Source organism: Eulemur rufifrons, chromosome 17, assembly GCF_041146395.1.
Source record: "Eulemur rufifrons isolate Redbay chromosome 17, OSU_ERuf_1, whole genome shotgun sequence".
Lineage (NCBI taxonomy): Eukaryota > Metazoa > Chordata > Mammalia > Primates > Lemuridae > Eulemur > Eulemur rufifrons.
In genome coordinates, this window is record NC_090999.1 from 1,355,983 (window position 1) to 1,427,738 (window position 71,756).

Genomic DNA, 71,756 nt, shown 5'->3' on the forward strand with positions numbered 1-71,756 from the left:
AGCACGGCCCCTTGAGGCCACGTCCGGCTGGTCCTGGAGTCTGGGTTGAGAGTCGTGCGTTCAGGGCAAACCGTCACTGGCTGCGGAAGGCCCCAGCCTCGTGGCCGCTTCCCGTGCTCCCGGCTTTGCCCAGTGCTCCAGGTCGTGCCGGGGGTGGGGGAGGGGCCCCACCCACCAAACTGCACGTTCAGCCTCTGACTCAGTGAGTCTCTTGGGAACTTTGCTTTCAAAAGCTTTTAAAGTTATTTCCAAGCAACCTGTTTGTTTCTTGTTTGGAGCAAGGGATGACAATAAGTGTCAGAAAACATAATCCTCTCCTGCAGGTGATTGTCACTCTCCACTGGGGGGACATGTCCCTGAGCCACTGCTGGGAGCTGTCCCCTGCACTGCCCAGAGCCCCGGGGGCCACAGCCACTGAGCACGGCCGCCCCGCCACGCCCACAGCCACAGGCCAGCACCAGCCACCAGCCGCTGTGGCTTGTGCGCAGTGTGCGTCTGTGACACCGGTCCGAGGTGGCAGCACACAGGCTGGTGGCAGCTGCAGCACCAGCTTGGGTTTGTCACGGGAACGTGGCTTTGTTCTTGGAGGGATTCGCTTTTCTACAACTTCAGCAACTCTTTGCACAGAGACCCTCTGCTGTGTGTCACGGGTGCCTGGAGGTGAGGAGACCCCCCCCCGCCCCACGGCCTTCCAGGCTCAGCAGGGTCCGAGAGGCCGCGGGACTCCGGATGGCCCCCGGAGCTGTGCGTGGGTGTCACGCAGGAAGCTTGCCGAGTGGCTGCCGGGGCCTGGGGCTGTCCACGGGGGCCAGGCCCGGGGGAGCAGGATGTCTAAAATTAGAGCGGGCGGTGATTTTGGAGTTCTCTCCAGCTGCTTCCAGACATCCAGCAACAAGTTCCAGCGTGAACAGCTCCTCTCCCAGGCCGAGGGCTCTGGAATGCGTCCTGGCCGGGACTGGAGGCTGGAGGCGGCGGGTGCGGGGCCCCACTTAGCCGCTGTTTGCAGACCATTGTCTTCTGCCGGCTTGGGGGAAGGTTAAGTGTCCTTCTTGGCCGGCTGCCGCGTGAGGGTGCCGGCGTTTTGACTCACCGCCCGGCACGCCTGCTGCCCCTGCAGTGTCCTGCTCTGCCCTGTTGCTGGCGGGACAGATGGACACACGGGCAGCGTGGACCCCCCTGGCTGCCTCTCCGTGTGCCTGGCTCCTCCCGGCCACACCCCCTGCTCTCCCGCCTGAACTCCAGGGTTGCCTCCACGTGCCAACAGATGGGCCTTCGGGACGGAGCCGGGAAGGCGAATCTGTTCCGCACGGATGGTTTTGAACCTCCGAGAGTCCTGTGAAAAGAGTCACACTAAATACTAATTGTAGGAACACAGCGCGATGGAATTTGGACTGAATCCTTGGGATTCCTTGATAATTGGAAAAGGATATTTTCACATTTAAATACTCTTTGACATTCAGCCACATCTAGATAGAATTAGCGAGACCCGGGGGAGACATTCCACCGAGGGTGGGTAATCGAAAGAACCTCAAACAGACCTGTCCCGGCGTCTCTGGGAATTGGCGGCCCACGGTGACCTGGAATCACACACGTGCTTGGCCCGCCATTCTGGGAACTAATTCCACGCAGCACACATCTAATTCATTATTTATGTAGCAAATTATCTTTCTCCGCAGCAAGCAGAGAACTTGACAAATAGGCCACCACTGTGTCCTCTCGTTTTCTTTCCTTTCTTATTCCTGTGGGGGAGGGTTGCGGGGGGAGCAGGCTGTGCCGTGCTGGGCCCTGGTGTGGCCCTCAGGGCTCTCGGGGCTCCCCCCTCCTTCGCTGCCCCCCAGCTGCCTGCCCTGCAGACCTGTGTCCCCAGGGGCTCGTGCACTTTGCATGGCTTTGTGTCCGGTGGGCACAGCCTTCCTGTCCCGGGAGACCCCTGCCCCTGCCAGAGGGAGGTGCTGACCACCTTCCCAGCCTTAGCGCACGTCATGAAAACCCACAGGCTATGAGGCTGGAGGACACCCGGAGAGAGCCGGCTGGAGCAGAGCATTTTACTATCTGGGAAATGACGTGGTTTTAAATCTGTCACTGAGCAGGAAAGAACGGCAACCGGAGTGAGTGGGCCTGGAGGGGGCTGCGGGAGAGGCCGTGGCACCCGCCCGTGTGGGTGTTCCCAGCCCTCAGGGTGGAGTGAGGACGACCACGCATCCACATTAGGTGGCTGGCTGCAAGGCAGGGCCTTCGGGGGACGCATCTGCCAGGGGACCTTCCTGTGGTCGCATATCTGTACCCCTTGTTCCAGGGAAGCCCATCCACGTGACAGCCGTGTGCACTTAGCCGGTGGCTTGGCCACTCACGCGCATATTTTGTGCAGCATCTTTAGAAGGAATAAGACTCATCTTGAGTCTGGTTTGTGGTTCAGGCTGTCGTCACGGGGGAAAATGAAAGCCCATAAGCGTTCCACTGTGCCCAGGGAGGCGCAGGGGAGCCGTCCGCTCTCTGTGCCTTGGGAGAGTCGCCATCCCCACGCCCCGAGGAGCCAAGCGTCAGCCTGGGCCCCGGCACTGCCGCGGGTCTCAGGGGCCTGGGGAGAGTCTGCAGGGCGCAGGAGGAAGGCACCGTCACCACACGTGAGGGTTCCACAGCCTGGGAGATTCCTCCTCTGAGAACCTCAAAGTTCACACAAAGATGGATTAAGGGAGAGTTTGTGGCGGTAGCAATTATGTCTGCGGTATGTTTGCTTTGTGCTAATATGTTAAATGGTGTTAAAAACACAACAAAATATATGGCATGAAAATATATAGCAAACTCTGAGCTCATGCAAAGGCAACCAGAGCAAACATTAATGACAAAAGAGACAAAATTGCAGAACGTGACAATGTGGTACTACACAGTAAACTACACAGCAACAGACTCTAGCCAGAGTGAGAGGCGAGGTAAGGTCGGAGAAACGAAGTACATGGAAAAGAAGATAATTTTAGGTTATGTAGAAAGTGATCCTAACAGCCAATCTGCACTTTGCCCAGACGCCCTTAAATGTACGTACAAATGAGGCAGCTCACTGTCCAGTCCCCGTGGTCCTCACGGTTGGTTCATTTCTGTAGGTATGACAACACCTTCTTGCATGTGACCGTACATTGTTTTGTCTACAAGCTGCAGTGGTACCACTCCTCCTGGCCAGGGTCACCTGCCTGAGCTCCTGTGTGGATGGTGAGTGTCCTGCAGCCGGGAAGTTCAGCCAGGTGAGCGGTCAGAGGAGACCCAAGCTCCGATACGGGCCTTGGGTGAGGGGATCTGAAAGGCTAGTACAGTTAAATGATGAATTTCAGTTCCAACTTTGCTGGCTACTGACTTGGGCCTATTCATTCAAACGTTTCTGTGCCTCTGTTTCCCTACCTGTCTGGTGGGGACATTGTGATCTCTGTCCTCCCCTCATTGCGGACACCCAAAATGCAAAGACGGTACCTCCCCGCCTCTGCCCTTACCGAGCAAGCACGGATCGCTGCAGCAGGCGTTTCACCAGGGGTGACTTCTCCAGTGTCTTCAGTGGCACTTCTCAGATTTTCAGAACACCAAAGGAACCTTTCCCGGTGGATGCGGGAAGGGCACTGTCCCAAATCCACAGACCTGTGGCTGAGCCAGAGCGACCCGTGGGCAACGGCATCGGAAAGGGCAGTGTGGCTCATCTGCAGAAAGGACTGTGAGACCTCACCCATAATTCTTCTTGAGCAAAGTTTTGCTTTCTGAGTCTTGCCTAGATACCACTTCGAAATAAAAGTGATGTGTCTGAAACCCGCCGGTCACCTGACACCTCCCCTGCACGTCTGCCGTGGGCTCGGTCCCCTCAATGCCATTACCGTTCATATTCGGACCACAGTGCGACCTTCTCCACCAAGGACTGAGGCTGCTTCCTGAGCAGGTGACACTGAGGCTGGGCAGCACTCACTGGGCTTTGTGCCGGCACCTTCTCTAGACGCCCCCACCCTGAAGGAGAAGCGAAGACGCTCCTTCAGCAGCGCAAACACGAGTCTGCTTTATTTGGAGACACAGACAGAATTCTGTGTCCTTGGGGTGGCATGTGTCGTGGAAGTCAGGTGCAGGGACAATGTTTGGGGGTGGAGGAGACATAAGCTCAGGTGTCCACATTGGCTGTGCAGCAGAGGCTGTGTGCATGCGTGCATGTGTGTGTGTATGTGTGTGTGTGTGCACGTGTGTGCCTGTGTTCCCTGTGTATGTGGCAGTGGCCCTGGCCCTCAGGGACGAGGCACTGAGCCGTCCAAGGGCACTGTGCCCTGGCGAGCGTTCTCCTGACCCAGCTCTGCCCGGCCCGCAGCCTTCTCCCTCTCACCTGGCCATGCAGCCTCCATCCTATAACACCCTCCTGACCCAGCTCTGCCCGGCCCGCAGCCTCCTCACCCTCACCTGGCCATGCAGCCTCTATCCTATAATATTTCTGGTTGTTCAAAGTTCACTCTCTTGTCTGTGCCTCAAAAATGAATGACCTTTACGATTTTCCTGATTCTAAAGTTAGGCATCCTCCTTCTGGAGGATTCCCAGACACAGACGTACGGCCCTCTGCCCTGCCGCCTCTGCTGGCAACGTTCTGTGGGCGGACTGTCCCGTCTTCTCCAGACGGCAGCTGGGGATGTGCAGATGTGGGCAGCTGGAGAGAGTGTGCTCCATGTGCCACCTCCTTTTTATAAAGTGACACAGGCAGCACACATTCTCAGCCCTCCCTTCCTTGGTGGCCCCTGACCTCTACCCTCTGCCCTTTCCCACCCCTAGGTCTCAGCACCTTTCCGGAAGCCCCAGCAACTTCCTCCTTGCAAGCCTCCTGGCCTCCTGCCCTCCTGGCCTCCTGCCCTCCTGGCCCTGCCACCTTGTTCAGTTTTAACTAGCCAGCTGCTCCCTGCCCTGGTGCTCCCCTCCAAGGAGGGGACTCCTCCTCCCGCTCCCACTGGATGTTCTCACGTCTCTGCTCTGCCACCTGGCTCCACGGCTGTGGTCTCTGGACATCCTGGCTTCATGGCTGTGGTCTCCGGACATTGTGGATCCACGGCTGTGGTCTCCGGAAGTCTGGGCTACACTGCTGTGGTCTCTGAAAGTCCCGGCTTCACGGCTGTAGTCTCTGGGTGTCCTGGCTCCACGGCTGTGGTCTCTTGAAACCCTGGCTCCACGGCTGTGGTCTGTTGAAGTCCTGGCTCCACTGCTGTGGTCTGTTGAAGTCCTGGCTCCACCGCTGTGGTCTGTTGAAGTCCTGGCTCCACCGCTGTGGTCTGTTGAAGTCCTGGCTCCACCGCTGTGGTCTGTTGAAGTCCTGGCTCCACGGCTGTGGTCTCTGGAAGTCCTAGGTGCACTTCTGTGGTCTGTTGAAGTCCTGGGTCTACTTCTGTGGTCTCCCGAAGTCCTGGCTCCATGGCTGTGGTATCTGGAAGTCCCGGCTCCACGGCTGTGGTCTGTTGAAGTCCTGGCTCCATGGCTGTGGTCTGTTGAAGTCCTGGCTCCATGACTATGCTCTCCAGAAGTCCTTGCTCCATTATTCTTTGTTGAATGTCTGGGTCCATTGCTGGGGGTCTGTTGAAGTTCTGACTCCACTGCTGCACAGTGGTTGGACCATGGGCTTCTTTGTTATGGGAGTATTGATACACTCATGGAGATGGGGACATGTGAGCCTTGCTGAGTGTGTTTTCCAAGTGTTTGCCCCAAGGAACTGCTGGTACTGTGGAGCTTTCTTCACAGTGCAGCTCATACCTCACAAGCTGGCATCCACAGCTGGCCCCTTGGAATCTTGATGTCTCCAAGAATATATGTGATTCCCTTCTGCAAGCCCCTTATCTGAATGCCTTCTGCTCCTTGAGCCCCCCAGATGGAAGTTCCTCATATTCACCTGAACCCCTCAAGCGTGGGGAAATTATACATTCAAAGCAGACATTTGAATTATACATTCAAAGCAGAGATGTAGAAACTGGCCATTCTGAGCTAATGAGAAGCAAGCTTTGTGTATTTTTACAATGAGCCAAAAATGTTTCCTTTAACAGCTTCCATACCTGTAATTGTGTAGAAAAATGGGTCTGACTAGCGGTGGTTAGCGTTGGCAGCTGCTCTGTTTCACCTGCTTACAGGTAAGTGGGAGACACCTCTACTGGGGGGACAGTGACTTAAGAAAGCTTTTCCCTTACTAGAAGTAACCAGAGACATCCTGGGTGTTATAAATGCCACAAAAAGCAAGTGGACTCCACTTCACTGAAATATACCAACACGAGATCTGAAATTTTAGTTCTAACAGGTAATTAATTTTTAGCATATTACATGCTATTACTAATGGTAATAATAGTATTTCTCACATAAATGTGGTATTTTCCTCTTTTCAAATTCTGTTTATGAGCCACCACTAGGTCATGATGGTCTTGTCTGATTGAAATATGACGCTCAGGATGCATGTCACAGTCTCCCATTATGGTTGTGGATTTGTTCTTTCTCCTTAAGTTTTATTAATTTATTTTTATTTTGGGACTATCTTATTACGTATGTATGAGTTTGGGACTATCATATTTTCTTGATTAATTGCTACTTTCATCATGTATTATCTCTCTTTATCCCTAGTTTTTTGTTTTTGGCTTAGACTATATTTTGCCTGATATAAATATACCTACATTGATTTTTTGTAGTATTTGCTTGCTATAACTGTCCTACTTTTTGCTTTCAATCTTTCTGCAATTTTATATTTTATGTGTGTCTATTGAAAATACAACATGGCTGAGTTTTCAAACTGGCAAATTTGATCCTTTTATATTTATTTTGATACAGATAGATTTGGAATATTAAAAATGCATTTTATTTTATAAGGTGCATCTTATTTTATGCAAATTCATCTTATTTTATAAAATGTTCTTATTTTATAATAAGAAGTTAACTTTGTGAATGCTGTAAAATAAAACAGTGAGATTACTAATTACTTTAAGGCTACTGTGCAGAAAAACTGCTGAAGCATATGATAAAAAACCCTTGCTCTTAACAGATTATTCTAGTAATTTTCCCAAGAACTCCTGCAAGTATATGGAAATGAAAGATGAGATTGGATTAATAGTTGTATATTAACATGATCTAGAGCTCTAATCCTGATTTTCACTTTTCTTTGATGTAATTACACTGCAATATGAATATAAAATATACTAATTTTGATTATGATTATCTACCTCAAACGAAGCAAATACAGTATCTTTTAAAGTGTAATTGTCTACTTTTTAAAATATCTTTTATAGAGAAAGGCTCATAATACTATGCCTTTAGGTAAATAAACAGTTCACACTCCTAGTTCTTGAACGTTTTCAGCAACACAATATTACACATGCAATAGTAAAAAAAAAAAAAAACCACATATAAATATTTGAAAAATATTTGTGAAATATTTCAATCCTCAAAACTTCTTTCTAGGCCCTTTTCATAAAAAAATAAGGGCTCTAAAAAATGACTCAAAGTTGACCTTTCCATTCAGTTAAACCTTAAGCCTCTCCCGTAATGGTGCCCTGGAGCAGGAGGCCACCGATCCACAGTGGCCCCTTCGGGAATCAATAGTGTGATCGATTGCCAAGGCGGAATTGGGTATGTGTGATGCGGAACTGGGTATGGGTGATGGCTATTGACGTTTGAGGCAGGCGGGGCACTCACCAAGCAGGAGCCTGGACTTGATAATCGGTGAGAGTGCCGCGTGGGCTGGGTCCCAAGATGAGGCCTCACAGCACAGTGGGAAACAAGGAGAGTTTTTAAGCGGAGGGGGGGGGGCGGGGTGCTTGTGACTTGGGTTTCTAATCACCTTTTCACGGTGCGTTTTGTTTAGTTTGTTTTCTGTTGGGAATTGAAATATCAGGAAAACAATTTTTTTGTTTGTTTTCTGTTGGGAATTTAAAAATCAGAAAAGCGATTTGGGATTATGTATCCAGAAACTCGTCAGTTCGGAGGGGCTGCGCGTGTCTAACTTGGAACTGCATTTTCAGGAAAGGTTCAAAGGCTGCAGAAGGGCAAAGCCTCCCGCTGGGAGGAGAGGAGCCTTTTATAGCAGGGCCAGCTCCACGGGAGGCTTATCTGGAGGGATAAAAATAACACCGGGAATCTGGACCGCTGGTTTTTGTTGTGGCTGGTGTTAACATGTTATTTGAGAACTAACTTTAAGGATGTGGCCAGCTCAGTCGCACCCTCTGCGTGGCGATGGCGGCACTGCCTGGCCGTTCCACATCCCAGAGCGAATCGGGCAAACTGTCCCCGGGGGCGTGCACACCTTTCTTCCTTTCCTTCCGTCCGGACTCACCGGCACGAGCAGTGAGCAGTCAGCCTTTGATTGTTGAAACAGTCGACCATCATTTTGATTTGCATTTAATCTACGTTTCATGAGAAGTTATGACGCGTTTTTGTGCTGGAATGAATTCATCGGAGGTCAGAGTTGAAATGGCAATTCAGTTCTCAATAGTACTTTTTCTGACATTCAAAAACACTTTTTTCAGGTCTGAATTTATTCATTCTAGATGAGTAGAACAAATTTAGGGTATTAAAAGTTGGGAGGCCTCAATTTTTCTGGTTTTATTTTTCTTTTCTTTGTTTTAGTGGGTTTATTTTAGCTTCTGAATAGACTGTTGTTACAAATAAGATCAAGAGTATTAATTCACGGTAACCCGACAAATATAAAGAATAATTCACGCTTTTTCTTGAAGATTATTTCATTGTGGTAAAAATATTCAGAATATTTTAATAAATTTCTGGAGGTCAATAAAACAATTTAGAGACCTGGTTTTCAGAAGTTTAAATGTTCTCACCGTGTCTGTATTAGACAGAGAAGTTGTTACTTTCCTCCAGTTAATGATTTAATTCACTTTAGGAGCCTCGGTTTCTCTGTGGCAATGGTGGCCTGGGATCCTAGTGAGGGGAACCACAGCCTGGCACTGGCTTCCCAGGACGTGGTGGTCCTGGCACCCCCCTTTGGTGGCGGGCAGGGCCCCAGCTCAGCCCCGGGGTGGCCTGGCAGGGCGGGAGGGCTTTCCTGAGACGGCAGAAGCGCTGCCCCCACCCTGCTGGGCTCACTGCCCCGAGTAAGGCGGAGCTGCAGCCCTGCAGACCAGGCTCCGCTCAGCTCCGGCTGCGCCAACACTGGGCACGTGTGGCCCTGCTCCGTAGGGAGGAGCAGAAAACCTCCTGGGCTCTGCGGGGGCAGACGCTGAGCTTGAGCGGGAGACTGGGTCTCCGGAGCCCCAGAAGCTGCCTGTCCGGGTTGTAAACTTCCTGCAAGGAGCAGGGAAGGGCCCCTGAGCACCCAGACTCGATTGCTGCACAGGTGTGACGAGGTTGTCCTGGACAGGGATCCGTCTGAGGCAAGACAGGAGTTACCAGGGACAAAAGCCGATTGCGGGGCTTCAACTCCTGAGGGGGGATGTCCAAGCGGTAACTTGGTGCCACTGTTAGAAATGTATTGGCCAGGAGGGTAAAGGTTTATTTCTGGACTCAGTTCTGCGGCGCTGACCCGTATCGCCACCTTCACGCCAGTACCGCGCTGCTCTGTGCACCGCAGTTGTGCACTAAGCTCTGAAACTGGGATGTGTAAGTTCTCCACCTGATTTGGCTACTCGGGGTCCTTTGTATTTCCATATAAACCCTAGAACCAGTTTGTCAATTTCTGCAAAAATGTCAGCTGGAGTTTTGACAGGGATTTTGATCTGCAGCTAAGTTGGGGAGATTTGCCGTCTTAACGGTGTTGGGTTTTCCAATCTAGGGGCATCCAATGCTTCTCCATTTTTTAAAAGATAGTTTTTAAATTCTCTCAGCAAACGTTTGTAGTTTTCAGCCTACAAGCCCGACCCTTGTCCAGTGACGGACGACAGGTTCGTGAGTTTGGGAGGAGAGCTGTACTTCTCACATGGGCTGCAGCTGCAGGTGGCCCGGGCAGATGAGGACAAGCGCTTCCCAGGAGGGCTGAGGGGACAGGAGCTGATGAGGGGGTGGTGGCCGAGTGCACACGTTTGATAGCTGTGGGCAGAGTCGTGGGTATTCGTGAGAGGAGACACACGCACAGCACACTCCAGCTTCACGCCCCTCCGTGGGACCCGTGTACAGAAAACGGCATGATTGACCTGAGGGTGGCGTTTCCTGTCCTCTGAGGTCCGAAGGTGAAGCGGGGGACACAGGAACCCTCACTGCCATCCTCTGCAGACTGGTCAGAGCCACTCGTGGCCAGTGGCCTCCTACTGGGCAGGAGCGCTGGCCAGCTGTGCCAGAGCTGCACAAAGGGGGTGGCATCGGGGCTTGGTGGAAGTCGGCGGAGCAGGTCTCCCCGCAGGCACGTGTCAGTCCCTGGGGGGCTGAGCGAGGGAGGGTGCAGCGAACGTGTCCTGCCCCATCTGCTCACGGCCGGGGGCTCAGTTTGTAAGTTTTCTCTGGGGTCCTCTTGACCAAGGAGGAGGCCATTTAGTTGGGGAAACGTTAGGATTTTATTTTTATTTCTCATCCTTCTTTGTTGAATTTCTTCCTGAGTATTTTATTCTTTGTGTTGTGACAATGAAAGGATTGTTTTCCTAATTTTATTTTTGGCGAATTCATGGAAAGTATCTAGAAACACAATTGATACTTTGTATCTATCTTGTATCCTGTTACCGTGTGGATCTTATGTATAGTTCTAGCAGACTTTGTAACTTCTTAGAATTTTCGACATAAAGCATTTTGTCATCTGTGAATAAAGGCAATTTTTTTCTTTTTTTCTTTATGAATGTCTTTTTGTTTTTTTCTTTCGCATGATTGCTCTGGCTAGAACCTCTGGTACGGGATTGGATGGAGATGTTGAGATTGCGCATCCTTGCTTTGTTTCTGATTTTAGAGAGAAAAAGCATTCCATTTTACAACATTACATTTAGATTTTTTTATAGGTGCCGTTTATTAGGTTGAGGAGCATTTTAAAAAATTTCTAATCTGCTGAGAAATTTTATCATGACTGTGTGTTGTATTTTGCCAAAACTTGTTTTCTGCATCTATTTAGGTGATTTTTTTTTTTTTTTTACTTTTTAAACCATTAATAGAGTTTATAACACTAATTATTTTGGCTATAAAACCAACCCTGTATTCGTGGGATACATCCTATTTTCTTATGGTGTATAATTCTTCCCTTTACGTTGCAGAGTTTGGTCTGCTAACATTTTGGTGAGGACCTCTGCATCTGTGTTTCTGAGACGTTAGTCTGAAGCTTTCTGGTGACGTCTTTATCCTGCTTGGTGTCAGAGTGATGCTGGTTTCAGAGAATGAGTTGGTAACGTTCCCTGATCCTCCACTGTCTGTAAGACTTTGGAAACAATTGGTGTTGTTTTTTCCTCAAAGTTTTGACACAATTCATGAGTAAAACCCATCTAGGTAGGGGTTTTTCTTTATGGGAAGATTTTTTTTTTTTTTTTTTTGAGACAGAGTCTCACTCTGTTGCCCAGGCTAGAGTGAGTGCCGTGGCGTCAGCCTAGCTCACAGCAACCTCAAACTCCTGAGCTCAAGCGATCCTGCTGTCTCAGCCTCCCGAGTAGCTGGGACTACAGGCATGCGCCACCATGCCCGGCTAATTTTTTCTATATATATTTTTAGCTGTCCATATAATTTCTTTCTATTTTTAGTAGAGATGGGGTCTCGCTCTTGCTCAGGCTGGTCTCGAACTCCTGAGCTCAAACAATCCGCCCACCTCGGCCTCCCAGAGTGCTAGGATTACAGGCGTGAGCCACCGCGCCCGGCCATATGGGAAGATTTTTAATTATGAATTCAATGTATTTACTTGTGATAGATCTATTTATGTCTCTTCCTGAGTCAGTTTGGCTGTTGTATCTTTCTAGAAATTTGTTTATTTCTTCTAATTTGTTGACAAAAAGTTGTTCATAGTATTTCCTTTATAATTCTTTTAACTTCGCTGGTGATGTCCCCTTTTTTATTTCTTATGCTGGTAATTTGTGTTCTCTTTCTCTCTCTCTCTCTTTTCTTGATCACTCTAGCTAAAGATTTATTAAATTTCAAGGAACCAACTTTTGCTTTCATTGATTATGTCTATTTCTAAGAAAAGTTTTCTATTTGATTGAATTTCCACTCTAATATTTATTATTTTCTTGGCTTGCTTTGGTTTAATTTGCTCTTTTTTTCTGTCTAATTTTGCAACATAGAATCTTAGGTTACTGATCTGGGATTTTTTCTTATCTAATATTTCTTTTGTTTCCAGCCTTTAAAGCTAGACATTCACCTCTAAGCACCTTTTTAGCTGAATCCCATAAATTTCGGTTTGTTGTGTTTTTATTTTTATTCATTTAAAAATATTTGCTAATTTCCCTTGTAATTCCTTCTTTGATCCATGAGTTACTTAAAAGTGTATTGTTTAATTTCCAAATATTTTTGGAATTCTCAAATTTCCTTCTGTTTTTTATTTCTAATGACATTTCTAATTTCATTGTGGCCAGAGAACATACACTGATTTCAATCCTTCTAAATTTATTGAGAGTTGTTTTATGGCTTGTGTGTGGTATATATTGAAAAACATTCTGCATGCATTTGAAAAGATTACATATCCCACTGTTGTTGTGGAGAATATTCCCTAGATATCAGTCGGGTCAAGTTGGTTGATAGTGTTGGTCAAGTCTTCTGTGTCCTGGCTGAGTTTTTATCTAATTTTCTGTCAGTTATCCAGAGTGCGATATTAAAGTGTCCAACTGTCATTGTGGAATTGTCTACTTTTCCCTTCAATTTTATTAGTTTTACTTCCTATATTTTTAGGCTCTGTTATTAGTTGTGTATATATTTATAGTTGTTATATCTTTTTGGTGAATTGAACTTTTCATCATCATAAACATCCTTTTTTTTGTTTTTTTGTAATGTGTTTTGTCTCACAGTTCATTTGTCTGGTGTCAGCACGGAGATCCCGGGTCTTGTGTGGTGACTGTTTGCACAGCACATGTTTTTCATCATTTGCTTTCGAACTTCCTGAGTCTTTGAAACTCAAGTGTTTTATGGAGAACACTGGATCTTGCTTTTTCTTATTTTGTTTTTAAAACATTTAAACAATCTCTGACTTTTGATTAGAGTTTTAATGAATTTATAATTAATGAATTTATTAATATTGTTATATTTAGTGAATTTATTAATACTGTTGGATTTATTTTTGCCATTTTGATGAGTTTTTCTGTTAATGTCTTTTTTGTACCCCTATTTCTCCTTCACTACTTTCTTTTGTGTTAAATAGCAATTTTCTAATGTACCATTTTATTCCTTTTTAATGCTATTGTCTTAGGGAAATATTGCTGCAGGGATTACAGTGTACATACTTTCTCATCTCAGTCTACTTTATGGTAATGCTAACTTACCAGTGGTAAGCAGGGACTCTGCTCCATACTACTTCCTCCTCTCCTCCTTGATGGTATAATCATGTCTATGACAGGCGTCTGCGTAAACCCAACATTACAGTTTTCTATTATTGTTTTAAATCATTGCATGTTAAATAACTTTGGAGAACAAAACAAAAATATACTTATGCTGTCTTCATATTTACCCACATAAAAACTTTAACATTATTATTTTTTCATGGGCATTCAAGTTACCATCTGTTGTTATTTCCTTTCAATCGGAAGGATTTCCTTTAGTGTTTCTTGTAAGACTAGTATGCTAGGAGCAAATTCTCTTTATTTGTTTATCTGGAAAAGTCTTTTTTTCTTTCATCTTTGAAGGATATTTTCGCTGACCACAGAATTCTTGATTGACAGCTTTTTCCCTTTCAGAACTTCCGATATGTCACTCCAGTGCCTTCTTTCATGCGCTCTTTGTTATGAGACTCAAACTGTTATAGTTCACTTGGAAATGGTGATTTTCTCTTTTCTTTGATTTTCAACAATGTGATGATGATTGTGTCTAAGTATGTATCTATTTGTGTTTATCTTGTTTGGAATCTGTTGTGCTTCCTGGGTGTGCAGAGTTTTCATCCAACTTGGGACTTTTTCAGCTATTATTTCTTCAGACATTCGTCTGCTGCTTTGTTATTTCTTGCAATTTCCGTTTAACACATGCTGATATATTCAATGGCATCATGTATGTCTCCGTGGCTCTGTTCTGATTCTTTCTTCAGTCGGTCCAAATTTTCCACTGAGAGACCTTTTCATTTTGGTTATGGTGCTTATTAATTCCAGAATTTCTATTTGATTTTTTATAATGATTTCCACCTTTTTGTTGATATTCTCTGGTTGATGAGTCATTATCATCATATTTTCTTTAATTCTTTAAACATGGTTTTCCTAACTCTTTGAACATATTTATAGTAGCTTTTTTGAGGTCTTTGCTCAGTTCGAAGTTCAACGTCTGAGTCTTCTCAGAGACTTTCTATTGACCTTTTTTTCCTTCTTATGTCAAGATCACACTTTCCTGTTTCAATACATGTCTTACAATGTTTTTTAAAACCTTGACATTTTAAGTGAAATATTGTAGCAACTCTAGATTATGATTTCTCCTCCCCCCCAGGATTTGTTGTTGCTAGTTATGTTTATTGCTTGTTTAGTGATCACTCGGACTAATTCTGCAAATTCTATTTCCCCTGCTGTGTGTGACCACTAATATCTCTGTTCAGTTCTCTCCCCCTTTTTATTATTTTTATATTCAAGCCTGGTTTTGTAGCGATCACTTCTGGTCAGTATAGCTTAGTAGCCAGACAATGTTTGGTCAATGGTTGTACTAAAATGTCTTGAGCTAATAAAGCTTCTACCTTTTGTCAGTAGATCTGTGTGTGGTTTGGGTCATGCATTTTAAAATCAGGCCATTTATAGAACTTGCTGCAATGTTTGCCTTCCGGTATTTTTTGCCAGAGAGATTGCTATTCTATTGAACACCACACCCCACACCAAATTAAATCAGCTCCTCTAGCAGGCCGGTTTCCACTGCCCACCCAGCCTGGGGAGAACCATCACACTGATGAACCCGTGCTGGGCAGGGTTGAAACAGCCTCCGTAGAAACACCACAGACTACAATGTTTTCACCTGAGGTTCAGGAGGATTTTTTTTTTTTTTTTAATATATGCTTCTCTATTATTGGGATGATTTTATCTGATTTCCAGAGTTCTGCAATATTGCTTTTGACAATTTTGTCTAGTTTTATTATATTTTGGGGGGAGATTTGTCAGGGTCTCCCTCTACCATTTCAGAAATCCCACCCACCTAGAATAAAATTCAAGTTAAAAAATATGTGTTAGTATTTTTTGGTTGGTGTTGCCACCACAGCAGAGAGTTGGGCAGGAATATCGATGCATTATTGTTTATTCCAAAACATTTTATAACTTTTTGATGATATTTCTCTAGGGAGTTCAATCTGGCCAAGATTTATTCTAGAAGTGTGAGATAATGTTGTAAAGAACCAAGTCATAGAATATGCACAGTTCTGTCGGTGTCTCAGAATTCTTCAGGTATCACTACTATTTCCTGGAGAATGTGGCATTATTAGAAGAGTTGCCCTGGAAACGGCATCAGGCAGAAGTTCTTATCATGCATCTCTGGTGTTCTCAAAGCGTGTGCTGAGCATCCGATGGCACCTTTTAGAAACAGGATGACCTCAGCGGTGCTGGGAATATTCCTGCTTGGCGGAGCTGCTACTGTGTGTTCCGTGACTGCTGACCTTGCCTATAGGTAACACAGTCCTGCCACTTAATCCCCCGCATGCTGGGTGCATAATTCATTGCTGCATTCAAAGTCGTGCATTATGCATTCCCCAGCCCTATAGGCGCGGAGCTGAGCGTTGAATGAGATGTTCATCCCAGTAGCGTCCAGTCTGAAGTCTCCGGTCTGCTCCAGAGGGTGATCCCAGCTCAGCCTATTCCCCAATCAAGCCGTGCCCTCTTCCCGTGGACACACAGAAGTGTAAGAAAGAGCTTTTTTAAAACAGAAGCTTATGTAGAAATATGATTCTCCTTATTGCTTTTGCATCTGGAATTTAAAAATTGTGAGAAACCAACATCTTTATAAAGTGAATCTTTAATAGTTAGAGAAAATAAGTGTTTGTATTTTCATTTTCAACATAATTCTTTTCCTGTTTCAGAAATAATATCTCCACAATATAAAAAAATGGAAATTTTAAATGAGCAAAGATGAAGCTTAAAATCTACCCCAATGTCACCACCCACAGGTAACTCCTGTCAAAATGTTAATGCATTTCCTTACGGTGCTGCCATGATGCAATCAGTGTTCCCTTCTGTCACTTGCGTTCATCTTAAACCCTGTTCACAGCACTGTATTTTAGAAATCTATCACAATCTCCTACTATTTGCATTTTTTTGCTACTATAAATTCTGTTTCAATAACACCTTTGTACATAATTTCAGGATTTCTGAACCTTTCTTAGATTAGATGCCTTTAAAAAAAGGGGATTCATAGTTGGAAAGAGAGGAATACAATCAGGGATTCTAGTAAGTGTCATCCTGTTGCCGTCCAGAGACACAGTCTCAGTGTGCGTCAGCACAGGGTGATTGCTGTTTGTCGGATAAACCGTACTCTCTAGAACACTTCAGATCTGCAGAAAATGATGAAGACAGTCCCCGTATGTCCTGTGTTCTCCACCGCACATGCGCTCCACCCACCAATCTTCTGTTCCAGGATCCCGTCCGGGCTGCCGCGGTGCCTTCAGTCAGCACGTCCCAGCTGAGCTCTGCAGCACGTCAGGTGGGAGGGAATGCAATATCATCCGCGGGTGAAGGGAAGCACAAGAAACATTTGGGTAAAAATCCCACAGTGTGTCTTTGGAAAGCCACCCGTGTTAAGTAAGGCTCCTGGCAGCGGTTGCCCAGAGATCTCCGGGGAGTGTGGGGCGACCGCTGAGGCCAGGGCTGCCATCCCGCTGGCGTCCACGTCAGCGACACGTGAGCCTCCAAATGGCCCCTCTCATGGGGCGGGGGTTGGGGTGACGGGCCCTTGGCCGTGGAGAAGATTGGTGGGTGGAGCGTGTGCGGCAGTGAACACAGCGCCCCGAGTCAGGGCATCGGGCGAAGCCCTGCCCTGGGGTGGGCCCTGCCTCCCTGGGACGTGGCCCCTGTGCTGGGGAGCAGCCGCCGGGTGTGGAGAGCAGGATAGTGAGAGCAGGATGCTCCGCAGCTGTGTTACTGCCCCGGCTGCCTCCACCGAGAGCCACGTCCCCTCTGTCCCTTCACCCCTGTGGGTTGTACTCTTCCGTCAGTGAAAGCCAAATAAATGGCATCATTGATTTCTACAAGTGATTCTTCACAAACCCTTGCTGTCCGTTTGAGTAACAGGGAAATGATCGTCCTGTGATTTGTTCTAGCAAATTACCAGGTACTGTTGTTGAGAGTTCTCACTGTTTGCATAAGAACAAAAGTGTTGTACTGTCCCCTTAGCAAGCATCTTGGATTTCATCTGTCTCGTGTATTTTCCAAAATACTATTTAGAACCTGTGAAATGACATAAACTAATTCTTTAAGGATTCTTAAATCAGAGATTCAAATGTGGGAAAAAAGTTTTTTTTCCGATTTCTGAGACTGCGCTTGTTTCTCTTCCCTCTGCCGACTTCCCTTCAAAGGGAATCGTCTTCCCTTTGAATCTCGGCAGACACCTGCACGTTTTCCTACCTCTGAACGGCAGGGCCATGAAAATGAAGCCACACGGTTTCATGGAGACTGTAGATTTTCACTCCCCCAGGAATGACAGGAAGAGTCACACCCTCATGAAGGAGAAGAGAGTATGATTTCCCCGTGTTCACAATCACACCCAGCTTCTATCCGTGTCGCTGAAAATGTCTTTTTAAAGTGTGTTTAACCTGTGTCCCTCCCACACAACGTGCGGGGCTCACACGAGCCCCTCTGCCCTCGGTGGCGCTGTGTGACCCCCGAGCGCCGTTTCTTCCATCCTGCGCCCTGTACAACGCACGACCTCCTGCGCAGCAGCTGTCCTTACGCAACCTTCCATCCCGCCTCCTCTGCGCTCCGCAACTTGGTTACCTTTTGTTCCCAAGCTCTGTGTGGCACACAGCATGGCATTACTCTAAGGCTATGAAGGGCAGACTTTACTGTGAATGCTCAGTGTACCAGACACAGGAGCCCACTGTGTAAGTACCTCAGTCAGTCTGCACAGCAGTTCCACCAGGTGAGTGCTACTATCACCCCCACCTTGCAGATAGGGAAGCCGGGCTTTGCGAAGGTGCACACCTGGCCCTCGTCCATCGTCGGTGCTTCGTGCTGTGGGCGTTTCGGCTCCATTGCTCCCTGCGGCCCACGGGGTCTCCATCACGCATCACAAAAGCCACCTGTGCCTCTGCCACTCCTGCCGGCCGAGCTGCTCTGTCCTCATGTGACCCTCACGCGTGCCTGGCTCAGGGTGACCCTCAACCCTGCCGTCCCCACCCTGGGTCCCCATTGCATGACCCCTCTGATCCCTGACCTCCTGGTTCCTCAGCCTTCCCACGCCCTGCAGGCTCCCCCTGGTCTCCTCGGCCACCCCTCCTGTGCCCTCAGCCGCAGCCAGGCCCCGCCCACAGCCCCGCCAGCCCCAGATCACGCGTCCCACCGTCCCACTGTGGCCAAGCTTCCTCCCCGCTGGCTGCTGCTCAGTCAGACTGCTCTTTGACCTCAGCGGACCTGCATCTTCCTCAGTGCTCTTCTTCCGTCTCTCTCCTGCCAGGCTCAGGTCCCTGCTGCAGGCGTCAGCTGCACTCTTGGTCACGTGTCACATTCCCAGTTGTTCTTTGCCTCCGCTGCAGCATGTGACAAGGTGTGGACCCTGGCAGAGGCCGACACCCGTTCTGTAGGTCTGTACTCCAGTAACCAGAGTCCCTTCGAGGGGATGTCGCTGTCCCTCACCTGCTCAGGATTGCTGGCCCAGAGCTCCCCTGCCGCCGTCCCCATGACCACCCGCTCCCCGGCTCCAGCAAACAGTATCTCCAACCTCTCACTCCCTGACCTCCTGCCTGTGGGTTTGTGCATCTGCCGATGTTGGAGATGACAGAGGCTGCCGGACCAGAGCCTCGTCCTTTAGCGCCACCGACTGCACTGTTCCCGAGACTTGTGATTCCCACAGGGTGTCCGTCCTCTGGCCACCTGGTGTGCGATCCACCCCTTCTCCCAGGAGCCTCAGCCGTGGGCCACACCTTCCTCTTCTGGAATGCTTGGGGCCACTCTCAGCCACAGCTCTTTTGTCCTGCTCAGATCTTGCCCATGGTGGTGGTTTTGGGAACTGACCCTACGATCCACCATGTTTCTGCTCCTCTTTTCCTGTTCTGTCTTCTTTCCTTTCACAGAAAATTTCTGAAAGTTATGCCCACACTAAGTTCTCTCCATTTTCTCGTTTCACATTTATTTCTCCAGTGAGCTATGTATTTTTTTTTTTTTTTACTTTCAGCATTTCAAATTAGTTATTCTTAAATAGGGTGTCCTTGATTTAAAGTGGCCCTCCTCATTTTATCACCTCCCTATTCTGCAGCCGCCGCTGCCGCCGCCGCCGCCGCCGCCTCCTCCTCCTCCTCCTCCTCCTCCTCCTCCCCGGTCTTAAGCATACAAACTTTGATGCTCTGGTTAGATTGCTGTTTGCTTGAGAGTGAATTCCCCCACTTGCTGACTTTCTGTTACGACATACACCCGCCCCCCACCCCCACCCGCGGCCACCGTGTGATTTCGCAGCTCAGTCTGCAGGACCATCTCCCGCTGTCCCTGCCCCACCACTGGTTGTGCAGTGGCTGCCGTTCCGTTTCCCCAACCCCCACTCAAAACCCGCATTTCAGGTGCGGTTCTCCCAGTCCACCGGTCTCTGATCTAGGTGAATCTCCCCCCTCACAGCCAACAGTCGACAGTGACCCTGAGCAGGGAGGACGGGAGGAAAGGCTCCGGGAGAAAGGGGAGACGGTGGCCACAGCAGGCGCCGGTCCTGCCGGCTCCTCCAGCCAGGGCCAGCCCTGCTCCCCCACCCTGAGACTCCAGGGCTCCTGCCCCCCTCGGGCATCTGGGTCCTGCCCTTTCTGTAAGAAGCGGGCTGCGGCTGCAGCGGGTAGCTTTTAGGGCTGCTTCCTGCCCCTAGAGGTTTGGGGACTCCAGAGGCCTTTTTATTCATTTTGACTGTCTCTGTCCTTTTCACTGAAGTATATTCACTTCTTTAAAATCTACTTTTATCTATCAATTTTTAATCAATATAGCCATCTATAGTCATTCCCTTAGACAAAAGCCACGTTCACAGATCTGCCCTGTCTTGGAGCTGGGTGTGGCTTCCAGGAATGGCGCCCTCGCATGTCGCTGAGGAACTGCTGTCCAGCCCAGAGGGTCTGGGAGACGCACCCCAAATTCTTAGGGGGCTTTTTGTTTAATGGAAAGTGTATACGATCCATGACCCCGAATCTTTCTGAGGGTTTGCTGGGGGCCTCACACCGTGCCCTGAACTCTGCGAGGCCGTGTCACCGGCAGTGTGTGCAGGGTGGTCTGACACCACCGCTTAGTTCAGGGGCCCTTGGCCCCCAGGAGGAACATGCTGGAGCCTTTGGATCTAACCCACATCCTACTTAAAGCCTAGACAGATGGTCTTAGCTCACCTCTCTCCTCCCACCTTTTGTCACAGGCAAGAAGAAGGCAGGTAGCACTGTTAACATTGCCAGCTCACGATGGCTGGTGTGTTCCTGTGTCCCCAGTTACCACAGGTGATGGTGCTGCCAGGTTTCTGCTGCTGCACAACCAGGTTTCCTTTGTCCTGTTCGCAGTGACATTTTCTGCCTCCCCTTCACTCCTTTTCTGCGGCCTCATTGAAGCCGTTCAAACCTCCGCCTGGCCTCTGGCCTCAGGACTGATGCCCCGAGTTTTAGGTTTTGTTTTGGCGTCATCCCACCTCCAAGTACAAAATTCCGTTCTAGTTTCTATTGCTAAGTGACAAATCACCCCAACAATTAGTGCTTTAAAACAACCACCACTTATTACGGCCACAGATGCTGGAAGGATTTGGTTGCAGCCTGTCGCTTGGAGTTGCTCGTGGATGCAGCTCATGGCTGTGCCGGGGGGCAGGTGGGGCTGCTCTCACCTGGATGCTCGGTGGACAGGGCGCCACAGGGCTCAGTCACAGCGGGAAGCTGGTGCTGACTGCTCCCGGGAGCTGGGGTTGTCTGTCCCTGGCATGCGGGGGTGGGGGCAGCTCCCTGTGGCTTGGGACACTCACGGTGGTGGTGAGCTCCAAAGCGAGCATCTGGGGGCCGCTGACCTGAGGGACCAAGGCAGAAGCCGCAGCCTGTCCTTGCCTGGCCTTGGAGTCATGCATTGTACTCCCACAGTGTGTTTTCAGCTATAATGAGACCCCGGCGCCAGCCTGAATCAAGGGGGGAAGAACTAGACCCCAGCTGCTGGCAGACTCCGTGGCCACCTTCAATCCATCGTCAGCTTACTCGTCTCTGCCCGCTCGGCTCAATCGTCCCTTTCTCAGGAAGGTCTGCTCTGACCTCCCTGGGCAGGTGACATCTGCCGGGATGTGCCCAGGGCCACGCGCTGCTCCCCGAGCGACTGCCGAGCACAGATGGGGCCTCACGTTTATCTGTGTGATCGGATGATGGCGTCAGTCCCCCAACCCCATTATAATTCCCTGAAGGTCACGAACTTCACTATTCCAGACACTTGTGATCTCAGCTCTTAGCGGAGTTTTCAGCAAATTTAGGCATTTGATAAACACTTGCTGAAGACTGGATGGATGTGTTTGGAAATATTGGGAAAAGGCTCTAAAATGTTCTTCGTGGGGTTTTCTCTCACCACCCACTTCTGTTCCACTGTGTGTGACTCATGTCTCTCTAACTTCTTTATTTCAAGTTATAAAATGTAAAGTTCACACATTTATTCTCCTCACCGATCTATGTTGTCATCTTTGTTTTTCAACTTTCAATAACACCGAATAAATAACTGAAAAAGTGGCTGTATAATATTATATCTTCATGCACTATTTAATTTTTTGAGCCTTCCCTAAATAATAATGCTTTCTTCACCCTATTTTTGGGCTGTGACAGAGAAAGGAAGGTCTTCATTGGCCTTTGGGTGAGTTGAGCCCTGACCCTGTCTTTCCCAGGGGCAGGAGTGTTGCCGTCTGCACCCACAGCGCTGCAGACAGTCTGCCCCGTGGTGCCCTGGGCAGCGCGCTCTGCCTGTCCATCCTGCTGCCCACCCCCCGACACACCCCTACACACGTGCACACACACCTGTGAGTCTGACACGGACCTCTACACGTCTCTACCATCATCTCTCTGTCTTTATGACGGATACAGTGTTACAGTGTTACAGTGACGGTCCTAGTGTTTTAAAAAAGTTCACTTTGAACTTTCATTATTTCATCTCAATTACTAATCTCTTAAAATACGTTACTGCAATTACTTCTCCTATTGTAGTGAGTTCTGTTGCTTAGCGTGTGTATGTTATCTTTACACATTCTCTTTTACTAAGATTTCCAACTGTCTTTAAAACATCTCTTTTCCTAATATTGAAAACCGCAGGCGACAGGATGGAAGGTTCGTCTGTTCTCCCCACGTTGCTCTAGGAAATGGTCTTTCACGCGTAACTCTGTCTCCTGCTACTGACCACAGGTGCTGTGTCAGGATGGCTAAAGACTCAGTTACCTCCTTTGTTGGGGGGGATGGGAAGCGCTATTAAAAATGCCATATGTTCACTTATTATTTTTGATACTTAAGACCTGATATTGTCTTTAGGATCCACTTAGGTTGCTGACCTTGGATCTGATGTGGAGGTCCTGTTAATGAGAGGGTATGTCCCATTTCTCTGCCCCCATCTCCCCTGTCCAACACTCTGGCTGTCCCCATACCTTGATGTTCTACACATGGTGTTGTGATGTCGATGTATAAGATGTAGAACGTGTGTGTGTCCTGCTAATGTGATAGTTACAATAACCACACACACATGTGCATGTAGACACACGTGTAATGCATGCAGACAGCAGAAGTCCCCTTGTCTGTCCCCCACTTCCACGTCACACGGCCCACATCTCCCCTGCTGGGCTTTTGTGAGTTGTCAGATGTGGGTTCACGTTGAAGAAAAGGGCTAAGTCCATTTAACGCATGCCTGCAAAGTTGTGTAACAAAACGCGTACCCACAAACGCAACTACTGGGGAGTATCTGCGGCCGTAGTAAGACAGACCCTTTGTAACACAAATCCTTCCACCTACTACAGGGAAAATAAGGAAATGGGCGGCGGGGAGGATGAAGGACGCGGAACAGGACAGGGCCCTGGAGTTGCTGGTTCTGCCCTGGTGGAAGGCGCACTGTGGCGCCCAGCTCCGCTCCTTTCTCGTATTTGCGCATTTGAAAACACCTGCCTGCGATTTCTGTGAGTGGGACGTCAACAGCTACAATTACTAATAGAACGTTTTTCTCATGCATGTGTGGCACACACATTTCAGGATACAGTGTTATTTTTGTGTGAAGAGGTGCATGTCACACACCAGTCACACAGAGCAGGCGTGGCAGGGTGTGGTCCGGCCGGCGAAGGCCCTGGTTCGTGAGTTCTCCCACAGGCCGGGTGTGCCTGGTGGGCGTGAGGGGCACTGGTCTGTGAGCAGAACCTGCCTCCCGCCGGCTCCTGGGCATCTGGGGGCCCCGTCAGACCAAACCGTCTGTCCTCCGACTAGTGTCTTGTCTAAGACCAAGGACAACATCTGCTAAAAGCGGTGACATCAGAACAAAGGGGTTAGGGGAGTGCTGCTTGTGCACCTGAACCCCGTGGGCCCTGCGTGCTCACCCCACTCCTGCAGCTCAGAGGTGCTTCCCGTAGCTTGTGTTTCACAGACGCCTTCATTAAAAAGACGGCAAAATAAACGTGTGTGGGAAAACGGGGACGTGCTGTTGTTTATAACAGTGATTTTTCCCTCGTGGAAATAACTATAGAGGCCAAAACTTAAGCTTGGAAGAAAAAACAAAACAAAACAAAAAAACCCACCGGCTAATGAATTTATTAGATTTTCAAAACACTAATTTTTAAAAACGATGTTGAGTTTAGAAACGCCGCAGTGTCGGGAAGTGAGTGTCGCTCCGCAGTTTCCTGCGTAGCCCCGTCCCAGCCTGGAAGCGTCCTCACTGTCAGCGGGACTTGCGGGGACACGGGCGGGGGGACAAGGCGGCAGGGACAGCGGGGACGGGGGACAGTGGGGACAGCGGGGAAAGGGGCGACAGCGGGGACAGCGGGGAAAGGGGCGACAGCGGGGACAGCGGGGACAGTGGGGACGGTCGCGCAGCGGTCCCCGGACGTGCAGTGCGGCGCGGTGCCCACAGGTGGCACAAGCGCGTGTGACTCGCGTTGCCGCCACCCGCGACCCGCCCCGCAGACGCGCGCTCCTCTCCGCGGCCTGCGCTCGGGGTCGGGTCGGGGTCCGGGTCGGGGTCGGGTCCGGGTCTACACGGCTCGGGTCCACACGGGTCGGGTCTACACAGGTCCGGGTCCACCGGGCGCGCGGCGGAGCCTGGGCGCGTCTCCGGGCAGCGCCCTCTGCTGGCCACCCGCGGGCTCGCAGCTCACGCGGCGCCGCGCTCGGGAGGGCGGGGCTGGGACCGCTGTGGCTGAGATGGGCAGGGATGGGCAGGGCTGCACAGGGATGGGGTGTGGGCAGGGCAGGGATGGGCGGCTGGGGTGTGGGCAGGGCTGAGATGGGCGGGGATGGACAGGGATGGGGTGTGGGCAGGGCTGAGATGGGCGGGGATGGACAGGGATGGGAGGGGCTGCACAGGGATGGAGTTTGGGCAGGGCAGGGATGGGGTGTGGGCAGGGCAGGGATGGGCGGGGCTGCACAGGGATAGGGTTTGGGCAGGGCAGGGATGGGCGGGGATGGACAGGGATGGGGTTTGGGCAGGGCTTAGATGGGCAGGGATGGGCGGGGATGGACAGGGATGGGAGGGGCTGCACAGGGATGGGGTGTGGGCAGGGCAGGGATGGGCGGGGATGGACAGGGATGGGAGGGGCTGTGCTAGGGTCTGGGCAGGGCCTGATCCCAGGGACTGCCTTCTGCACCCCCCCAGGGACAGGGACCTGGAATAGGGAGCTGTCGCTATTATTAATGTCATTACTATCATTAAGTATTAAGGAAGCGTCTTGAAGCACTTGGGCTGAACGCCGTCCCCACCGCACGGGCAGCCTTGAGAACATGCCGTGCAGGGGCCGCTGGCACCTGCCTCCCCGTCCCCTCTGTCTGGAAGGCCCTGTCAGCCGTGGGAGGGGCTGGATCCAGGGAAGGCCTGTCACCCGGAGGTTCCCCTCGCTGGAGAGCAGCCTCGCCCAAATTTGTTCTTAATGTGTCAGATCACAAGTCACTGCCCAGCAATAAGGCGTGAAGGGGTCACAGCCTCGCACGTGCCCCAGAGCTCTGCTTTCTGCTGCAGAGCAACCGGCCTGCTCCCTCCCGCAGGGCAGCCGGCAGGGCCCTGGGCTTGGGCACTCGATCCCACAGTCTGCCCCTAGGAAGCCTCTGGTGACTCTCCTGCCTCTGTCACCATTGGTGACACCCTCCTGTGCCTGTCCCTGAATGCCTCGGTTTGTGAAATGTGCGTACCCGGCAGCCCCAAAGCCCCATGTCCCTTAGTGTCTCCCCAAGCCCACACCCAGGAAGGGGTGCCGTCTGGTCCCACCGTGTTCTGACAAAACAGGACCTAAGTTTAGACCTGGCTAATTTTCTGGCTGTTATTGTCAGAAACATCTTAGGTTTTCTCTTAGTTGAACATTGTCACCCTCTGTTCTGCTCGTGGGCTGTGAGCCGTGCTGTGGTCCTGTGGGGACATGATGGGCAGCTGGGGCTCAACTTCACTGGAGGCCTCTTCTGTCCAGGGCATCAGGTGATATGTTCTCGTGTATAATTCAGTCTTTCACATCGAATAACATGGTTCTATTGTCACCCTTTTACAGAGGAGGAAACTGACTCTTAAAGTGACTAGTTAGCTTGCTCGTGGCTGAGTGGAGCCTGCAGTCTAGGAACGCTTACACCAGACTCTCGGCTCTCAGGCAGGGTCTGTTTCCTCCTTGAAGGAGGGGGCTCCGCGTGCTCTGCTGCTGTGGGACAGGGGCCGCCTTCGTGGCCTCAGGTTGGGGTACACAGGGCTCAGGACTCTTAAATCCTGTCTGTGGGCAGAGATGACCCCCCGTCATCTCCCATGGACTCCCCAGGGCCAGTCCTGCTTTATCTCTGAGCCTGTCCCCTCCTTGCCCAAGCCTGACCAGGGCCGCAGGTCCAGGAGGGCATCGGAACAGAGCAGGGGTCTCTTGAGGAAGTAGCCACTCCCTGACCTCAAGGCAGGGGTGCAGACATAGTCATTTTGGTATGAAAGAGCTATCCTGGGCATTTATTAAACCATCGGAAACTAAAAAAGGATTCCAGATTTTACCTGCACCAAACTGTAAGTGCTTTTTATATTTAACCTCCAAACTACTAGAGTTGTAAAGAATTGAGTAACTGGAATTTAAAGAGGGCAAAAGATAAAGAATTTCAAATTTCATCCTTGCATCTGAATTTCAGGCTGTTTAAGGGCAAGGTCTAAGACGTCATCGTGGCTAAGTGAATGTCTGTTGAGCAATGTGTGCACCTGATTTTGCCTGACGGAGTGAATTTATGAGGTTGACATTTTAAGAAGTCAAAATTTTAGCGCATTTCAAGCACTGGAACATGTCTGAAGCCTGTTCCTTGTGGTGGCAGGCTGTCCAGACTGCAGCCTGGCTTTGAGGTAGCACTGACCTTTTAAAAGTCCCCGTGAAATGCAAGGTCTGGTGCTTTGGGAAAGCACAGAGTCAAATATTTTTTCTCTTTAATTGATACCATTTAAAAAGTATGCAAGGGCTGGAATATTAATTGCCAATTATTTTCACAGAAATTCACGAGAAAAACATGAAAACCAAATAGAAGGGACATGAACAGAAAGCGAGGAGAGAAATCTGGAACACCTAACACCCTCCACGGTGGGCCAAGATGTGCAGATTAACAAAATAGTAAAAAAAGAAAACACCAGTTTTCACCACAGACTGCCACATGCCTGGTGGTAGCACTTAGTGTTGGTGAGAACAGCCCGTTCATGGCCGCGGGTGGACGCGTGGATCAGCTCAGCTGTCATGGGAAGCATTTTGGCCACGCGTACCGAGAGCACTTGCTTAGTTGCTTTGACCCAATAATTCCACTTCCAGGGGGAAAAAAAAAATCAAGGAAACCAGAAAGCCACATTTATGTAACTTTCATCACAGTATAATTTATAATAGGGGGAAACTGGAAACAACCCACTTTTGTAAGAGCAGAGTGACGCTAAACTCAACATGCCGGACGGGAGAACGGCGGGGCCATCGCGGCTGTGCAGACTCGGGGAGAGCAGGTGCCGGCGGCTGCTGAGAAAAGCCAGGTAAAGGATCACACGGAACATGCACACGTTCACACACTCACATGTATGTATACGCATTTATTTATGTATAAAATATGTAGTTAACATATACTTAAAGGTACACTATATTTGTATATTTTCATGATATATATTTAATATACGTTTATGATATACCTTTAAAAGGCTGCAAAGGAAAACCAGAAAATAGCAAGACCTTAATGAGAGAGTTTAATGGGAAATTTAGAAGATTTATTATTTTATATGTTCCAGATTTTAGAAAGAGATGTTTTGCTTTCATAATCTCAAAAAGTAACAAGAGCATTTCACGCAGGAGCGGTCTGCCGCCGTGGCACCTGTGCCCTGGCAGCGGCATTGCGAGGGTGTGTTTAATGCTGCGGTTGCTCTGGCAACACACGCCCTTGTCCTTTCCCTGACAGGCGGCTCCCGGAGCCACTTTGCACCACCCAGACCCCCACAGGGCTCGGAGCAGGCGGCCGCCTTTCCCAGGGCGCATGCAGGGCCCTGACGCGAAGGTCCTGCCCGAGGACATGGGTCAGAGCCGCCTCCGTCAGTGCAGGGCACCTGGAAACCAGCCGGATCAATCACAGAGCCACGGCCTGACGTTAGCATTTTGGCAAGTCTGGGTTTTAAAAGGGGGAATGGAAACGGTGGCCGCCTGTGTGGAAACGCGACTGGGAGGTCACCCTCAGAGGGAGGAGGATAAGCCATGTGCTTAGCTGACCCCCCGTGCCCTGTGTCACAGCATGTCAGGGTTGTAAACCCTCTGCTGCTCACGTGTGTAAATGTGCGTAGTGCAGCCGCAACTCTGAGCCCTGAAACGAAAATCAGCAGGCAGAGAAATACAGCCCGTGTGCCAGGCCCCCGCGGGATCAGCCTGGCGGTTCAGGGCCCGATGCTCGAGGCTGTGGAGGAGGGAAGATGGCAGGTGGGCACGCAGGGTGTCCCCAGCTGGAACCCTGCAGGCGTTCAACCCCCTGACGTTTCCGGAGCTTCCCCACCTGATGGCTGGACGGAGATCCCACCTGCCCCCTGCGCTGGCTGTGAGAGCCAGTGAGGATGTGTGCAGGGAGAGCCCGCGCCTGTCTCTGTGCCCCGCTTGGTGGCACAGCGAGGGCCAGGGGCCTTCTCCGTCTCACGTGCTCTTGAATTTGCTCTTGGAGTCGCCAGCGTCTGGGGCTGTCCCAGACACAGGAAGGGGCTCCACTGTCCCTGTGGCACGCGCCTCGCGTAGCACGAGGACGTCTGGCTGCGGCTGCTGGCTGTCCCCCTGCAGCTGTGCCCACGGAAATATGGGAGCGCCGGAGAAAGGACACTGAGCAGGCGGCCAGACGAAGGACTCGAGACACAGTCAAAGGTTGGAATCGCGCCACGCTTTTGTCTAATGGATGAGCTCCTGAGACTTCCCGGTCAGTCCCGTCTGAGTCACCTGCTTCTCACACGGGATCAGGCCTGGCAGCTGGCACGCCACGGCTTGGGCTCAACCCTGCCTCAGCCACCCGCAGCACGCACAATGTTTAAGGGCGCTGAGTCCCAACTGGGAGCTGTGACGTTAATGTGGAACTGTTTTCTCTGAAGGCTGCACTGGTAGCTGGATAGTCAATTGAAAACAGGTAAGAAGCAGAAGCATAAAACCAGCAATAAACATCCTCCACATTTCATTTCCATTTAAAATAAATAAATACCTGGTGCTCACCTGCCCACCTTTCCACGTGGAGCCTGGTCTTCTCCTTGAGCAGAGCTTTGCTGAGTGCAGTTGAGCAGGGTGGTTTTTTTTTTTTTTTTCCTCTTTCTTTTTTCATAAACCACATGCACTGACTTCAATTTCCAGGTTGGGTTTCTTTCAAGTAGGTCGAGAATATAAAAACACTTGCAAAACAGTCTGAGCAAAGAATGCTTCTAGATTCCTAAGAGATTTCCCCAATCTTCTATGGTTATTTTGCCCAATCTTAATTTTATAGTAATGCTTGTAAGTCTAGTTTCTTGCTAGCAAGTTTTTCCTGAGCACTTGACTTGGCTTTCATAAAAAATGGCCCTTTCTTCACATTTATCAGATTGCATAACATTTATTTAGTTTGCATACTTACAATAGAACTATGACTGGCATCAGCACATTTTTGAGAAGCTTAGTCAGCCTTTTGGAAAGCGCACAGTGGGGCGGAGGCAGGTGTGGTGCACACGCGTGAGGCAGTCAAGGAACTGGAGGCCCCGAGAGCCGGGAGTGAGAAAATGAGCTCAGGGGACGTTAGGGGACAGTGGTGTCTCCCCAGAAAGATATGTTCAAGTCCTAATCTGCAGCACCCAGAACGTGGCCTCACTGAGTCGAGAAGGTGGCCCTGATCCGATGACTGGAGTCCTTGCCAGAGGGGAACATTCACACACAGGCACAGACTCGCACGGTGGGAGATGAGGGGGACAGACCCCGGGAGAGGGGACTGGAGTGACGCGTCTGCAAGGCCAAGGAGTCCCCCATCGCTGGCGAACCGCCAGGAGCTCAGAGCGGGGCATGTGACAGGTTCTGCCTCACAGCCCACGGAAGGGCCCCACCCTGCCCACACCCGACCTCGCAGACCCCCAGGACCAGTCTGCCTGGCACCTCGCCGGCGTGCTGAGCCCTCGGCTGAGCATGGCCAAGGCCGGGGACCTCGTTTCTCCCTGGAAGCTGCTCTTCAAAACAAAGACAGTTTAGGGAGGTGTCCGGGGGAGAATTAGAACCAGAACTGGCCTGTGTGGAGGTTGGTCCCTCACGGTGAAGTCCTCTCACGCCGGCCCTGGGCTTTCTTGCTGTCACGCTGGGTCACAACCTGCCCACCGTGCGCTGGGCACCCTGCCCGCGTGCACCGCAGTCCTGGGCGTGGGCACACCTGGCTCCGCGGGACACAGACAGTTTAGGGAACAAAAGGAAACACTGAAAACAACTCCAGTATTCTCAGAGGAAATTCAAGAAGACATTGTGTCTTTTAAATAAGAGCATCTTTAGATGACCAGGAAGCCGGGAGTTGACCCTGAAGACTGACCACGGACTTCGAATTTCCAAAGGAGAGTGGCTCCCACCTGGAATTAGATCTCCGTGGTTGAAGGAGCCGACCTGAGACCTTCCTGCCATCAGCGCTGGGGGAGCAGCCCGCACATGCGCCTTCCGGGGCTTTTTGCCAATCCTCCTGCCTTCCTCCCAGCTGGGGTGCGAGGACGTGGGGACGCGCCCACCGCCAGCCTCTCAGAGGCCCCGCTGGCTCCCAGTGGTCACTGCACATAAAGGCGCATCACGCGGGTTTGTCTTCTCTTCTTTCCCTCACCTGGTACTTCCCCGTCAGAGCCTCCCAGGGGCGGCTTCCAGGCAAACTGTCTGCACTCGTCCCTTTTCCTGGGGGACCCTGCAGGGGGACCCAGCCTTACACACGAGCCAAGCTGTCACTGACTACGAGAACGGCACACACAGACTGCGTGTGTGCAAAGACCCACCGCTTATGTCCCGTAGGATATTACTTGAGGATGCACTACGGCAGAATAACGGGCAAAATCTGGAAAACAATCAGGAGACGAGAATCTGGGAGCAGTGGCGACAGCTCCTGCTGGATCACAGGCGCAGAGAGAAGGGAGCCCCGGGGACAGAAGGCTCCAGAAGGGAAGTCCTCAGGGAGAAAAAATAAAGACGGTGGGTGTTTCACTGATTTGATAATGCCTTTAAAATATTAGATCTTAGGAACATGGTAAAAAGCAATTAATGAAGAAAAACAAGGCAATTAGAAACTCCAGGAAAACCAAAAAGCTGTAAACAGAAGGAAATGCAATTATCACACATGATTCTACTTTGCAGTAAATAATATACAAAGTCTGTAATGTAAATATGACACATTGATTTTCTAAGCTCTAGAATCGATCCAGACAGAAATCAGAGAATACTTAATTGTGATGATGGAATAGAATGAAAATGTTATCAAACTTCACAACATAAAAGTTACATTCAGAGAGAGTTGGAAGGTGGGAAGAAGAGATGGGAAAACGGAAATATAGAGGCTGTAACAACCTATGTTATGAAGCAGGGAACGTCCCCTCTGTGGTTAACAGAACAAGGAGTAGAATTCCGCTGTCCGGGAAAAGTGGCCAGCCTGGGAACTAGAGGCAGTGCGGTGGGCGCGCTGGCCCAGCATGGAGGGGGAGCCGGAACCTCCCACTGGGGAAGGTCAATAGATAACGCCAAAAATTGATAAATCAACAAACAGTGTCATTAAAAAGTATGGGCACAAAAATAACCAGACGCACTCATTATAGCAATAATCACAGTGAGGAAGGCGTGATGGGTGCAGGGTGAGTGCTCTGTGGCTTTTTTACCACTTGATTAAAAAGTCAACATTCATATATGTTGTTTTCATAACAATTTAAAAAAATAATTTAAAATTTTTGGTAATTTAGTGACCTCTACAAGGTATCTTTTTCCTGCTTTCACTGTGCGGTTTGTTTTAAATCTAAATGTCCGTGGTTTTAATTGCCTGTCAGTTGGGGCCACACCTGCCACTGACCCTGTCTTGTGACGGATAATTGAGAACTGACTCGGTTAAGGAACAGAGAGCTTAAAATAACTGCGGTACAAGTGAATGACACGTCATCGTTTCCAGATAACTAATTCCCAACGTGGAGGGTTTTCGTGATGGCATTTCCCGTGACACCTGCTTTTCGGTGGCAACGAGGTATCTGAAAGGGGGCTCATGGCCGACGGCACGGTGGGGGCACGTCCTGCCTCCTGGGATGGCCCTGGACCGCAGGTGGCCCGAGGTGTGGACCCTGCCTGATTAAACCTGCCCGGAGTTGCCCTCGTTATAACCCATCTCCTGGAGACACCCAAACCCGCTCCCCAGGCCCCCGTGGGAACAAGCAGGTCCAGTTCTATTTCTGGCTTTTAATAAACGAAGCCTTTTCCCCAAACTGCAGAGACAGACAAATAAAAGGTACGGTGCTAATCAGTCCAGGAACAGAGGCTAGAAATTGCACCTGAGAAAAGCCGTGTGCTTTCAGTGTTGTATGAAACTTAATGCGTGTGGTCACACCTGGATACCTTTGCGGTTCGAGTCGGTGCAGCCCCCGAGGTGATTAACTGGGTGGAAAGTAGGACGTGTTTGCGAGGTCACAAGTAGCTCTGGCAGGAGCTCTGATCCAGGCAGCCTTGCTCCCTCATCTCCAGACTGAGACTTTTCTGGCCCACGAAGATGAAATGAGCGCGTCTTCCAAACCGTCCCCAGACGGCAGCCAAGCAGTTTGCACGACGTCACTGCAGCTCCCGGAACTTCACTACTTGTTTAAAAATTGTATCTTTAGGGCATCGGACTGGACATGTGAGAACAGTTTAGGTGTCTAAATTACACTCTTTCAAGGAGTTTAGCTGTTTAAAATGCTATGTATGGGCAAAGGGTTTTCTTCCTGCAACGTGATGTTTTGGAGGAAAATCATGAGCAGCAAGCTGGATCCATCTGGAGGCCGGAGGACACGCTTTTGGAGAGGTAGTGTAGCCAGTTGTGCAGTGCAAAGCCTGGAAGTCAGACAGATCCCCCAGACCAAGGCTGGCTCTGGGTTCAAAAGCGGTTGTTGAACACGTGAGGATCCCACGTGTTAACTGGAGGGGAACAGCATCCAGCATCACACGGCCTGTAGGGTCTGCTCGGGAACGTTTGGCCAGACCACAGCCCCCTCAGGGGAGAGCATGACAAAGGGACAGGCTTCGAAGACATGCACACTGGGATGCTGGGCTCTCGCTGCGAAGTGAACTCCTGAAAACACACCGAGGGTGGGGTACCCGGCAGGCAGGATGCCAGCGCCGGAAACGGGCACACAGAGACGTACGTGCACACCTGGCGCCGGGCTGTGCACCACGCAGCTAAAGATGGGGAGGGCTTGGGCGGGCCAACCCCTGTCCCATTCCTAAAGCCACCAGGTGTGCTGGCCACAGGACCCGGAGCCCCTTAGCAGAGGCCAGACGGACGTGGGTGAGGGGAGGGGAAGAGCCTCTCGGTCGTCCCCCTCCGAGGCCTTTCGCCCGGGGTCTGCGGGAGAAGACGCTGGCCTGGGTCTGGGTCTGGCCTTCGTCCTGCACACGGTGAAGGTACCTGCAGAGGGAAGATTTAAAGGTGCGTCCGAGTATCCAGTTGTAAGTCAACCTCCTGCACACGCAAAACAAACACAAACACGCCAGGAAATAAAGAATGCCCTTCCTGGGGCAGTCCGTGTGTGAGGGACAAATTCCAGACGTCCTAGTGTACTCCAGGAAAGGCTTTCCCTTCACCATTTTACTGACTAAAAGAATGATTTTTTTTTAATAATGGAAGGAATACATGCTCAGTAGAGACAATTGAGAAAGCACAAAAGTTACGGAAACCAGTGTGTTCCTCAGAGGCAGCCAACTCCAGCGTGCTCCCACCTGCCTCAGTGAGGTTTCCTGCCATGGTAGTGGCCACCTGTGACACCGTTCTGGCAGACGTCCCCTCTCCTGTGTGGCCGCCTGTGACATCATTCGGGCAGACCTCCCCTCTTCTGTGCTACCCGGCATAAGACATCCATCTCCCTTAAAAGCTTGAAGTAATTCAACAGGGAAACGACCGACAAAAATTTCTTTTTTAAATACAGAAAGCATTTAAATATTAACATTTCTCTGGAATTAGCTTTTTCCACATCTTGTTCATTTTCATGTGTCAGGTTCTTATTTTACTTTTAAAATTAGTCTTTAATTGAAGTCTTTGTTTTCTCTTTGAATAGCAATTTTAGATTTTGTTCTTTAAATTGCATAATTAGTTTTTATATTAAACTTGTGTTATTTGTTTCTAATACTCTTTTCTTGTCCCTAAACTGTGGTACAAATGCATCATTCACTACATTAAGAATTTCTTCGAGAGCTGGCGTATGATCACATTCTGTAAGGTGGTTGTTACTCTAAGTCTCTGTCACTAGGGTGCAGTTCGCTTTACAGCTACTGAGTCACAATTTGCTTGTGCTGCTCCACGAATCCTGTTGTTTTCCTCTGCTCGGTCTGTTGAAGGCCGAGAGGACTTTCATCCCTGACAACTCTTGATGTAAATTTAAATCTCTCCTTGTGCTTCTAACAGCTTTCCTACTGCGACAGCTCGCTCACTAAGGTTCTTCCTTGTGCAGCACATCTTGTCGTCCGAAAGACCCTCTTCAGCCTCCCGGTGTCCTTGTGTCCTGTACTTCACTCTGGCCGTGGTGATGGGCCGACTGCCCCAGGACTGCGCACCCTCCTGTTAGGGAACTATTCCGCCTGGACCCGCAGTGTCTCCTTCCGGTGGCTCCCAGGAGGCTCAGGGGAGACTCTTCCCATCCGTGGGCTTGGGCTTGGCCACGTGACGTGTGCTGGGTCCTGGGGGTTGGAGGACTGTGCCCTGTGGCCTGGCCCTCTCGGCCTGCGGGCTCCGTGGAGGACTCGCTCTTGCAGCCTGGGCTCCAGGGGAGAAATCCGAGCAGCAGATCTGATCCCAACCACAGCCTGGAGCAGAACCCCGAGCAAGAGATGCGTGCTTGTTATTTTAACTGACATTAAATGGCTGGAATCGAAAGGCTCTTTAAGCAGAAATATCTCAGCAAAACTTGATTAAGACACCGTGTTTCCCTCTTACCCCACAGACCTTTGCAACGGATTGTCTAAATATTTGGGTAAGTTTTCCTTGTTAAGGAAGTCAATTCTCAGACATTCAAAGCATATATGAAAGCACCCCAGATATATTAAATTTTTACATGCACTGTTTCAGATGTTAAGGAAATTTCATTAAGCAGGTTGTAAATGACGTTGGTGTTTATGAAAGTCAGTTGGTTTAACTCGAGTTACACCAACTGATGAAAGAAAAACTGAAGAGTGACCCTAACTTTACAAGATGTTTAAACAGGGTGATCATAGTTGCAAATGAGACCTAAACCCATTGGGATCTCAGGATTTTAAATGGGTAACTTTATATAGATGTATTGTGTATATTCACATATTAAATATTGCTTCAAACCAGGCAACTGTAAATAGTATATTCTGTGCACAGAATCCATCCTTAGATGCCAGCAAATCCACATGCAGCCATTAAAAAGACCGTGGTGGGTGCACACGGCTGAGATGGTGCACATGGCTGAGATGATGGTGCACACGGCTGAGATGGTGCACATGGCTGAGATGATGGTGCACACGGCTGAGATGGTGCACGTCACTGAGGTGGTGCACATGGCTGAGATGGTGCACACGGCTGAGGTAGTACACACGGCTGAGATGGTGCACGTGGCTGAGGTGGTGCACGCGGCTGAGATGGTGCACATGGCTGAGGTGGTGCACACGGCTGAGGTGGTGCACGTGGCTGAGACGGTGCACACGCCGGGGCTCTTCTGCGTGCAGTGAGTGCCCACCCAGCTGGGGATCCCAGGACCCGTCTCCCGGTAGGTGTCCATGTGGCTACTCCTGTAATGAGTGGCATTTCCATGGGAACACATGCCCAGGCATCTAGCGGCCACCCTTTCTGGCCTGTTCTTTTCCTTTTCACTTTGTAGCCATATGTATTTAATTTTAACGTTTAAAAACATTTGCATGCATTCCTAATGTTTTCGGGCTTCACAAGATATTTTATAAAGCAAAATAACAAAACTTTCCTCCACATAAACAACTTCCACTTCCTGCCAGTTTGGCCAGGTCCCCACTTCCCCTGTCGCCCACATTTTAAGTTCACCCTCAAAAAGAAAAGAGGTCCTGCTTACGTGAGCAGCCCTTGTAACTTATCACCCCAAATGGGACATTGTAAAAGGTGAGAGCTGATATAGTCTGCGGGGAGCAGGCTGGGTCTCACGGGGAGAACAAGGGGCAGAGGTACGAGAAGGTGGGTGGGGCGGGCCGGGTCCCTCGTGGGCTGCAGTGGCTGGCGGGCTGGGGCAGGGTCCGGTGGACGGGCCACGTGCCCGGTGCCCTGCTGGGGGAGCAGAGGGAAGAAGTGTGGCCGTGCCTCTGGGCTGCAGGGTGGTGGGGACGGCCCAGTCGGCCTCACAGCACAGCTGTCACCCCCACGGCTTCCTGAGCTGGCGGGGCCCTGGGCTCTCACGGCTGGAGACTGGGAGAAGGTGGCTGAATGACCAGGGCTGACACTCCTGTCCTGGCCGTGACGGTGCGGGCGGGGGTGTTGGCCAGCGGTCCAGCCGAGTCGCAGGCCAGCTGGGGGTCTGAAGGCCCTTTTTAAAGTGAAATAAAAACCTTTTAATGTGGGGAGAGCTTTTTATGTTTCCCTGATGTGAAAATTATTAGCAGATAGTTGCTGGGGCCCAGCTGGGAAACCCCGACCCCCCGCCGGGCTTTGAATGAGATTAGCGGCTGATTCTAAGATGAAATTCGCTTATTTTTTACCAGCAAAATTCTGAATTTTCAGCAGGTGATGTCACAGAGATAAACCACTTGAAGAAAACACCTTCTCTTCTTTCCTTGTTTCTCCAATACTTTGTTGCCATTTTCCTTCCGGTCAGTGACTGAGGTTGACTGTTCCGAGTGGCTAATGTACCAGACACACGGTATCAGCACCGGGATCACCCCAAATAGTGGATCTGTGTGCACCCTGACATCAGCAGAGAGCAGGCTTCGTGCTGCTTTACGATCCACCGTTTAGAGTGACTTTCAGGCTACACACGTGGCCACACACGTGGCCTTCCTGACCTCTCATACAGGCAGGAGAACAGTGTGCCGAGATGTGTGAGCCCACGGCACACTTTGAGTGTAGTTTTCACTTGAAAATATTTTTAAAAGTCTGTTCCTCTTAATCCCCAGCCCTGGACTAAATAGTGTTCATTCAGTCCAGTGTTCCGTCTCCCTTTGGTGGCCGGCAACTGTTCGTTCGGGTGGGCTTGGCTTCGTCTTTCTCTGCCACGCTGTCTTACCATGTCACTGCCGCTTTGCCCCTTCGTTCCACAGCTGACGTGCGTTCCGGGCACAGATGAGGCTCGTGCATTTTCACAGCCAGGTCTGCAGCCTCTCCCAGGACGCGGGTCCACCCGCCGCACAGAGTCCCACCGCCGGCCCTGGCACCCGGCCACCCAGCCGCGTCCCTCTTCTCCGAGTGCGTCGCCCGGATGCTTGTCGGCAATTCCCGTCCACCCTGGGGAGTGTTGAGGGAAACAGCTGCCCTAGACTGGAGTGAATTACTAGTTTCTAGCAAAAGTCGGTGAAAAATCAAATTTGAGATTTTAATAACATAATCAAACTTGACATTGATACCAAAATAATAATCACCAACAGATTTGTTTAAAAAAACTAATAGTATAAAAGATATATTAAAAGAGATATGTCATAGTCAAACATGGGACATGCAGGAGGAAAGAATAATTATCATGTTGTGATTGTTATTAGGAGAAATAGGATTTTTTTTATAAAGTAAGGGCTTTCTTTTTAATAAAACTGTCATTATGCAAAAATATTGATGAATCCTGGGCTTCAGTTTCAGTTTGCAAGACGGGAAATTGTGTTCACGTTTGTGAAACTTTTGCATACATCTCTTATCTGGGATAAGCGTTAATTAATATAGGAAAATACAGTATTTTGTTCAAATAACCAAAGGATTAGTGTTAATAATAAATATACACAAAGCCCTTGTGAATTAATATGCTAAATATTCTTCCTTGTTGCAGACATCCACCTGTGGTGGTCAGGTTGAACGCGAGGGGACACAGGCGTGTGTCTGTGGGCACGCTGGTCCCAGCTGTGGTGGCAGAGAAGAGCCATGCTGGGTGGGATCTCCGCCTCCCTGAGTGCCTGGGCACAGTGCTCCCAGGAGCTGGTGCCCGCGGCCGGGCTGCCTTCCCCCCGCCCTGCCCACCTGCCCCTGGCTGTGGCCGGCCATGTGCCAGGTCCCCACTGTCCTCTCTTCTCTCAGGGGACTTCCCTCGGCATGTTGGTTGCTGACAGAGCAGGTGGAAACCCTGATATTGTGCAGTTTAAATGACATATCTGTTTTAACGGAGGCTCATGAAGCCACCCTGGATTTTAGTTCCTTCAGGTCTGCCAGGAGTTGGTGGGGGGCAGTCGGGGGAGGGCACGTGTTTGTTTCTGAGCTCTAGCCCCATGGGCGCTGGGCGCACTTTCTACACGCGCGCGGCTGGCCTTGCCATGGGCACTTCTGCCACGCGCTTGTCTTCTCAGCCCGGAGCAGCGGCCCGTCACCTTCTTTCGGCATCGTGGGGCTGACACCTGCTGGGAGCTCTTCCCTCGTCCCTGTCTGAAGTCAGCTACGCTGGAATTTAGTGGAGGAGGAGTATGGCCTCTTAGAGCTCAGGGGCAGCCTCAGAATGCGGGCGTGGACTCCTGGAATCAGGGTCTTCTGTCCGTGAGAGAAGTCAGGCTGGAGATTTGACTGTGTTTATTGTAAGTGTGCCTGTAATGCAATTTCTACCTCGGTCCCCATTAGCAACAATTTCACTCCGTAAGTATGGAGTGCAGACCTAGTGACGGGTGAGCAATGCTGAAGAGAAAAGGTAATCGTAGCATATTCAGGAAATCAAGTCCTGGGGCAGGAGCCGGTTGGACTGATCCTCCTCCAGGTAACAGTTACAAGCCCCGTAAAAGTGATTTTTAAACCCACCACCGTGTAAAGGCGACGGGGAGTGACTAAATGTGGGAATAGATGTGCAGCCTGCTCAGCCCTGGCAGATGTTTGGCTTTTTAGCTGGGGGGACCCTGTTCCGCACAGTGCAGGGCCACTAAGGCTCCGCACCCTGGGGGTTCAGGAGCCAGGGGGCAGCAAGCAGGGATCCTGGAGCTGCTAAGAGAAGGGGTGAACTTTCCTACCAGAGAGGACACAACCAAGGAGCCCTCGGATCTGCATTGCATGATGGCAAACGTCAGTGACTGAGCCTGAATCCCACGCCTGGGACCTCCCGCGTTCCCAGCAAAGCAGACAAACAAGTGAACGACGGCAGCAGCTGCGGCAGGACCGGGAGAGCGGGGTGGAGATTTTGGCTTTTGTCCTCTCAAAGGGGGACGGAGTTTGGGAGGTGGACCTGGCCCCGCAAAATCCCTGGTAGGAAAGGTGGCATCAGTCACCGGGGGAGGAACAGAACCCAGAGTCTCTGTGACGAACAGTCCACAACATCGGCATGCAGTAAAAATACCGGACAAGTGAGGAAACAGGAAGTGAGACCCCCACTCGGGAAAAAAAAAAACAGGTTATAGAAACCAAATACGAGCCGCCCCAGACATTAGACTTGACAGACAATAATTGTGAAACAACTACTAAAACTGTGTCCCGGGACTTACAAGAAAATGTGGTTGTGATAAACGAATAGATGCAGAATCTCAGCACATACCAGGAACTTTAAAGGAAGAACAAAACTGAACCACCAGAACAGAAATACATAACACCTAAAATAAAAACAATTATCAGATAGGTTTAACAGCAATCAGAGATAGAGTAGTAAACCCTGGTGGGCTTAAAGGAAGATTGACGGAGGATAAAGATGCTTAAATAGTAATATGCCTCTTCCTTCTATTTTCAAGTCCTCAATTTTCCATTTGATTTTTTATATTTCTGTTCTTTGTTCTTCGCTTTGGTGTGTGTTTGTGACTGCTCACAAAGTCATTTTTACGTCATTTGCTTTAAAACCTTTGTCGGGTGACCCTGCCATCTCAGTGCTGGCATCTGCACGTGGCCTTTTTTCACTCAGTTGCAATATTCTTACCAAAATATGAGCAAAGTGAATCAAGAATCTGTGAAAAACATAACACAACATGTCCAAGTGGGGTTTAATCTAATAATGCAGGGTTGGTTTTCATTTAAAAATCAATTAATGTAATTAACCATCTTAACAGAATAGAGAGGAAACCGTACGATTGTATCAGCAGATGCAGAAGGAGCATCCCACCAAATGCTGCACCTGTTCCTGCTATGAGCAGGAATAGAAGGGAACTTCCTTAATCTGGAGAAGCAGACCTGTGCGACAAAAGCCCTTCATCATTAACGGGAAACTCTGATGCCGGCTGCCCGCGAGTGAACAGCAAAGGTGTCTGTTCTCCCCACGGCCTACACTGCTTGGTTCCAAGTCGTGAAACGAGACAACAATCAGAAAGTATGTAATTAGCATAAGGATAACAAATGAGTCAACGGAACAAAGCAGTGAGTCCAGAAACAGACCCATACTTACACAGCCAACTTATTTGTTTATTTTTAAAGTAAAAGTAATTCAATGGCATTGCACTAATGGGCTATCTGTATGGATAAAAATAAAATTTGAATTCTATTTCACACCATATTCAAATATTAATTTGAGATTGATCATAGTCCTAAACTTAGAAGCTGCCTAATTTCTAGGGGAAAACTTAGGAGAATATTTTTAAGACCTGAATGTATGCAAGTATTTATTAGATAGAACACTAAAGGCAAAAAAGCATAAAATAAAATTATGATAAATCATATTTCATCAAAATTAAAAATGTTAGGTTGTCAAAAGATATCACAAAGAAAGTCCAAAGGCAGGACAGAGACTTGGAAAAAATATTCACATAACCTGCATCTGATAATAGACTAGTATCCATAATAAATAAAGAAGGTCTATATCTACAATAATGGACAGACAATAATAAGAAGGGCAATCTACTTGAAATGACACTTCCCAGAAATCACTTGGCAAATAATCACATGCAAAAATGCTCAACATCATTTTTTATCAGGAATGTGTAAATAAAAACTGAAATAAGGTAATACCACATAGACCTTAGAAGAGCTAAAATTAAAATTAGGAAAAAAGATAACACCAAATAAAGGCAAGGATTTGGGGCAACTAGAATTTTCACACAATGCCCCTGGGAGTATTAAAGTGTACAACCTTTCTGGAAAAAGTTTTGCAGTTCCTTATAAAACTTACCATACAGGCCGGGCGCGGTGGCTCATGCCTGTAAACCTAGCACTCTGGGAGGCCGAGGTGGGCGGATTGTTTGAGCTCAGGAGTTCGAGACCAGCCTGAGCAAGAGCAAGACCCTGTCTATACTAAAAATAGAAAGAAATTATATGGACAGCTAAAAAAATATATAGAAAAATTAGCTGGGCATGGTGGCATATTCCTGTAGTCCCAGCTACTTGGGAGGCTGAGGCAGGAGGATCGCTTGAGCCCAGGAGTTTGAGGTTGCTGTGAGCTAGGCTGACGCCACAGCACTGTAGCCTAGGCAACAAAACGAGACTCTGTCTCAAACAAACAAACAAACAAACAAACACAAACTTACCATACAATTACCTACAACTCAGCAATTATACTTCTAGGTGTTTACCCACAAGAAATAAAAGTTTATTTTGAAAAAATACTTGTACAAAAATGTTCATAGTAGCTGTACTCACAATACCAAAAGTAGAAGTACCCCAAATGTTCATAAAGTGAATAGTGGATTAAACACATCATGTGCATTCATAGAATGGAATAAAAAGCAATAAAAAGGTAAGAAACTGCATATACATGTGAAAATCTAGATAAATCTGGCAGAATGGGGCTGAGTGAAAGCAGAGACAAGAAGAGGACGGACTTTGCGAGCCCATCGTATGAGGTTCTGGAGCGGGTGAGCTAATCCGTGGTGACAAAGAGGGCTGCTTCGTGGAGGGCACGCCGGCTGCGAAGGGTCCGAGGGACTGTCTGGAGGTTACGGGAAGGTTCGATGTTTTTATGGGTTGCATGGGTGCGTGCATCTGTCAAAGCCCATCAAATTGTACATTTGCATTTGTGCATTTTACTGTATGTAAATTGTAACTAAAAAGAAAACAACCTGCAAGTATTGACGTCTGGTTACAGGGCTGCTTTTATCCCTTCTAAGGGCAGCGTGTCTGGAGCTGTGCTCCTGCATTCCGGGCCTCAGCGAGCGAGCGAACACCTGCACGGCAACGCGAGTCTGTGTGCGCTTCTCACTGTTGGAGAAGAGAGTCACATACGTGGAAAAAGAAAAGGCTACAATATTCTGTGGTTTTGTATTGGAATTAGGGGTAAACCCATAGTCTATTTTGACAGTGGAGACATATAGATGTATACGTACGTGCCTGTCTGTATCTATATTTACATCTACTTGGTTCCCACTTCCGTCTGCCCACGGAGCCCTGCGCGTCAGCAGCGCTGAGCACACCGGGCGCCTGGGGCTCGGTCTCCAGCCACCTCTCTCCACTAACAGGATGGGCTGCCCAGGAACTGGCCGATGCCAGGCTGAGCCAGGCAAAGCCCAGGGCGTCTTGTTTTGCCAGAAAGTAATAAATTGCAGGAAGACTCACACGGACTGCCCCAGTCATGTATTACTTTGCAACAAATATTCTCAAAACTTAGTTACCTAAAACAACCCAGCTAGGGCTTGCAGATGGTTCGCTGGAAAGTAACACGTACACTGTCTTATAGTTTGCTTTCCTGGCTGGCCCCAAACCACAGGGTGGCGTCCCTCACAGGGGTGGCCAGGCCGGTGCTGGCTGAGCTGCCCATTGGTGGGTTTCATCCTCAAGGGGGTCGCCATGGTCATCGGACAGTTGCCAGTTTGCGGGCTACACACCCAGGCTGCGGGGAGAGGGGACAGAGGGATGGACCAGTGAGCTCATGCCTGTCCCTTTTCTCAGAAGTGACGGGGTTCCTGGAAAACGCCAACAGAATTCCTCCTCCATGCTTTGGCTAGAACCGGTCCCACGGACCACCGAGGCAGGTCTGCGCTGTCTCACGCTGGGGTGACTGCGGTGGGAGGTGGCACTGGCAGAACAAAGCTTTTTGTTGAAAAGGTGAAGCTGGAGTCACAGTCTCTGTGGCCTTGGGCGACCTGGAGCTAAGGGGACCGGCTCAGGGGTTTCTCGTGACCAAAACGCAAGGAACGTCCAGGACTGCTCCACGGGGCTCGGGCGGGTCCCCCGAGGGGGGGGGGTGGTTCTGCGAGGTGCGCTGGCCAGCTTTCAGGTGACGGCGTTTTTAGACAGTGTGTTTCGTACGTAGATTGTCTGTTATCTGCCCATCCTCATCTCTGTGTTGTAATCTGGTAGGTCATTGTCACAGCGTAGCAGCTGTCGTTTGAACGCAGGACGTGGAGTCAGAAACACACGTCCTAATCCAAATTCCACTCACAACCTTTCTGAATCTTCCTTTCCGTTCCCCGAGCTCATCTTTGTTCTCCACGTGTGGCAAATTGTAAAACCTTGACATCAAAAACACATCTAAGAAATGTGTAATATTAACAGTTTTTTACAGTGCCTAACAGGCTGGTTTGGCCCCAGTTGTGTTCTGTGGTCCTTAGAGGAAAGTCTTTCTTTCTTTCTTTGTGAACTGTTGCTAATTCTGATGCCGACACCCCGCACAGCCCTTGGCCACGTTGCTCTCTACACCCTCCTAACACCCCGGCTCTGGACAGGGGCTCGCTCCACTCACCTCCCGGAGGCCGCGTGGGGCAGGGGCTCCGGGTCTCACCCGAGTTTGATTTGCTTTGCCAGTTGGGGCTGTTTGCGCACCTGACCCACCTGAGGCCGGGAGGCTGTGCCCAGTGACGCCGCGGACAGTGGCGCCTGAGAAGGAGTGATGCTCTGCCGGTCCGCCTTTGAGTGTCTTTCCTGAATTGACACAGAGACACCCTGTGTGGTTGTTTTCATAAAGAACACAGTCCGGCTTTTAGCACAAACTCAAGCTGTTGCTGCAGCCACACTCGGTGCACATGCGGTCCTGCCCTTGCGCCTGTCTGGGTCACACGCGTGGCGGCACTCAGGGTCGCACCCTCCCGCACGCCCACAGGTGTCTCGCCTGCTTAGGCGGGACTTAACCAGAATCGACAAGATCAGCCGCCGTGTGTGAGGCAGCGAATGCCGAAATTACAAACACTCTTGATTTAATAAGGATTAACTGTGAAAGTTTTTCCTCCAGGTGAAAGCTGTTCCCATCTGAATGCACTTTTTAGAAAATTTTCATGTTTTGCTTTCTAAAAAGAAAAATCTGTTGTTTGGAATTTTCATTTTAATACATTTTTCTTCCTGTGTCAAGTAGGCTGCAGGAGCCCCACCTCCCCCTGGGCCCTGCAGGGGGTGAGGGGGCTGGGCATTGCCTGTCCCCACCTGCTCTGCGCCCAGAGGTTCCGGGCGGCAGCTCTGCCGCGGTGACTTCCGAGCTGCCGCGGTGACTTCCGGGGCTTGTCCTTGAGGCAGGCCCTGCTCCCAGTCCCTGCTCTGAGTTGAAGGTTTCAGCAAAGCCCAGACAGGCTTTCTGGCCGTGGCCTGACACCCCCCGCGCACCCTGCAAGGTGGCGTTTGTTCCTGTGTTTTCCTTCCCAAGTTCGGGTCCTGCGCATCCAGATCAAGCCAGACTTTGCAGATGAAGACGGGCTTGCTCTTCTTGGGCGAACGCTTTGAGGGGTATGCAGAGGGGCCATTTCTTCTTTCCTTTATGCTTCCCTGCCTGAACCGCGGGCCACAGAATAATTCAAATGAAAGAAAAAGGTGAAGAAAAGCAGGAGACAGCCCCCTGCCCCTCATGTCAACGGCAGCTGGGCTGCTTCCCTGTCGTGGGGACACACGGGTGACCTTCGAGTTGGTCCCGGGATGCAGCCGCCCCTCCTCGGCCTCCCTCTGAACTGGGCCTTGAACCAGGTCTCCACACTGGGACCCCCAGGGCACCCCCGCCCTCCCTCCCTCCCATCCCTACCCGGGGAGCAGCCGAGCTCGGCCGGGACGGACTTCCCCCCTGGCCTGTCCTTCCTCCGGGGGCTCAGCCCACCCCAGCCTCCTCCGAGGGTCTGTCCTGGACGCCTTCCCGGGGTGGGGGCTGTCCCGGCACGGCCTGGGGGCCTGTAGCTGTGCCTGGGCCCTGCTCTTGGGGCTTCCGAGGCCCGACCAGGTCCCACGCTGCCTCCTGCCCCCTGTGCAGACTCGGTTTCCCTGACTGTGGGTCTCAGACCGACGACTTTCCTGACCCTGACTGTTCTCACGGAGCTGCGCAGGCTGTCCCTGCTCTGGGAATCCTCATCTGGAACTTTAAGAACCTATGTATCCCTAAGCTTCAGGTAATTCTTTCCTGAGAAAGTAAGACAGTGCTTGAACCTGCTGGAAGGGTCTCTCCACAGAAATACACGGGGAGCCTGGCTGGAGGCTCTGGTGGGTTTGCTGTTTCCTCTCTACCTTCATGTGGCCAATAAGCATATTAAAACTTGGACTTTTTATTTGAATTATCCCGTGGTCCATTTTTTATCATACATATTCTTTTAAGTATTTTTTTTTTAATTTTAATGAAAATATTTACAAGTAGCTTTTTATCTTTAAAAATGCTACCAGTCTTAGAAGTGACGAGAAGGGACCTGCTGAAGAGAACCTGGCTCCTGCCCGGCCTCTGCGCTCTCGCTGTTAGAAGCTGTTTTTGCTCACAATCCCACGCTGGGCAAACGCAAGGCCCGGACCGGGCCTCTCAAAGTGAGGCCGCTGACACCTGCCTCCCATCTGCGCACCTGACCTGCGGTTACGAGTGCAGACGTAAGACCAGACGCAAAGGTGGCTCAGCGGAATGAAAACAAAGATATTGGAAGTGTTTTATGTTGCCAAATATAAAAGGTGTATATTTCTCGCTTTTAAATTTATTTAAAGTATAATTTACTACTTAAAGCAGAAATAATAAAAAATGTATCGTGAGGTTCATAACATATGTATGTATAAGTAAAATATACAATTATAGCCCAGGTGAGGGGTCAAGGAATGGAAGTGTATTGCTCTAGTTTTCTACATTACCTGTGGGGGGCTACAACACCCTCTGAAGGTGGGCTGTGGTATACTCAGTACGCACGCTGTAAACCCTAAAGCAATTGCCAAAAATAATTAAATGAAGAGGTTGCCATACCTTTTTGATGCATCAGCTTGGCGATGCCACGGTTCCCAGCTGCTCGGTCAAGTCTGTGCCAGGTGTTACCGTGAAGGTGTTTGTCGACGCGATTAAAGTCCGTAACTGCCTGGCTCTGAGGGTAGGAGGCTCTCCCAGGTTATCGGGGTAGGTCTGACTCAGTTAACTGAAAGTCCTTCCGAGCAGAGCCGGGGCTTCCTGGCGAAGACGGGAGCCCTCTGCGCACAGCAGCTCCGCCCGGACCGGGATTCCCGGCTGCCCCCGGCGGCCTGCGCGGCACCAGTTCCCTGCGTAAGCTCGGTGGTGTCTTTGTCCTGGGGCTCTGCATCCCGGTTGGACCCTGACTACAGAGAAGTACGGTTAATACGGTGACAGCGGAGATTACATGCTGTGGTGAAGAGTTACTCTCGCAGCTCGAGGGTGAGAACAGGACAGTCATGGTGGGAAACAGAAGACAAATGGCAAGGTGGGCAGCGTAGCCCAACCGCTTTGACAACAGATGGAAATGATCTAAACGCCCCACTTAAAAAGCGGAGATTATCAGGCTCGATAAAAAACAGAACAAAACAAGATTCAGCTCTTTGATATCTGCAATAAACACTTTAACAACACAGATACGTTAAAAATAATTGAATAAAAAGATACATGAAGTGCTAATTTTCAGGAAGGTCGTATGGCCATATTAATAAAGCACAAATCAAACTGCAAACAGGATTAGGACAAAGAGGAGGAACCATGTAATAACAGAATGTCAGTCCATCCGCAGCACAAACCAGTCCTAACTGTGCACATGCTTAGCAGAGCTCCAAAGGCACGAGCTCCGGAATGACAGAGTTAAAGGAGAGAGGAACAAGTCCACAGTTACATTTGGGGATTTTAACATTCCTCTCCCAATAATTAGTAGAACACGCAGACGGAGAGTCAACAATATAGGCTACCTGAGCACCAGTATTAACCAGCCTGATCTCGTCAGCCGTGTAGAACACTCCCAGCAAGAGCGGCAGACGTGTTAGCGTCGTGGGCACGGAGAACGTCCACCACGAGACCCCACGGGAGACCACGGACGTGAAGGGGCTAAATTGTGCAGAATATGTTCTCTGGCCACAACGGGCATCAGTTAGAAATTCCTACAACTCAATAACATGACCAAAAACAAAACAAGACAAAACAAAGCTTTAGTGCTTTGGGAAAAATATTTTCCAAAAATATTTTATGAAAGAGCACGTATGAATGGCCAGTATGCACACGTGAAAACGTCATGCATCTACTAACGTATCAGAAATGGAAGGGACTGAAGACACCAGGTGTTGGTGGAGACAGGGTGGTCACAGTCTGCTGCTCTCAAACCACTGGCAGTTCCTCCCACACGCGAGGGTACACTTACGAGACACGCCAGCAATCCCCACGCAGACATTTATCTAAAAGCGACGAAACACTCCGTGGGGTGACTTATGCACGAATCTCCCCAGAAGCTTTAATCGTAATAGTCAAAACTGAAAACAGTTCCAAGGTTCTTCAAGATATGAGTAGGCGAATTGTGGTGAGACACTCAACAAAACACCGCATGATTCCATCCACGCAGCAGCTTAGAGACGGAGCAGTCTAACAGGCACATCGGGTGGCTGTCAGGCTGGGGACGGGGTGGAGGGCTGCGTGCCTGGAGTGGGTGAGGCTGTGCAGGCAGGAGGAGGCCCAGCGGGGAGGACGGGTGCGGTGGCTTGACGGGCAGTGGATACCAAAACCTCGGGGCAAACCGGGCAGAGTGCAGCTGGGTCTCTGATCATTCCTTCAGCGCCAGGGGAATTTGCAATGACGTCAATTAAAGTCCGATTTAAATGGATATTGACCTAATGACGTTTGGAAACATCACTTTGAGCTCTCACTTCTTCCGTTTCCTGCACCCCTGGTGGCTAAACCGGCCCCAAAGCGCAGGAATCATCCCCCCCAACCCCGCCCCAGCCACAGAGAAACAGGAACGTCAGCTACAGGGGAAGGATGTTCAGTGACAGGACTTGAGCAGGTCACCAGAAAAGTTTATTCTGGACAAAGATTTTCTTTATTTAATTATTTCTTATCAAATTTTCCGTGTTTTAACTATCTCATTTAAGGAACTCTCAGAAAAGAGCTCCCAGGATCCTCTGTTTCAATCACTGACCATCTTTATTCCGCAGAAATTCTTCCTACGTGTTCTCGCCAGCCCTACTGAAGCCTCAGCCACGTGCATCTCTGCTGACGTCTTCCTGGAAGGCCCTTGGTGGGGAGTGTGAGAGGCTGTCGGAAAGCAGCCCAGTGGCCCCAACCCCTTTGGGGCTCCCGGAGCCGTGAGACGTGGGGTCCCCAGCGCTTGCACCCGGAGGAGGGGCCGGTCTCTCTTGCCAGGGTCAGCAGGGCCAGTGAAACAGCCGTCCCCAGTGGAGGCATCCACGCTGCTCTCTGCTGTTCAGGGACCGCCGCTCCCGAGAAGGAAGCTGCGCGGAGGCCGGGTGACCCCAGCTCAGCCTCACCGACCCCCCTCCAGTGCAGACCTTTGGGGCTCCTGCCGGCTCCTCTCACGCCGGCACCTGCCTGTGATTTATGGCCTCCAGTCTGGATGCCCCGAGGTCACCCTTGTTAGGAGATCACCTTCTGAGCTGCTGTGTCTTGCGGAGAGCATTTACTGCCAGATGGGAGCTGGCCCAGGGGTCACCAGAGACAACTGCCCCCAATTTATCTCTCAGGACCTGGACCTGTCATCCACTCGCCGTGGCATCAGGCATATCGTACAGCCTGTGGGTTTAAGAAAAGTTGAAATCGAGGGCCTCCGGCACCATCTCTGTGGTGGGACAGTCACCGTGTGTCCCTGGGCGCAGCGCCCGACCCTTGCTGGCTTCTAAACGCCTCATGCAGTCTCCGGCCCAGCTCTTAATCCTGCCCAACCTGCCACTGTGGTCATAATATCTCCAGAAGAAGCATTTATTGCCTAGCACTGGATGTTGTTATTTGGAGTGACGCTAGACCGCGTGCTTAGCTTGGGCTGGCACCTGGTGGTCCAGACAGAGTGGGCTGCGCTGCCCCCGGGGCTGCTGCTATCACCGAGGGCCCCCAGATGGGCCCGTCTCACCTGGGCCTCTGAGCCTGTGACTTCCACCCCCGCCCGGCTCTGTGAATGCCGCACTCGCTTCTCTGCTGGCCCAGCTGTCACGCGGGCGCACGGCCACCTGCTAGGCCACGCACTGGTCACTAGCCTAAGAGAGAACTGCTTTTCTCTGGAGCTTTCCGGAAAGCAGAGGCCATGAGAGCTGGGCCAAGAGAGGCCCAGAAGGGTGTTGGAGCTCAGCCTTCCTCCTGCGTGGGTCACTCCTGTCGCTCTGAGGACAACTGTCCTGCTGCCCCCAGACACAAGGGAGTCCCGAGGGCTGAGATTTCCCAAGTGCAGTGACTACGTACGTCCCTCTTCCAGGTACCCCGGGCCCCTCTCTGTGCTCAGGGAGCCCCGGTGGGACGCGTCCTCCATGCGTCTCCAAGCACCGGGGCGGGGGGATGTCACAGCCTTTCACCCCTGGGGCAGATGAGACAGTGAACCACTAGTAATTGGCCCAGATTCCCTTTTGCTGGGTTAGGAGGTGAAAACATTCCAGCTGATTCTCTTTCAAGTCTAAATTTCCCATTAGTTTGGAGGCTTCCTGTGACCCCAGTGCAGAAGCCCCTGCCGCCCGGGGAGACACGTGACCTCGGCCAGCCCAGGACTCAAAGCACTTCCCAGCCCTCCGGGAGGGAATTAATCACATCGCACCCACGCAAGGCCGGCTGGTCTGTCTTTAATAAAGCGGATGATCCACTCCGCAGCCGGCGTGGAAGTGCGTCGCGGCCGCCTCTGCCCCCGGCTGCTGGAGGGGCCCCTGCGCGTGGCTCTGCCATGACGGGGTCGAGGTCCAGGGGTTGACGTCTCCATTCTTTTGTCTGACAAATGTGTGCGCTGGCTTGTGAAAAAATCAATACTGTTTTCCTGGCTCCTTCTCCACAGGTGAGGTGATGGATCGTGAGGGCCTCCCGTGCCACATCCAATTCTGTTATCAGTTTGTTGCTCTTGCTTCGGGGCCCAGCGTGTGATAACATCTCCAGCGGATGACACCGAAAGAGCTTCTGTGACCTTATCCCCTGGCGATCATGTCCGTGGTGACTGAGTGCCGGCCGGGGCCGTAAAGCCAGAGTGCGTCCCCGGGGTCTCTGCACCAGTTCACGAGCTGCGGTGGCTGAAGACGCCCTGGAGCCAGGAGGACGGCACGTCTGGGCGGGGTGCACTGCGGTCACCGCATGTGACGAGACGTGCCTCTGTCAGCCGGCCCTCTCCCCAAACGCGCTCACTCTTCCCTGCCGGGACGGGGGCCGGCCGGGCTGGACAGCAGTGGGTGGCAGCTCATCCGTCAGCAGAGATGCTGCTTATCTGGTAGGGACATCATGTCCGCCAGAAAAATTAGGGTTTTGCAGCTCTGGGCAGCTGGGGGCTGCGTGCAGGGTCCATGCCTGTCTCCCCGGAGCTGGGGCTGACATGGCCTCGCGGGACTCCAGCCTGGGAGGGGCCCGAGCTGGGCCCAGGGCTACGCTGGCTGAGTGGGAGCTGCCGTCTCCTCCCTTCGTGAAGCACAAAACCGGAGTTCGTTTCCCGACGACCTAAGAGTGGCGGTGCCCAGAGGCAGGTGGCGTGGACGCATGGGCGCTGTGCCCCTTGGCGCAGGGCAGGTGCCCACGGGCTGCACAGGCCTGAGAGCCCAGCCTGTGGTCTCCCCCCTTTCCCCTCCCCTTGCCCCACCCCTTCCTCTCTCTTCCTTCCCCTTCCTCTCCCTCCCTGCCTCTCCAGCCCCACCCGGCAATTTGCTGTCTTTTCTCCTCTCTCTCTAACTACAAACTTGTCTCTCTTCATTTGAGGCTCAACCACTGACCAAATGCTGAATTTCATGGCTGTTTGCCGTGAAGCTGTGGCCATTTGCAGATGGATGTGGAAAGGTTTGGGATTCTCAGTAGACAATCTGAGCAGTTCAGCGGTAGGAAGTGCATTTGCGGAGAGAAACCTGGCAACTGTTTGCCCACGATGCTGCTCTGTGGTCGCCTGTGGACTCGGGGTCCGGGGAGGGGTGGCTGCTCGGCGAGCTCAGCCGGCCTCAGGCTCAGCCACGGCCCCAGACTCGGTCCCCGAGGACTCACTCCCCGGAGCCCTCCCTGGTGGATTTCCTCAGGCCTGGCCTTTTGTGGGACTTTTACAATGCTTCCCTTTTAAAAGCAGAATCTTCAAGATCGACCTCATAAAGTCATGAGCTTGTTTTTAAAAATCAGCTTCTACTCCAGCGTCCATTGCTAGCAACTCCGGACTGTCACTTTCCTACGACGCATCTCAGTGGACGTGCGCTGCCGTTCCTGCCCACCAGCGCCAGTGCGTCCTAAATTCACATTTAAAACTGTTTGCGCATCTAAGTTATCTTAATGTTCTCGCATGCTGCAAGACTCCTACGTCTGGCTCCAAATCACATGGACCAATCAGCGTGTCGGCTCCGTGGCAGGGCACACGCCCGGGTCCTTCTGGTCAGTGCGGCCTGGAGCGGGGAGTCCGCACGGCCGCCAGCTTAGGTCAGAGTTCAAGGCACCTTGTCTGAAGCAAACGCTGCCACGCATCCTTCGCCCCCTTGCCTGGCGGCGCCTGCTCCCCTCCTGATACCCCGCGGAGACGGGTCTCCCAGGCTGGGGGGTCTCCCTTCTCCAGCCTCACGCCCCGGGCTGGCCCCCAAGACCCAGTACAAGTCCCCGCACTGAGACCTCGTCTCACCCACCTGGGGGCTCCAGGTGCAGCCCTGGAACTGGGGGCTGTGTCCACGCTCCACCCTCCTGTGCAGAAGGTGAAACCGAGGCCAGAGAAGGAGCCTCGAAGGGCCTGGTCCAGAGCAGGGGGGGGCGAGGTCTCGGTGTCCTTGTCTGGCCAGCAAGTCTCATTGCCCGGGCAGGACAATCACATGCCCAGAGGACTCTGGGTTTTAGCCCAAATACGAAGGAAAAAAATGTTCCATCCTTCTGGGTCTCTCCCATTTTTAAAAATGTGTGTGTAAAAATAACATGTTTCGTAACGTTCTCCTGGAGGACAAAGCCCTGCAGGGCTGAGCTCCATGTCTCCTCCTGGGACCCGGAGACGTCCCTGCCGTGAGTCGCGAGGGGCCACTGGCGGGGCCGACTGGGGTAGACGGTTTGTCCCTAGTGGTCACTGCTGTAACGGGGCCACCGCCTCCGAGTTTTATTTATGCTTTTTCCCTTCACTTTCCCTTGCTTAGGGCCAAGCTTGAAGCAGAAGAAACTAGGGTAATTAATTAATTAATACATAATAATTTAAAAATCATCTATTTCTCATGCATTTAATTGTTGGGCAGGGCATTTACGATCTATATTTTGTTTTATTTTGCTGTGGTCTTAGGTGGCCGGTTGCCCTTCTCTAGAACTTTAGTTCGTTGCACAGTAACAAGTCGTAATTGGTGGTGGGACGGGGGCCCAACGCCCCCAGAACAAGTGATAAGTTACCATAGAAACCAATGCCTAGTAGCTGACGCGGAAACGTTTAGTGACTCCAGGAAAAGTTTTCTGTGCGATCGGAACTCAGAGTTACTTGTTGGGACTTGCCGTGAGACGACGTGTGGCTACGTCTCGGCGGGCAGCGGGGCTGGTGGGGGTGACGGGGGTGGGTCTGCACCGCTGAGTGCCGAGGTCCAGGGCCGGCCTGTGGGCCACGTGGGTCTGGCACGTCCCCTCCGAGGCTGCCTGAGGCTCACTGGAGGGGTGAGCTCGGTGGGAGGTGTGGCTGAGGACACGCACATGCCTCCATCATGCCGACCCTGCTCGTCTCAAGGCTGAGCTTCATCGCTTTCCCCTTCCCGCCCGCGCCGTGTTACACAGCCAGCCCAGGCCCGGGTCACCACTGGGCGTTGGTTCCCGGAAGAGGGAAAGATGACCTCCTAATGACAGACCACTGTCCAGGAAGGACCCTCCTGAGCCCTCTTGGGAGGAGCGAGTTACTGGGAAGTATTTTGCAAAGTGAATGCTGGCCGCGTGCGGTGGCCCAGTCTGTAATCCCAGCACTCTGGGAGGTCAAGGCCGGAGGCTCCCTTGAGGCCAGGAGTTTGAGACCAGCCTGGGCAATGTAATGAGACCCCATCCCTACAGAAAATAAAAAACATCAGCCGGGTGTGGTGGTGAGCGCCTGCAGTCCCAGATACTAGGGAAGCTGAGGCAGGAGGATCACCTGCGCTCAGGAGTTCAAGGTTGCTGTGAATGATGATGATGCCATGGCACTCCAGCCTGGGTGACAGAGTAAAACCCTGTCTGCAAAAACAAATGAACAAAAAGAAAAAAAGAATAGAAAGAAAAGCGAATCCTTATGATTGGTAAAATATCTAGACTACATTATTGAATGACGTTAGTGCTTGCTGTGAGCCAAGTTTACATATGAAAGTGGGCACGGACTGACGGGAGTTTATGTCCCCAGCCTTATGATCATGCTGGCAGATGGTGGACAGTATTATAGAGCCCGTTTTACAGGTGGGGAAACTGAGGCTCAAACTCCGAAATAACTCACCTAACCAGGATTTGAGCCCAGGTTTCCCTGACTCCAGAGTTGGCCTCCTGCTGAGGAAGGACTTTCCACTCTGCTGGAGGGACGTCCCTGGTGCCTTAGAGCAGGGCTCGCAGGCTCACGGCCAGGCACACGCTCTTCCCAGGCGGCCACAGCTCGCCCGCCCGGCGGAGGCTGTGGACGAGACTGGGTCGGAGCGTTTCAGGTGGGCTCCTGCCCGGGCCCCCCTGAGCCTCCCTAAAGCACTTGAGTTTGTGATGCTTTTTAAAAAAGTTAGTAATATATTTTATTTCATTTCATTTAAGTAATATTTTTATTTACATTTTATTATAAAATAATTTATTTTATTTATATTTTATTTAACACAATATATAGAAAATATCATTGGACATATAAATTTTATGGTTTTTTTTTTCGATCTGGTGTGTATTTTACGCCTCTCAGCTTGGACGAAGCACCGTCCAGGTGCTCGACAGCCGCACCTGCGGGTGGCTCCGCAGCGGGCAGCGCAGGTGCAGGGACCTGCCTCGGGCGGAGACCTGTGCACGCGGCAGGGAGTCGCCCCGCAGCCCGTCCACCCGGCATCGGCTGCTCTTCAGAACGTTTCCTGTGTTAAATATCCAGGCATCTCTATCTCCTTGTACCAAATATTACTGTTCTCAAAAGCCTTGAGAAGCTGGTCTCCTCACACACCAGTAATCACACCAAACCACTAAGACTGTTGGGTTGGAGCTTTGCTATCACTTATTTTCTATATGGCTGCCTGCCATTATTTTGTAGTTTTTAATAAGAGCTGTCTATATTGCGGGTGCACACACGCTAATTCGATATACATCTATGTAGTGACATGATCCCTGCAGTGGAGGTGACTGACACACCCACCTCTGCGGACGGTTTACCTTCCTCTGTGGTGACAACGGCTGAAATCTACTCTCGGCAAACTTCCCGGGCACAGTGCGGTGTCGCCAGCTCCAGGCACCTGCTCCGTGTCCTCTCTGGACTTACTCATCCTACAGCTGCAGCTCTGGAATTCTCACCTCGACAGGCACGACACACGGAAGCCACCGGGAAGATGTGTCCTAGGAAACTCGCAGCAGTTCTGGGGACGGAAGGAGAGCCAGTCCCGGAGGCCAGCCGGGCAGAGATGCACAGCGAGTCTTAGTGCTGGGGAGGGGACGTGGGCAAAGCCGCCAGCCAGGCTGCTCCTATGGCAGCTTGTGACCGGACAGTGGTGCAGGACACGCAAGGCCGTCACGTCAGACCCCACTCGGGGAGCGTGGGGGAGGCAGCCGTGCTTTCTCCAGCCCCCGCTGCCCACGCTGGGATCTTGCTACTGTGAGCGCAGGGTCCCCAGGTGTGCGCTCCCTGCAGGGAGACCCCAGGACCCCCTGGCCAGGGCCAACTTTCACCCCACTCCACAGCCCTTTGAAGGCTGCAGACTGGGGTGGGGAGAGCCCTTTTCTAATTTTATCAAAGACATCGCTGTCTTTTTTCCTGATTATTTTGTTTTCATAGCAGAGGGAGGAGTCTCTCTTTTTTGTAACAAACCCACCATCTTCTAGCACAGTGTCCTGCACGGCGGGTCTCGATGTTGCAGCTCTGACAGGGGAGGCAGGAGCAGCCAGGAGTGCCTGGCAGGGCTGGGGGTTCGTCCCGTGTGCAGGGTGCAGGGGAGGCAGGAGCAGCCAGGAGTGCCTGGCAGGGCTGGGGGTTCATCCCGTGTGCAGGGTGCGGGGGAGGCAGGAGCAGCCAGGAGTGCCTGGCAGGGCTGGGGGTTCGTCCCGTGTGCAGGGTGCGGGGGAGGCAGGAGCAGCCAGGAGTGCCTGGCAGGGCTGGGGGTTCATCCCGTGTGCAGGGTGCGGGGGAGGCTGCAAACGCCTGCAGCAAGTGGGCGACCCAGCAGAGGGGAAAGGGGACGCCTACCGGATGGACGCTTAGTCATCTAGCTGCATTCTCTGAAGTACGTTTGTTTCAGAATTTAATGTCGGTGAACATTCGTGATGGCGTCATCTCCTAGTTGGGTGTTGAGCATTCCAAGTAGGTTACCTTGCTTGTTTTTCTTAATAACCTTACAAGCCAATGTTGTTATAAAGTCCGTCTTACAGATAAGAAAACCTGGGGTGCAGATACGCCAGCCCCTGGACTCACCTGGCCCCAAAGCCGGGCTCTGCATCACCACAGGATGTGGTTGTTGTCCGCAGCACGTCTGTTCCCAGGTCCCCAAAACCGCCACGGGATCCTTGCGGCCGGACACCAGGTCTGGTGCATTGTGGTGCCCTGATTACCAGACCGTCCGTGGCGCGTGGTCAGCACACGGTTAAAACTTGTTGGGCAGATAAATCAATAAATGGATGCTTGGATGATGAATGGATGCGTGCATGCATTTCAAAACTCAGCTCAGACCAGACTAAGACTAAAAAATTACTGGGACACAGAAATCGGACCTTTAAAATTGCACCAAAGCGTTTCTGCACTTATGTAAATAACTTTGCCATATTAGAATCATCAATTTGGTGTCAAGATGCAATTTTTCCTGAAAGCTAGTTTAGTAATTTTGTTAGACGTGGTTTTATATTCCGGGCATCTCTGCAGTGTGAGCGGCAAAGGGCATGCATTCTTGACGCCAACAGTTTAACTGCAACATGTCAATTTCCAGCAGGAAATCTGATCTGAGTTTGCAAACCCCCAAGTCTATTCGAGAGTCGATAACTCACCGTTTTAGGGTAAGAGGCCCATTACCGCCGAACAGCTTGAGAACGCACTCTTCATTGATCAGATAAACAAGTCATGAGATATTTTATTACAGAATGACGGACCAATTTAGCCATCTTTTCACCAACAATGGACTTATATTAGATGTGAAATGGCAAGAAATTTGCTTCCTTGGGGAGCGATCACAGGAAACACAGAGGGAAAGCTGATCATCCGAACGGCTCGTCTAACGGGTTTTTATTGAATTCAGCCCAGATTTGACCCAGGTCTCGGATCACGTTTTGCATAATAGTTTTTTCTTTTGTTAATCTTATTCCAAATTATATGCGATATTTTTTCTTACATTTATGTCATAGTTTTAGCTTTTTCTGGTAGTTTCTTATTAAAATACATTAATTATAGGGGTAACGTATATTATTTGTCATAATTCTGAATTCTTAATTCATCTTAAGTAAAGGGCTGAGGCAATTTTAAAGACTTTTCCATGAAGATTTTAAATTACGTTTTAGTTTAAACAATGTAGCAGCTGTAGCCTGGCACCGGTGAACACCGAGGGACGGCAGGCCAGGTGCCGTGTGAGGTAGCGGCAGAAATGACTGATACTCAGCTAGAATCAGGGATGGGGAGGATATAAAAACTGTAGAATTTGCCTTTCCAGCATCATTTCTGACTAAATACTCAGAGAAATACACGTGCATTTGTTTTCTCCCAGCACTTTAAGGATTTTAATCCAAAACGCAGGATGAAGTTAAAGGTCCCCGAGAAGCAAGAAGGCTCGTGCGGCGCCCCTGGCAGCGTGCTTGTCTCCCGCACAGCCGCAGGAAGGAGCTCACGCCCCGCAGCGTGTCCCAGCTCCCTCTGTGTGCGACTGGGCACCCGCCAGCCCGCATGGCGACCCGCATCTTCAGGGAAGCCAGCCCTGAGCGCGTGAGCCGTGAGCGCGCCTGCCCTGAGCGCGTGTGCCGTGAGCGCGCCTGCCCTGAGCGCGCCTGCCCTGAGCGCGCCTGCCCTGAGCGCGCCTGCCCTGAGCGCGTGTGCCGCCGCCTGGGGCAGGGCGGGGGTGGAGGGTCCTCCTGGGTGGGGGGTGGGGGGGGCGCAGCAGGAGGCCTGGCTGGGTGGGGGGAGGTCACGTGAGAGACTGGCAGGGTCCTGGCTGCTGGGGAACGGCGTTCTCAATGGCAGATACAGAAAATACACTTTCTAGGCAAGACCGCCTGTCTTAATTTTGACTCCAACAGAGAGGATAAAAGCGAAAAAGTCCTATTCATGTTGCTACACTGAAGCAGAAGCACATCCGGGTCTTTGCTGGAGGAACACGCTTTAAACAAGGGCCGTGACTGCAGAGACCTTCCCGGTGAAATTCCACGAGACACGAGCTCAGAATGAGCGGGCGGGGAACACTGGGGCAGTGCGTTGCGCGTCACGGGAGAGCCACGCGCACTGCAGACACTGGGGTCATCGGGAACAGAACGCAAAATAAAAATATCTCATGTATTTAAAAAACAAAAGAGGAAAGGCATAGTGTGACGAATATAACAGAGGCTGCCAAAATCAACATGTTGAACTGAAGAACCAAGCAGAGTGTCTAGAAATGAAAAATATAAAAATCGAAATAAACTCAATGGGTGGGTCATATAGATGTCTAGATACTGAATTAAGCTGAAGTTGTTGCATGTGAAACCTGGAAGACAGAGTTTAAGGACACCCAGGATGCACAAGAGAGTTACACAGAGTGGAAACCACGCAAGGTGTTAAGAAGGAAGGCGCAGAGATGAGGCCATGGTGAGGGGGCTGCACTCAAAGGCTCAGAACCGCAGCAGACACTGAAGCTCAGATTCAGGAAGCCCAGTAAATCCAAGCAGAAGTAAAAATAAATTCTCACCCAGACCTAGTAACGGAACTGCAAAATACCAAGGATCAGCTCTCTCTTCTCAAGAAAGAAAAAGTAGAGACTGACTGCGGATGGGAAGAGCCAACAGATGCAGGCTGAATACTCCCCCGTCCCCGAGACTGGGGAGCCGTGTGAACTGTCGGTGACAGCGTGGAAAAGCCCACGGCACACGAGGCGTCAGACGGAGTCCTCGGACAGCATCACTCCAGCTCCGGGGCTAAGTTAGCTCTGGACTGCGAACCACTAAAACTCGCAAAATATCAAACTAATTCCAAAATGTTCAAACTCATTCCAAAAACCTTAGGTGCAAATAAGAAACCCCCCCACAATATTCATTAAAGGCATCTAATAAAATCTAGCATCTAACCATGTAAAATTAAGTCTTAAACATTCATTAAAAAAGTTCAGACATGCACAGAAACAGAAAGATATGACCCAGGACCAGGAGAAAAACCGTCAACAGCTGCCTGTCATTGTCAGCCCTGGAGGCCGACAGAGAGTGGATCAAAATCCTTCAGGTGCTGGAAGAAAGTGGATGCCAACCCGGGCACCACATCCAGTGAAATTACCTGTTAGGGACGGAGGTAATGTGAAGGTATCTCCACTGCAAGGAACCTAAGAGCTCATCCCCAGCAGGCGGGCACCACAGGACCTTCTGGAGCAAGTTCCCAGGATGGAGAAAAATGATACCAGGGGGAAGCTGGGAACGCTGGGGAGAAACAAAAAGAATATCAGAGACGGTAAATATCTGAATAAATCCAAATGCTATTTTTCTTTGTTGCCTTTTCCCACCTTGATTTCATGGAAACCATAAACTGTTGAAAACGAAACTGTGGTACAGTGTTATGGGTTTATAATGTCGTAGTTGTATTATATACAACAATTATAAGAGCAGGGAAGAAATATGGACCTACGTGGACCTAAAGTTGCAAGATTTCAATATTTTACATGAAAAGAAGATCTATTAAAAGCTAAGAACATATATTACAATCCTTAGAGCAACGATAGAAGGAAATGGAATTCTGTAAAATTAGTAGTGCCATGTTCGACAATAGCAGTCCCAGGACAGACGCAGGAGGGGAAGGCGGATGGATAAATAGATTATAGACAGATGACAGGTACATGGGAAGGTACAGGCATGGATGGGTAGATATACAGATGTAGATAAACTGAGTCGGGAAAGAGAAGATCGAAACATAAAAATATTAAATTAATCCAAAATAAGGCAGGAAATGAGGAAAACAGAAATCGGATAGAAAATATGGGCATCTTGCACGACGGTAGATTTAAGTCTGACGGCATCAATAATTGCATTGCATGGAAATAGTCTAAACAGGGTTTGCAGTTAGGGGTTCTTTAAAAAAGAAAGTTGGATTAAAAAGTTACAGTTCAAACTCCAATGTAATATAAATTATTCTTCTCCCAATTAATGTGTAGCATTGCAATACTCTTAAAAAGGTAACTTGGTTTCCTTGAACTCTGAGTGTGTTAAACATACGTAATAAATTCGAATGCACCTAGGTTTATGTGCTAATATTTATTAGAAACTGGACAATTCCTCGGGGGATGCAGAACGTACATTAATCCTGTAGCTTCTGATGTCTTGAAGTAGAAAGAATGGATGGTACAGTAGTAACTCATTGATATTTAACAAAATACCCTGCAGTTCTGTTTTCTATGGCTGAAAACAACTGGAATGTGAAAAACTGTGTTTTTTTTTAAAGAACAGACAAAAAAGACTGTACTTCTGACAGCAGCTCCCTGGAGCCAGCGCCTCTGACCTGGGGCACCTCCCTGCGTCCCCCGGTGGCTGCCCGGGTGGGACCCGGCTGCCGACGCTCGGGCCTTCCTTTCTCTGGAAGAGGCGTTTCAGCATCAGTCGTGGACGGGCCACTTTTCCCGTCTGGAGTCCTGCTCTAATCCTGCCCGGACTGTGGCTTCTACAGCTAACGAGGACCCAACCCCATCTCCCCTCCCGGTGGTGGCAGAAACCGACAGAGCTTGGGCGCCTCCCGTCACAGACCCCTAAATGGGACACAGTCTCTCCGATCCAGGTGACGCTGGCATCAGTGGTTTTGGTTTTATTTTTGTGTGTGTTTGGGTTTTAGGCATCTGCATCTGAAACGAAAACGATCCAAACGTTGCAGTTAATCTGGGTATTTTGCTCTTTTCTAAGATCGGCTGAGTTGGTTTCCTGCTTCAGTGCTTTGTGGGAGCCACTTGGACCGTGCAGGTGACTGAACTGCTACTCACGGCAATTGGTCCGAAGGAGCACAGCCTATGGCAGCGTCCCCCAAAACAGCCGACGGCAGCTCCAACGACAGCGTCACACGGTCCCTGAGACACAAAAGTTTAACGGCATCATTCTGATTCTGAGGAGAGACACTCCGTTTGTCGAGTTCACTTATTTTTCTACAATCAAAACTGAACAGAAGACCAACTGCTCTTTGCAGATTTCTAGCAGAAGCCAAGAAATTTCTTAAAATAATTTTTAAAAAATTCCAACTCATGAGTTAACTCATTCATGAACGATTTTCAAAGTTTTAAGTGTAAAGATTTCTTAATGATTACCAGTTGATCACAGCAGTGAAACTATCGTGAGTAGACTAAATGCATGATATAAATGTGATATAAACACTGGTTTCAGTTTTTTCCAAGAGAAAAATAAGAAACCAGTTTGTCCCGGCGCTGGCACAGTGGCCACTAGCGGAGGTTCCCAGGAAGCTCTGTGACTCGGGGAGGCTGGCAGGAGAGAGGCCTCACGTACTTTCAAGGCTGATAAGGGCAGAGGCCCCCGGAAGTGATTCCCTGGAGAAAACTCATACCTGGTCGCACAGGATTAGGAAGACTTGTTTAGAAACACAGGTGCATTTCACTCCCAGCAAACTGAACGTACAGAACAGAGGCACCTGTGCACGCCGTGCCCGAAGGGACCTGCCTCGGTGGCGAACTCCCTGAGCAGACGAGCTCGCGTGTTCTGTGCCGCTGTCTCCGTGAGAACAGGCCTGAGACCCGTGGCAGCCCCAGCCAAGCCCAGAGAACACGCAGACGTCCAGCAGGCCCAGCTCCTGAGGCCGCCAGGATCCTGTTCTGTGTGGACGTCTGGCCTGGCGATGCCCTGAAGTGCTGTGAGCACAGCCCATGGGGGAGTCCGCGGGAAGCATTTGTTGGACCAAGGGCTCATCGGGTGCATTTTTCTGTGCAGCCATTTGGCGTGGTTGCATTTTGCACCAAAGAGGCATGAGATGCCCTGTGGAGGCTGAGTGGACTAGGTCGGCCTTCCAGACCCCGAGGCTAACGAGCTCTCTCTGCAGAGCGCGGCTTCCCAATAAAGGGCGTGGGGGGGTGGCTGGGAGAGAGGAGAGGTGAGCAGAGGTGCGTGTGGGCGTGGACAGCTGGGGCAGCCGCTCAGCCCACTGAGATCACAGAGGAGGGACACAGGAGACCTTGACCGTGGGGAGAGAACTTGCCTACAAAGAGCCCAGAGCGAGGTACAGACAGGCACGGGCCGGCCTGTGAGCAGAAGGAGCAAAGCGGCCCTCGCGGCCCACTCTGAAGGATGGGGCGTCAGAGGCCGCGGCTGTGGCCCCCACCAGCGCAGGCTGGTCCCCGGGCAGGTGCCTTCCCACCCCCTCCCCTTCCCGTGTCACAAGTGAGTGCACGTCTGCGGGGTGCTGGGCCCTGGAGGGGGTGTGTGGACCACCCAGCCTTGCTATGCCAGAGAGAAACGGGTTAGTCAGTGGGGGGTGCTTGTGCCCACCAGGGCCCTTCCACAGCGGGAGGGGCGGGCAGCCTCTTGAGGAGAGGAATGTTCTGGAAACTTGTGTTGCTGGGCTGGCCCCACTTCCCTGCAAACACCTGCTCCTGCGTGGTGACGATGTCTCTGACCAAGCACGCCCCGCAGCGGGACACCTGAGCCTGCACTGGTGAGACCCTTCCCCACCTGGAAACCTTTATTCTGGCTGAGAACTTTCTTCTTCGGCCCCGCAGTCTGGCGAGGTTGCTGGGCTTGGCGGGGCATTGCAGGCACGAGCGTGGAGCTGAGGAACCAGGCGTCACTGGATCACCACGGGGTCGTGGGGGACCTGGGAAAGCCAGGCTTGGAGCACCGCAGGCTCCGCGGGGTCTGTGGCGCCCTCCCCTCCTCCTCCCGACACCCAGGGCACGGGGAGCCGCCCACAAAGAAATGCCCATTTCCTTACATATTTGTTTGTTTTTGCAAACGCCTTTCTGAAAGTCGGAGTGCGAGGAGCACGCCTCCCTCGGCGGCCGGCAGCATCGATCCGGCTCTCACAATGAACTCTAATCACAGCTCTATTACTGCCGCCCGCCCATTGGCCCAGGTGCCTCCAAATTAGCCGCAAAGAAGCCAGCCTGTCAGTGTTAATTCCGCTGCAGAGAGTACTTGTTGTGGGAGAACAAAGGTGTTCTGGCTCGAGCTGAACAACTGAACTCCTTGTCTCATAAAATTTAAGCTGCTATTGATCTCCTTCTATTGTGTGAGGGATTAAGCACGTGCGCGGGCACGCACACACACGCACACACACGCACACACACGCACACACATGCACTTGCGCGCGCACACGAGGGGCGGCCCGGCCGTGCCCTCCCTGCCTGGCCCAGGCGGGCGCGGCCCCCCCTCCCGCTCCCGGAATCATTCAGCAACATGAAGCAAATTAAATCAATGAATTCATCCTAGCAGATGGCCACTTTAACACTCAGTTAGCCTTTAGATAATTGAGCGTTGACTCCGGAATCATAAAATGGATGGCTCGTTTGTACATTTTACTGAAATAGATCACCGAGGTTAAATAAATGAAATCCCGTTTGTCAGGCGGTAATAAATGGCCTCCCCTTCTGCAAACAGCTCTGTTTGGCCTAATAAATACAGGGGCGTTCCGGCCGCCTCCCTTGATGGGGTTACAGCTTAATGAAATGCCTTCCCCGCGCTTGTTTTTGCCTCCTCCTGCACTGTGTGATAAGTAGCAAACCAACGAAGCTTGTAATTACAATCTTACAGAAACCCGGCCAATCTGTATATAAATCTCACCCTCCAATTACAAGATGTAATAATTTTGCAGTCAAGCTGGTAATGAGGTCTAATACTCATGCCTGTGATAATCCCCCTTGGATGCTGACTCTATCAGATGTTAGCTTTGTAATTATACTGGCAGAAAATCATTATTTCATGTTCAGCAGAAAAATGAGGTTGGTGGGAAGTTAATTTTCTCTATGCTCTGTGAAGCATAGACAAAATTTTAATGATTTAATCATTATGGTTATCCTTTCTGCAATTGACCCACGTTACTTGTGTAGAAACATTGGCACATTTAAAAGTCCCTGTTACCCGATAAAGCTTGCCAGGTATGCGGCTTTTAATGTAAGAATAACTGTACACAATTAAACAATTACCCTGCCGATAGGGAAAATGCATTTTATTTTAAGTTTTCATTATTTATGTGCGGGAATCATGGAAATGAGTGTGTCTTACCCACATTATAATAGATGGCTAATTAAAAAAATTGAATTATGCTTTCCTGATTCTGTCAACCCTACAAGATGGTTTGAGAATGACCCGACCAGATGATTTTGTGTGGCCACCGTGGCTCCCATGAGACACGATGAGAAAAAATGGAAGAGCCACCAGTATCCCATTTAGGGGATGTAATTTCTCAAATAGGAGACTTCAATATTTCTAAATTTGGCTGGTGGGCTGTTTACAAACAATGCACTTTTAAACATAATTAATAGTTGAACACCATTTTCGTTCAGTATTTTTGGTGACTCCAGTGACACAGTGGGAAACACACCCCACACACGACACACTCAACCATTTCGAGCCAGTTAGAGGCTAGAGAAAGGTAAGTATGTCGGCACCGCACTCCCCAGGCGGTGGAATTTAATGACAGACTTTTGAAAATACAGTCCCAGTGCTGTGTTTTGTGGTAAAACTAGCTTTGTTCAGAAACTCCAAAAGGTGAGAGGAATTTTTCTGCCTGCATGGCCGATCACCGCCCGCCTGCCCGTGTCTGCACCCCTCGCTCCGGGTGTTGCGTGTGCTGACGGCGAGCACGGCCCATGCACGGCTGTACCGCCCCGGCCAGAGCACGGCAGGTCTCCAGTGCGGTCCCGTCCCTGGGTCTGCACATACCATTTTGCCTGTCCGTCCTCTCTTGCAAAAATTAAATCTGAATCACCCTTTGCCCACCTGCCTGCCTGGGCCCTGAGCTGGTCGGGTGGGCTCTGAGGGCGGGGAGTGGGGGGCCCCGTGTCCATGCTGGGCAGGGTGGGGGGTGTTTGGTTCTACAAAGAAAGAGCCTTACAGGAAGTGAACCAAGGTTATTTATTTTTTTTTTTTTTTGAGGAAAATCCCATATTGGTAAATTAGCTTTTTGCTAAACCTCATTCGGACAGAAATATCAGTCTCTGTTGCAAATAGCAGATAAAATTTTATATACATAATCATTTCTAAAGATGCCAAGACGAAATATGAAAATTTAAAATTAAGCATATAATTAAATTGTGGAATCTGGTGTCTCCCTTCACCAAAATGCAGTCTTAACGCTCAAAACAAGGAAGTAATTGATAATTAAGGATTTTGCCTTTTCAGGCTGGAAACCGAGGCGATTGTTCTGGGTCTCAGGGCTGACCCAGAGGACCGGAGCTGTCCACCCTCCAGAGGCACAATTCACGCGGTGGCCGATGTGCACATACGTTGGTCCCCTTGCCCCCAGCCAAAAGGGAGGAGAGATTCGCACACTTCCGTGGAAAGGACACCACGTGGACTTGGAGGGACAGGGTGGTCCTCCTCCCTGCAGCTGTGGCCTGGACCCTCCGGCCATGGCCTGGACCCTGCTGACCGCTGAGCAGGCCCCCTCCGCCCTGCCCTGGCAGGCCCGGGTTGCGGGCGTGTCGACACCCGGGGCCTGTCGTTCCCACCAGACCAGGGAAAAGCTTTTCTGTTTCCTGAACAGTCCCCTCAAAATCCTCAGGGGCCTTAGATTTTTTTTTTTTTTTTAATTAAAGGAACAACTTTCTTCCTGCCCATGCCAAGTAGTCTGGAGAATGGTGTGTTTCTATCTCTGCTTCCCTCCCAAGTTCAAGGAGCTGTCGTCCTTTTTCACCAACGTCGAGAAGGGGCTGGTTAGAGGTTGGAGGGAGGGGCCGTGGGGCCGGAACAGAGTCAGCCCCACCCGCCCACGGCAGGTGCCCTGGGTTGTCACGGCCCAAACTCAGTGGCATTTCTGCGGACAAGCGGGCAGGGGCCGAGCTGCAGGATGATTTTTCTACAAAATGAAGAGCTTTAAAACAATGACAGAGTTTTGTGGCTAACATACAAGAAGAGCTTTGAGAAGCACACAGAGCAGGGTGTCCACGGGCAGACGGGAGGAAGCCCCTGCCCGTCCACCGGCCCCGTGAGCCCCTGGTCCTGGGCAGGCGTCGCCAGCCCTGCAGACCCTCCCGGGTTGGAACCAAGGCGAGTCCACGAATTTTGACGACAACGTCTTACTCACATTTCTGCTTTGTTTTCTCTTCGTGTCTGTAACCTCTGCAAGTCTTTGTGGAGGCACCTAAGGCATGTGTCTGTACGTAAGTAAAAGCAAGACAGTAATTACAGCAAACCGAGAGGTCTGGGTGTCTGTGTGACGTCTCGGGGTCCCTGTGGCCCAGGCCCCCCACACACCCCGTGGTGCCCCGGCCAGGCGCCCTCTTGCCTTCGCCCCAGGAAGCCCAGCCCCGAGGCCGACCGTGAGTGGGAGCAGAGAAGTCAGGGATCTGGGCTTGTGTTCTGCTGGGATTTCACTCTGAGGTCGTAGCCCAGGCTCCCTCCCTCTCCTGGGCTGGATAATGAACAGTGGTCCCTGTGTCTGGAGGTTCTGTGGGGGCTGGATGCACAGGTGACGCTTAGCGCAGAGCCTGGCGACACCAGCTTCTCGGAGAACGTCGGGCCTGATCACACTTGGCTCTGGAGTCCAGCCTGCTGGGATCGTGTAGCAGTGGGAAGGGCATTCGGGAGACGCTGGCTGTCGGGCATGTCCCCGCCGCGGTGAAGGAGGGACAGCAGCCCTGGGATGGCTAAAGGTGACAGATCTTGTCTCTGCCAAGCACGGAAGGGAAGGTTGTCCTCCTTTCTCCTCAGCCAGGTGCAGATCTGTGTCGGGCACACTCCGTAGATACTGCTGTGTCCGAACTCAGGGGCTGCGGTCCTCTTTCTGCGCAGTGAGGGGTGGAACACAGAAAGCCAAAGCCCTTGCTGAAGGTCTCGTGTCTGGGAAACTCCTTCCCTTGCAGAGTCTGCTTCCTCTGTCACAGAAGCACCGACTGTTGCCCGGTGATCATTTACTGCACCCTGGACTTCGTGCTGGCTATGGGGATCTCGCGGGGTCCGTGCACCGTCCTGGCCAGGGCTTCTGAGTCCCCAGTGCTTTCCTTGTTTGCTGCTGTCTCGGTCGGCTCGGCTGCCGTAAGGGAAGCTGTTGACTGGGCGGCTTAAAGCGCACACGCTCACTCCTCACCGTTCCGGAGACTGGAGGTCCAAGATCAAGGTGCCAGAAGATCCGGTGTCTGGAGAGGGCCTCTCTCCCGGGTTTGCCGACGAGGCCGTCTCGAAGTGTCCTCACAGGGGGAGCAGAGAGAAGCAGCTCTCGGCCTGGTCTTGCACAGGGCACGACCCCTCACGAGGCTCTGCCCTCATGACCTGTCACCTCCCAAGGGCCCTCCCAGCACCGCCACCCTGGGGACAAGGCTCCAGTGGGTGCATTTCAGGGGGAAGCGACATTCCATCCTCCACAGCTGTAGAGCCTCCCACCACGCCACTGATGGGACTCAGTGATGGGAGCGGACTGTTTTCCTGTGTTGGCCCGTGACACTCCGGCATCGGCAATTCCCACACGTCAATCCCGCACACGCCTGAGACTCCCCTCCGGGTGTCCTGGTGGGGCCCCGAGAGCAGCAGGCGCACCTTCGACTCCCGCAAGGAAAGCACGGCTGACTCGAGCACATGTTTTCTGTCCATTTACAACCAAATGTCCGTGTATTCTGCTTCTGCGTGTGGAGGCGTGATGACAGCCAGGCCGAGGTCCCATGGCCTCAGCAAAGGTTCCCTTCCTACTTACTATGAGAAATCCAAGCTTTTCCGAAATTTTGGAAAATAAAAGGGACGTTCGCAGCCTTTGCTTTCCCTGACATCTCGCCAATCTTCAGTCTCGTTCCTTTCAAGGCCTGTGGCTGGGGTCCACCGAGGCAGGAGTGACAGGCTGGCAGTCTGGCCGTGGTGCCAGGACCGGCTGCTGCCTGCACGGCGCTGGTGGGCCGGCGGGAAGCAGCGAGAACCGCAGTTCCAGTGAGGGACGGACCAAGACTTAGAAGAGAACTGTTGCCGGGATTTTAGCCCCAAATTGGATTTTGCAGGGAGAAATCCTCGGCCCTATAGTTTAGTGAGGGTGGTTTTTAACACCACAGAGTTGGGAGTGGGAAAGACGAGGACCTTTCTCCTCCGATTGCTGATCTTCGACGGAAAGGCCACACCGCAGGGCTTGGCACAGGGAGCACCCACGTGGAGCGTCGCACCTGGACAAACACCCGGGCTCCCGTCCCTTCCCCAGTCCGTCTCCCAGGCTGCTGTGACAGATTCACACGCCCTCCAGCCCCAGAGAGCCCCTAAAGGCAACGGGGGTCTTTAGTAGAGAGAGAACCCTGAGCGGTTCCTCAGTCGCACTGTCTTCCGCCCGCAGGCCCGGCTCCCTGCTCTCCGGGCGCTTCCGCGCGGCCGCGTGCAGACACAACACCGCCTTCCCCGCCAAGCCGGGTCACAGACAGCAGGGCAGAGGGACGGACCCTCCCTTTCTTCCCCTGGCCTCCCACCTGCAGCTCTGTCTGCCAACCTAGGAAGGAAGAGTCCGCCGGTCTCTCCTTAGGAGGTGCGGGCAGAGGGGACTCTAAACACTCGTCATATTTTCATGTGACACTGTTACTATAATGACAAATGCTGTTAATAATAACTGGTGCCAATGTCTAAAATCCATTTCCAGTATTTTATGGGAGAAATGTCTGCGGTTCATAAACACCTACTCACAAATCTCCATTTACACGTTTTTATTTATTTACTTGTTTTGTTTTCCACTGAAGGGCTTGAGCCCGCGAGAGGAGACCCAGCTCCAAGGGCTGGGGGCTGCCGACTCCAGAGCCCCTGTGAGCTGCACAGAGCGCTGCCCACCCTCCTGTGCTCACCAGAAAGTCCCACCTCATGCAGTGGCAAACGTTTGAAAACAATGACCAGAAATCTCATCACATAAAGGGTTCACCCCATTTAAAGTTATGATTTTTAAGTTTGTTTGTAAAATCTTTGCTATTGAGCCATAAGGAAATTATAAGATTCTCGTGGACATGATACTAATTTTCCTAGTTCTTTAAAAAAAATCGTGATCATAAGTAGTTATAAAATTAAAGCTTTCAGAATTGCGCTTTTGGTTCTTGGTAAGTGGCAAAATGCATTTCATCAACTATTTATAGCAGAATCGTGCGTGCAGCGCATCACCGCAAGAACATGAGCTGTCAATTTGTACTGCCCGGGACTCCGTTTGGCCAGTTAAGGGATTAGGAGTGGGATTTAAGGAAAAGCCAAAGGCTACATTTGTTTATGATAAATATTTTAAGTATCTGTCATAGAACGTGGCCAACCCTGTCTTGTATGTTGAGTGACTGATTTCCCTGTTTTATCTCTGCTGCGGGTTGTTTGCATTCGTTTTCCCAGAGAGCCGCGGAGGTTCTTCTTGCCCTAGAGTCTGTGTGGCGTTGAAATTCGCAGCAGGTGGTGAGGAAGGACAGGGATGGCTCCCCAGTCCAGGGCTCCTTGGACAGCCCGGCCATTCCACCACACTCGCCAAGCTGGGCTGGGACCCAGCTAAAGGCCGTGTGATACTCTTCTTCTCGTTATTGTGATAAGAAATAGTTGTGTTGTTTTTTTGTTTTGTTTTTAGCTCCTCTGCCTTGGAGATATACAATCTTAAGCTGATTTTACGCCTCAGGTTTACCCAGCTTTTTAAAGACTTTCTTCAAGATAAAACATTTTCTTTTACACTTGGAATAAGTACATATTGATATTCACTTACGGGGGAAGGAAGGAGGAGGAGGGAAAGAAGGGGAGGAGGAGGGGGAGGGGAGGGAGAGGGAGGCAGGAAGGAAGGGGTGCGGGTGCCCCCTGTGGACCTGGGCGTGGACCCGGGTCCTCCCTCCGGTGTTTCTGTCTCTCCTGTGAGGCGGGAGAGTCCGTCAGCACCTTCACCGAGAGTTACAGGACAGTCAGAGGGCTCGCAATGGGGGGGCTATTTCAGAATAACTTTTGCTAAAGATGAGAGGTGCCCAGAGAGACTTGGTGAGCTTGGGGGGCTGTGGGGAGCTGGGGAGGTGGGGGGCTGCTTTCCTCCTTCAGGAGGAGGAGGAGGCTCTGGGGTGACTGAGGAGGGGACACACAGCCCACGGCATGGTCCGAGTTTCCTGCCCCCCAGGAGGGAAGAGCAGGACAGGCAGTGCAGGTCCCGGGAGCCCGACTGCGGCTCCTCTGCCTGGTGGGAGGGACCCGTGGACGTGGGGAACAGCGGCGCCGGGGCAGAGCACAGCGAGGGTGATTTGGGGAAAGCACACCCTGAATTTTAGGGAAAAGGATTAAAGTTAAGATAAATTGTGCGTATAAATTAGTCAATTTTATTTTATTTTTTGAAGCTTTAGATTATAGGAAAATCAAGCAGAAAGTAGTAGAGATAGCTCCCACATACTCCCCTGCAGCCTTCGGCCCAGGGTCCTTATTTCTCTGTTGTTCACAGCTGGCAATCATGTGGTAGCATTGTTACAATTAGTGCAACAATATAGATACATTAGCATTGCTGACTAGGAGCTCATCGCTTCCATTGCGGGTCACTGTCGGTGGTGCACATTGTGCCGGGTTTAGCTAACGTGTGGTGTCCTATGTCCACCGCTGCAGCTTCACGCAGAACGGAACGGGGTCATGCCCTAAGAATCCCCTGTGCTCCGCCTCCCACCGCCTCCCCAAACCTCTGGCAACCAGGGATGTTTTTACCGTCTCCACAGCTTTGCCTCTTGAGAGTGTCACGGAGCTGAGACCCTACAGTCCGCAGCCTTTTCAGATTGGCTTCTGCATTTGAGGTTCCTCCACATCATTTTGTGTCTGTAAAGCCCATTTCTTTTTAGTGGTGAATAATATTCCATTGTCTGATGGGCCACAGCGTCTTTATCCATTCAGCTACCAAAGGGCATGCACTCCGCCTGGTCAGCTCTTCTGGGGGAAAAGCATTAAGGTCAAGATCTATGGTGCATGTCCAAGGGAAAGGTATTTTGGGGTCCCTGGACTTTGACTTCTGTGAGCCTACGTTTTCTAAGGTGTCGACCAGCCTTGTAGAAAAATCAGAATCTGAAAGGAATAAACCATCATGAGCTGCTTGTAGCTCTGCTGATAGCAAGAACCTCTTACCAAGTCAAATGAGCATTAAACGTTTTCCATTTCTAACAGATACAGAGCTAAACCGCTTTATAGCAATAATAAAGGTGAATTTAGTATTCCTTTAATTTTGAACACTTGACCACATAAAACAAACACAAATTCATGATAACATTGACGGGAGATTTGCCTGAAGTACTCCGTTAGCTGTTCTAGGTGACTTTGGTCGGATTGTGCTGGATTCTCTGATGGGAGAGCTGAGCCGCCTTCTCTGCCATGGCCCAGGAAAGCGGGGAGGGAACCGGGGTCCGCGCCCCAGAAATGTGGAAAATATGAGAAAATGTACATTATGCAAGGCTCTGCTTTATGCTTTTTTTTTCTATAGTTCTCACTTTTTTAAATACAAAATTTATCCCATCTTACAACAAAGTTTGAACATTATATTGAAATATATATGGCTAAAAACCATTTCTCCTGTTAGTACAAATAATGATAACTCTACTCCTTCCTCGGTGCTGCATTAATTACACAGGTATAACAGATCTGTATCATCTCAGCTGTGTTCTTAGAGGCAGGATTTTTGGGAGGAACATGGTTATTAAGAAAAAAAGTGAATAATTTGGACATAAACTGATCTAATTATTTCATTCATCTTCATCATGACTATAGATGTTATGTCACTTTTATGCCTAAACAAAGCAAATGCAAATTCATTCTATAAATAAAACTGCGGCGATTCTGCAGATGGAGACCTGGGGATGGCATTCAGAGGGGAGTGTGCGAAGCCGCTCGCCATTAACCAGCACTTAGGTGTTGTCCATCAAAACTGTTTGTGTCTGGTGCTGACGCCGGGAAAAATTCATTATTAAAACTTTCGGTCACACTTGGCAAGTTTGGCAGATGGCGTCTCTTCTCATTTCATTCTTTTATCCAATTTCTTTTCCGTGTCACCCC